The sequence below is a fragment of the Coregonus lavaretus genome (assembly GCF_964263955.1).
Source record: "Coregonus lavaretus genome assembly, contig: HAP1_SCAFFOLD_276, whole genome shotgun sequence".
NCBI lineage: Eukaryota > Metazoa > Chordata > Actinopteri > Salmoniformes > Salmonidae > Coregonus > Coregonus lavaretus.
The window spans coordinates 533,165-605,253 of record NW_028157844.1 but is presented as its reverse complement, the minus strand read 5'-3'; the positions used below and the strand labels follow the sequence as shown (position 1 = coordinate 605,253).

Below are 72,089 nucleotides of genomic sequence, written 5' to 3'. Positions count from 1 at the left end.
TTCATCTCTCACCTCTATCTAAATGACAAAAATGTAATCTCTCTTCCCTCCAGCCACATGCTTGACCGCATTAAATGAAGTTAGGGCTTTTCATCTTCCCATCTTTCTTTCTTTCTTTCTTTCTTTCTTTCTTTCTTTCTTTCTTTCTTTCTTTCTTTCTTTCTTTCTTTCTTTCTTTCTTTCTTTCTTTCTTTCTTTCTTTCTTTCTTTCTTTCTTTCTTTCTTTCTGTCTGTCTGTCTGTCTGTCTGTCTGTCTGTCTGTCTGTCTGTCTGTCTGTCTGTCTGTCTGTCTGTCTGTCTGTCTGTCTGTCTGTCTTCTCTCTCTCTCTCTCTCTCTCTCTCTCTCTCTCTCTCTCTCTCTCTCTCTGTATTTCTCCTTCTCTCTCTCCCTCTTCCCACTCTCTCTGTCTTTCTCTCTCTCTCTCTATCTATCTGTCTGTGTGTTGTTATAGATCCCCAGCCCCCCAGAGGGTTAGTCAAGGAGTTCACTCAACATATACACTGCTGCCTCAGTCGGCCTGTCTATCGATCACACAGGAAGCTGCAAACCAACACTCACATTACACATCAACTGAGACTATCTTACGTAGAAATACTGGAAAACACTAGTCTATACAGTAGACATGAACCATAATGGTTGTATGAATGGTATGGGATACATATTATATCACAACTACTATTTACCATGACATTACAGTGTAGAGACTAATTAACATTCAGCCTATTTTTCTCTTCTTCAATTGCCTCAGTTAATGTTGTATGCATAAAATATATTATACGGTTGGACATACCCATTTCAGATCCAGTAAATGAATTACACACTCTATTTTCTTTCTCTCCTTCCCCCCTCCCTCCCTTCCTCCATCCCTCTCTCAGATCGGCACAGAGTGGGATGCCAAAGAGCGCATGTTCCGTAACTTCGGTGGTCTGATGGGTCCCATGGACGAGACGGTCGGGATGCAGCGGTGGTCCAAGGGCCCCAACGTGACGGTCACCGTGGTGTGGATCGACCCCACCAACGTCATCGCTGCCACCTACGATATCCTGATCGACGCCAGCGCAGAGTACACCCACTACAGACCCCCACTGAACCAGCCTCTCAGGCCCGGGGTGTGGACCATACGGGTGTTGCATCACTGGAGCCCCGTGGCAGAGACAAGGTTTCTGATTAGTCCGCTGGCTTATATGAAGCATCAGCCTATAAGACAAGGTAAGAGACAGCCACAGACACACACACACACCCATGGCTTATAACAAGCACTAGTCTATACGATAAGGTAAGAGATATCTTGGCCTATATGTAGTACATGTTTACAAGTCACATGAGTGACAGTCTGTGATATATGTGATGTAATTGATACAGTATGTCTTGTCATGTTATAGGCATATCATAGATACACACAACAAAACACAAAAGCACATATCCCATGAGGCCCTGCTGTGTTTGCGATCTTTCTAATCAACCCTCTGAGCCGTTGGAAGCACCAGTTGTTTGTCACCAAGTCAACCGTAATCATCCTCAGTGTTTCTCATACATATTAAACAGTATGTTAAACACCTCCATATAACGCCTAGGAACACAATTACACAATTAAATAAATCTGGCTGTGTTAACTATAAGGGACCAGGACCCTTATTGTTTTAGCTAGAGTAATCAGTTGCAGTGAAAGTCACCCGAGAGTTGAGACGCTAACCTCAGTGTGATGGCATATTCACAGCCTGACCTGTTTTATAATTGCACTGAGGCCATTTTTAATTATGAAAAGAGTCAACAAATAAAAGTTAGCAGGCTTTGCCCTGATGCACTGTAGTGTTTGGGCCCATGTGTGAGAGTGAGGAGAGAGGAAGCTAAAATATTCATAAATAGTTTGTGAGTGTTTTTGTTTGTTTGATAGTTCGCTTGTTTGCTTTTCTCTCAGTTGTAAATCCGTGTTGATGTGAACAGAAAGTTTCTCAGCGAATTATTAACTCCACTTCCCCCCCAAACTCCAAACTCTGTACTAGGGCATAGTCAGAATGCTAAATTCATTCCCAAAGACTTTAGCATTAGAGGTGGGGGTAAACCGACTGCCTTTCTCCACTATTTATGATGAAGTTAATCATGAAACGTACTGCTATGCTCTCTGAGGTTATACTGTTGCTGAAATGTTTTATTACCCAAGTGAGGTGACACTGAGCTCTACTTTAGATTGTTTTACACTAAACTTTTTGGGTCAGCTTGAGTGGTTAAATTAGCCCAGTTGGCCCATAGTGCAAACAGTAGGCCTAAACTAGATCCACTGCAGCATAGAAACTATGGAGACCTGTGAGAGCTTCAGTATCAAAGAGCCTTATATGGACTACAGGACAGTAGTTATCCATTGAGACAGTACTTGGGACAAAGGCTAGTTTCCCGGACACAGATTAAGCCTGGTCTTGGACAAAGAAGCACTTTTAACTGAGAATCCTTTTTAGTCTCTGGGAAACCAGCCTTACATCTCCTGCTCCTGTAGGATGGGGTTAGATGCCCTTAGATCCCATAGTCCTGAAGGTCATGGTGGTACAGTAATCCTGCAGCCTTGGCCTCCTCTTCAGCCTCCTCACCACCTGCTCTACCAGCCTCTAGCCTTGCCATACATGATTTACAACCCTGAGTAGCTCCAGGTCTTCCTACTACACGTAGCCCTAGTAAAAGTTTATAGTGTGGGTTTTTCGCCCTGGCTTAGCGCTGGCACCATGGGCACACACACACACACTGGCACCACACACACACCGCTGCCACAGCAGATTCGGTAGTTGGCACCGGGCAGTGGCAAGCTTGGCAGAACAACCGGGTGTCTGACTGCATCTCTCTCGTCGCTAGCCTGTGAAAATGCTAGCGGCTAACGGCAGGGTGCGAAGCAGCACTGGCAGAGAGTAGAGGAGCGCTGGGCTAGCGTACAATAGCCAGGCTGAGGAGGGACGGCAAGCGCCCCAGTGTTAGGAGCACTGAGGAATGTACAGCTTTACCTTCAGGATAGAGGGATGGCACGGTTTTAGGGATGAGGTAATGGTCTCGTCTCGTCTCTGCCCCATAGCTTCCAATGACTTTATAAAGAGACACGAGGAACAGTCATTGAGTTGTTTTCCCAATTTGTGGCTTAGGCAATTATTTTATGGTTGGAGTGTATGAAGGGGCTTCTAAATGTATGGTGTATGAGAAGATGCTGCTATCTGCCACCTAGCTTCCAATGGCTTTATAAAGAGACACTAAGTGCAGTCATTGAGACACTTGGTGCAGTCTCCCACTTTGTGGCTTAGGCTTACCCTAGAGAAATCAATAACATGTAATTAACCAGTAACACAAAGTTTGTTCTCATCAAATTATTTCACAGTTCCATTCCACCCTTTAGGGCAATACAATCAAGTCAAAGTGGTTCCACTGATTTCCCTACTTAGATTCCCCATTGATGACCCTGTCTGTTTACCTGCTCATTTATGAAGACTATCTACAGGACAGTCTCACCATAAAACATTAACAATCAATTTATGAACACTATCTACAGGACAGTCTCTCCATAAAACATTAACAATCCATTTTTGTCCCCCTCTTTCTCTCTCTTCATCTCTCTCTCTCTCGCTCTCCCGCTCACTCTCCCTCCCTCCCCCCAGAGGACACGCTGAAGCTCCACAACGGACCAGCCAAGAACAGTTATATGGAGCAGAGCTTCCACGGCCTAAACCCCGTGCTCAACATCCCTGTACACCTGGGCCAGGTGGAGCAGGCTAAGCGCAACGCCGTCCTGACTGGCCCCGCCCTGGAACACTGGGTAGACGGCCTGGTGGGTGCGATGTGGGAGGCTGGGGACGTGTGTTCCACCTCCATGACAGGGGGACCCGGAACATCCTGCCCCGTCATGCAGGCCTGCGCCAAGACCCCATGGAGCTCGCTCAGCCCCGACCCCAAGTCCCAGCTGGTCCCGCCGCACGCCGATGGGCACATCAGGTAGCAGCGGCGCCTCCGGCTGGACAGGAGGCCACACTGCAGGTCTTAAGTTGAAATAATTTATTTTTTGTATCTCTTTTTATTTTATTTTTATTTTTCTGTCGACGTAATGGATCAGATAAGAAGAGAAAAGACAGAAGTTGTGTTTTTTTAAGGCTGGTTGGAGGTTGAAGGAACGTTGAAGAGGAAGAGAAGGTCTGGGGAAGGTTTTGTGGTGTCATGCAAGTTTCAGACTCCTGAAGTGTTCCTCTTTGGGGTTTTTGCCGGCTTTGCCGTTTTCTGTTTCCCAATGTATTTATTTTCATCTCATTGCTGAGTTTACTGTGATTGATGCTGTGTCCGATGTAGAGACAAATGTTGCTTTGCCAAGCACCTAGTAAGGCCGCCTAGTCTGCTGCTGAATGAAAGGGCGATTGTGAAGTCAGTCAGAAGTCAGAGTGTTCGGGTGGAACAGGATAGTCGACACTGGTAGTGGACCAAGTTCTGGGCCGTATTCACAAAGCGTTTCAGAGTAGGAGTGCTGATTTAGAATCAGTTTTCTCTTTTAAATCATAATGAATATGATTATATAGCCAGGGGGGACCTGATCCTAGATCAGCACTTCTACTCTGAGATGCTTTGGGAATACGGGCCCTGCTTCTCAAGGTCGGTTTGGCCTACATGTAGGGAGACAGACTGAACCGCAACCTCGGATGGTGTCGCGAAGATCTTTTAAAAAAAGCGTAATTCCTTGCCTCAATCTTTGCGTATGACCGACAAAGTTACTATGGCACAGCAGTACTTATTGACTTTCAGTGCCTGAACAGGAGAAAGATGTGTGGGTGTGACTGGACTATGGAGTGACATTAGTGCCAGTAGAAGTTGAATTGAATTCATGAATGATTTAATCTAGATTCAGTTTTGATTGGCACTAATATCACTCTATACTGGACTGCCTGAAACTTGAAATGAAAGTATATCAGCTGTGCTTTCGCAAGAAAACAGAAATTCTCAAGCGTAACTTTTTATTTCCTTTTTTAAGAATTTCTGAATATTTGGTTTTAATAACAGTTTATGTTGCAAGTATGAAAAATAATATGTCTCAAAGTTATTGTCGTGTGAATGGAGTGAGTTGTCCACAAGTTGCTATTTATTTAAAAGTTTATATAAATACAGAATATTTTTAGTCAATGACTAAATGACTACAACGCTGCTTTGGCAGCTCGATAAATATTTTTTTGTAAAGAGAAACTGCCTTTATTTACAAAGGCCAACGCCCCAACGAACCTGTATACCTATTTTGGGCGAACAAACCTAATGCCCACCTGTGTGTCCGTGTTGTCCGGTCTGAATAGCTTTTCCTGTCTTGGTTCCTTCATTGGCTGTTTGCCAAGTCTTCGTCACACGAGGAAGCACCCAGGACTGAAAGGTCACAGAAAGGTCAGCTTTCAGTCAACAAAAAAGTCAACAAAAAAGACAGAAACACTCCAAAAACTCTCCAAAATGTGTGTTGGAGTCATTTCGTGGTGATGTTACATTTCCTATTTGGTTCCGTGTCAGTACCAGGATGTTAGTGATTGATGATGCTGTTCATGCTGTGGCAAAAATGTAAACAAATATTTGTATCTTGATCAAGGAACTGTTGGATTGGGCCCAGGCAACTTTGGTTTTCACTGGATCTTCTACTACATACTAAGTACTTTTGCTGCCATCAAGACTATCTCTCAGTTTACCACAGTTCAAACTTAGCCTATAGAACATAACATGCCCCCAGTTCAAGCATAATAGCACAGGCCCCCCGTGCCCCCTTCTCCAACCACAATGAAGGGTAACTACGATCAGCCATTTTGTTTGTTTGGCTTCAACTCAATTCTTCTCACAACCTAATTTGGTCCCAATTTAGAATCCAATCTGTGATTGTCAACATGATTTGGCAGTCAAACGTGCTAAATGAATGTTTTCACCAGGGCTCATCAACGATCATTAGTGAGTTAATCTATGGCCCAAGTTCATCTTGAACCTTGTAGGATGTATCAATCCTAATAAGTGTCAGTCCTGTCACTCAAACCTGAACTGTTGTGTGTTGTTGCCAGTTTTACAAAGAAGGGCAATTTGGCCTATATAGGGCTCGCCAGCTTGTAGTCCTAAAACCCAGAAGTGAGTTACCTCTGGTTTGTTCAGTCATCCCTATGGGGAAATGAGTGGGGAAAGAATAGGGTTTTGGGATAAACACAGAAAATAAGGACTGAGGTTAACACAGGCTTAGGAGATCTTATACGTTTTGTTCTATGAGATAATATCAGTCCGTTATTATGTCCTTTATGAATTATGAAGACTTTATGGGCTTTATGTCCGTTTTTATTATTACATAAATGCTTCAAAATTAACAAAAAGTGACGTTAGCTGATGAAGATTATCTCATAGAACAAAACGTATAAGATCTTCTAAGCCTGTGTTTACCACAGACCTTATTTTCGGCAATTATCCAAAAACCCTACAAAAATGCCATTCATTTCCCCATATGCGTTGTCCAACAAACCATGGCGGAGTTAGTGCCTACAAAAAGACGCCATTGCTATTTCTCTGTATTAGCTAGCTAGCTAACAACATATTAGCTGGCTAGATATAGATATGACCCTGACTTTCTTTTACTGGCAGTGCCATTGTCACATTGAAACTAATACTTAATTGACGAATAGTTTGCCCATTGTTCAAATGTACAATTATCATTCTCGAGATGTGAATTGAAATATGTTACTCAATGTAAAAGTCCTATTTTGTTACAAAAATGAAGAAAATGTACATAAATATTTTGTATTGAATTATGTTTAAAACGTATTCTATGTAAATACTGATGTGGTGTGGAAAGATTATGAAGTGGAATTACAGTAGAAGAAGAACAGATAGCTAGTGTTGCTTGTTGCTAGTTGGGCACAGAGTGATTTTAGGTACGTAACCTGTTTCAATGTTTTGGACAGATCTAAGGAATAAGGAATGACTCAGAATTGGGTAAAGCTTTTAATATTATTCTTCGCCTTTCAGAGAATATCATGACAGATTGTTGTTCTCTCTGCTGGAATGTATTGTTGAGCAACTGTTGCACAAACTTCTCTGAACTCAACATTTCCCGAAGTTTCTGGGGGAAACTTAAAAGTTTCCTAAAGTTTCTGGGAAAACTTTAATGTTTCTCGAAGTTTCAGGACAAACTTTGTTTCCTAAAGTTTCAGGGGGAAACTCTGTGCCTTAGCTATCTATCTATACTCCTGCCTAGGGGACTCTTAAAACTTTCTGTCCATCTATGAACATAAAATTGTTATGGTCGTTTTTACTTTTCACAAAAAGTGAAAGAAGAGCATCAAGAGTTAGTCGATGTGATTTGATGAATCTGTAACACCAAAAAAGATGTCTGCTGTTGTAAATACCATGCCTTCTTGTCTTTTGCTTTTACATTTTTGTGGATTTTTTTTTTGTTGGTACATTTTTCTCTGACTGCTTTTTGAAATTAAAGAGCTCTCTCTAAATCTTGTCTCATTTTTGTGTGGATTTTAATGCTTAGACACTTCAAGTTTATGACATGACAGTTGTCCCGAAAGCCTTATCTAAGCCTTGTAACACATATCCTTCTTATTTATGTATGTTTAAGTAGCCATAATTGCATTTTACTATGGAAACAAAGCATGGATTACACCATAATTAAAGTGATAGCACCGTCAAACAGTTAAGTCATTCCCACTGTTGTTTAATGATCACCCTAGCTTCACCCTCATACTGACCCCGTGTAGCTCAGTTGGTAGAGCATGGCGTTTGCAAGGCCAGGGTTGTGGGTTCGATTCCCACGGGGGGCCAGTATGAAAATGTATGCACTCACTAACTGTAAGTCGCTCTGGATAAGAGCGTCTGCTAAAATGTAAATGTAAGTATTTGTTTAACTACTTGACGTTGCTTCCATGTTTTCCATGACTTAACTGAAGAATCAACCTGCCATCATCAGCTGTTGAGCACCAGATAAATGTACACTATGCACATGGCTATTCTCCTGTTTTCAGCCTATTGACAGAGAGCTGAGAGAGTTGAGGACTTAAAAAATACTGTACCGTATGTCTCAGAGGCAGACTACTGTGTGTAGACATAAAACAAACCACCTCAAACACAACATGCAGTAGCCAGAGATTTGGCTTCCCCTTCCAGAGATAATACATCTAGAAAACAGGGGACCTCACCAATAGTCAAACTATCCTCTTTGAATGTGCTGTGTTGAGCGATGAATGATGCCACCATCGTTTGTGGAGGTCTGACCAGAGAGAACCACTTGGGGATTCTGTGATCGTCTTCCCATCCTTCGTCTTCAGAACAGAATAGGGGTTCTGTGTGATCCTCCCGGGGCTCCATCATCACACACACAATCATCCCACACATCCTCCCGGGCCTCTATCATCACACACACACACACACTACACACACACACACACACAACACACACATACACACAAGATCACAGGGTGTACTGAGCCTCTGACAGGCCCAGATCAAAAGGACACTATAGACCATCAGATCTCACGACGATCCCACAAGGCTCCGAACACGCCAGCTAATTAGTCCAGGGTGACTGGAAGGAGAGAGTGTGTGTGTGTGTCTGTGTGTCCTTGGTGAGCGTGATATCACATCTGTGTGCATGCATGTGTGTATACGTGCGTCCACCCGCGTGTGTGCTTGCACATGTACGTGTCACATCTGTGAGGAGTGTGTGTTTTAGGGGGGTCCCATCTGTGTGAAGAGTTTCTAACAATGTAAATGAGCCACATCTTGCAGATGAGTTTTATTCACTATCTCTGACATAAAACAAACCCTTAGGTCTCATCCAACACATGCAAAACGTGACAGTGAGACAACAACATTGCTATTACTGTCACGACTTCCGCCGAGGCTGCCCCCCCTCCTGGTTCGGGCAGGCTTCGGCGTTCGTCGTCACCGGAGTACTAGCTACTGCCGATCCTATTCTCATCACTCCACTTGTCATGTCTTGTCAATCACACACACCTGGTGCTCATTCCCCTAATTAGTATGTGTATAAGTGTTCCCTCTGTTCCCCTTGTCTTTGTGAGTGATTGTTTGTTGTGAGAGCGTGTAGCTCGGTTGAGCTACTATTCTTAGTGTTTATGCCAAGGTGGACGCTTTCCCTTGTTAGTTTCGTTTTGACGCTTGGAGCGTTTGATTTATGTAAACGGAATAAACTCTGGACTTCGGTATTTTACCTCCTGCGCCTGACTCCTTCCTTCACACCTCATCACAGAATCACTCACCCGCTGAATGGAGTCAGCAGGAGAAGACCGCATGCCTGGAGTTGTGGCAAGGGTCCAGGAGCACTCCTCGATGCTGGCCAGCTTGGGGGAAGCGATGGATCGGGTTCTTCAGGTAATAGAACGCCTGGAGAGGAGAGGACCCGATCTATCGAGACCAGCTGGTCAGCCGGATCCAGCCACCTACACCCCAGCCCATGAGGGATCCAGATATCCCGGCCACCGGCGTTCGATGGAACTGCAGCACGATGTAAGGGATTTATGCTCCAACTCGAGCTGTATTTCTCCAGCATCAGGCCGGCGCCCCGGGAGCGGGAGAAGGTATCCGTCCTCGTTTAATGCCTTTGTGGGAGAGCCCTGGAGTGGGCCAACGCGGTGTGGAACAAGGGTGGTACCGCGTTGGAGGACTACGGGGAGTTTGCTCACCTCTTTCGGGCAGTTTTTGATCAGGCGGGTGAAAGACTGGTTCATCTGAGGCAGGGGACGAGGACCGCTCAGGACTACGCGCTGGAGTTCCGGACGCTGGCAGCGGGGTCCGGGTGGAACAAGCGGGCCCTGATCGACCATTTCCGGTGCCACCTAAGGGAGGATGTCCGACGGTAGCTAGCCTGCCGGGATACCATGCTATCGTTCTCCCAACTCCAACTGGTGGACATGGCCATCCGGCTGGACAATCTGCTAGCAGCCAGAGGATGTCCTGGTAGGGGTCTGCCCGTTCCCACTCCGGACGACTCTGACCCCGAGCAGATGGAGCTGGGGGGAGCCGCCGGTCGAGAGAGCGCAGGAGGACAGCGACAGTGACACACTAATGGCACGAAGGGACAATCCACCTCACGTCGCAGTAAACGTTATTTTGGGTCTGGAGGTGGTAGGCAGGGTACTCACGCATCACCCCAGGTACGAACACCCAAACGTGTTCAGAGCCCTTTGCGGCGCACTGTACTTTATCTATCTCCTTTCCAGATCACTTGGTAGGTTCCCAGTGTAAGGGGCTAGTCGATTCAGGTGCAGCTGGCAATTTTATGGACAGGGCATTTGCACACCGTCAAGGCATTTCATTGGTTCCCTTAACCATTCCACTCCCCATCAGAGCACTAGATAGTCGACCATTAGGGTTCGGGTTGGTGAAGGAAGTTACTGTACCAGTCACCCTGATTACGCAGGAGACACATGTTGAGCAGATCACCTTTAGGATTACTGAGTCTCCTGCTTACCCTGTAGTCTTGGGTATCCTGTGGTTAGCCCTTCACAACCCCAATTTCTCATGGCCGCAGAGGGTTCTTACGGGGTGGTCGCGTGAGTGTCCGGGTAGGTGTCTAGGTGTTTCCGTTGGTGCGACCACGGTGGAAAGTCCAGACGGTACCCCCACCGTCCAGACGGTACCCCCCCCCCGAATACCATGATCTGGCGCTCACGTTTTCCAAGATGCAAGCGACTAAATTACCACCTCATCGGGAGGGGGATTGCGCGATAAACCTTTGGGTAGACGCTGTACCTCCCAGGAGTCATGTGTATCCCCGGTCGTAGGCTGAAACAGAGGCTATGGAAATATACGTCACCGTGTCCCTGCGCCAGGGGTATATACATCCCTCCACTTCACCTGCCTCCTCGAGTTTCTTCTTTGTGAAGAAGAAAGATGGCGGTTTACGCCCGTGCATTGATTATCGACCACTGAATAATGTGACGGTACGATTTAGTTATCCTCTTCCCCTCATTCCTTCAGTGATTGAGTCAATGCATGGGGCCTGTTTTTTCACCAAATTAGACCTCAGGAGTGCCTACAACCTGGTGCATATTCGGGAAGGGGATGAGTGGAAAACAGCATTCAGCACAACCTCGGGGCATTATGAATACCTGGTGATGCCCTATGGTTTGATGAATGCTCCATCCGTTTTCCAGTCCTTTGTGAATTAGGTGTTTCGGGACATGCTTGGTCGTGGTGTGGTGGTCTACATCGATGACATCCTGGTGTATTCCGCTACGCGCGCCGAGCATGTGTCCCTGGTTCGCAAAGTACTGGTCCGACTGCTGGAAAACGATCTTTATGCCAAGGCAGAGAAGTGTGAGTCTTTCCAGCAGTCAATCTCCTTCCTCGGATATCGCATTACCACCACAGGTGTGGAGATGGAGGGAGACCGCATTGCAGCCGTGCGTAATTGGCCAACTCCAACCATGGTAAAGGAGGTGCAGCGATTCCTTGGCTTTGCCAACTACTATCGAAGGTTTATTCTGGGTTTTGGCAAGGTCGCAGCTCCCATTACCTCCTTGTTGAAGGGTGGGCCGTCCCGGCTCCGCTGGTCTGCTGAGGCTGATTTGGCATTCAATAGATTGCGTGGTCTGTTCACCTCAGCCCCGGTACTGGCTCACCCCGATCCATCACTACCGTTCGTAGTGGAGGTGGATGCGTCCGAGGTAGGGATAGGAGCTGTCTTATCCCAACGCTCGGGCATGCCACCCAAGCTCCACCCCTGTGCCTTCTTTTCTAAGAAGCTCAGCTTGGCAGAGCAGAACTACGGCGTTGGTGATCGGGAGCTGTTGGCTGTTGTCCGAGCTTTGACGGTGTGGAGACATTGGCTTGAAGGGGCGAAACACCCTTTCCTCGTCTGGACAGACCACTGTAACCTGGAGTACATTCGGGCAGCGAGGATGCTGAATCCTCGCCAGGCCAGGTGGGCCCTCTTCTTCACCCGGTTTGATTTCACACTCTCATACATTCCGGGTACGAAGAACGTGAAGGCAGACGCATTGTCTCGGCTGTATGACACAGAGGAGAGGCCCAGAGACAACACCCCCATACTCCCGGCCTCATGCATTGTGGCGCCGGTAGTATGGGCGATGGACGCAGATATAGCGCAGGCATTAAGCACAGATCCATCTCCACAGGCAGTTTCCAGCTGGGCTGCAGTACGTGCCTGCGCTTATCCGTGATCGTCTAATCTACTGGGCACACACGTCACCCTCCTCTGGTCATCCAGGTATCGGTCGTACAATGCGCTGACTGACTGGTGGCCTACCTTGGCTAAGGACGTGAGGATGTATGTTTCCTCCTGCTCAGTGTGCGCCCAGAGTAAGGCACCTAGGCACCTCCCAGCGGGTAAGCTACAACCTTCATCAGTTCCACAACGACCATGGTCTCACCTGAGTATAGATTTTCTCACTGATCTTCCCCCCTCCCAAGGTAACACCTGGTCATTGTGGACCGCTTTTCAAAGGTCCTGCCACCTCCTTCCTCTGCCCGGTCTCCCCACGGCCCTACAAACTGCGGAGGCTCTGTTTACTCACGTCTTCCGGCACTACGGGGTACCAGAGGATATAGTGTCCGACCGAGGTCCCCAGTTCACGTCTAGAGTCTGGAAGGCGTTCATGGAACTTCTGGGGGTCTCGGTCAGCCTGACCTCTGGATTCCACCCCGAGAGTAATGGGCAGGTGGAGAGGGTGAATCAAGATGTGGGTAGGTTCCTGCGGACCTACTGTCAGGACCGGCCGGGGGAGTGGTCGGTGTTGCTGCCACGGGCAGAATATGCTCAGAACTCTCTCCGCCACTCCTCCACTAACCTAACACCCTTCCAATGTGTTTTAGGTTACCAACCAGTCCTGGCACCGTGGCACCAGAGCCAGACCGAGGCGGTGGATGACACGGTGCCTCCAGCGCACTGTGCGTCGTCAGAAGGCCAACGCTGACCGCCACCGCAGGGAGGCCCTGGTGTTTGTACCGGGGGATCGGATCTGGCTCTCGACCCGGAATCTGCCCCTCCGCCTGCCCTGCCGGAAGCTGAGCCCGCGGTTTGTGGGGCCGTTTAAAGTCCTGAGGAGAATAAACGAAGTGACATACAGGTTGTTACTCCCCACTGATTTCCGTATGAACCCCTCGTTTCATGTGTCTCTCCTCAGGCCGGTAGTAGCTGGTCCGCTCCAGGAGTCTGAGGTGCGGGAGGTTCCTCCACCTCCTATGGACATTGAGGGGGCCCCGGCGTACTCGGTCCGTTCCATCCTGGATTCGAGGCGTCGGGTGGGGGGCCTTCAGTATCTCGTGGAGTGGGAGGGGTACGGTCCGGAGGAACGGTGCTGGGTCCCAAGGCGGGACATCCTTGATCCCTCCCTGTTGAGGGATTTCCACCGTCGCCATCCGACTCGACCTGCTCCGCGTCCTCCTGGCCGTCCCCGAGGCCGGGGCTGGCGCACTGCTGGAGCCGCACGTCGGGGGGGGGGGGGGCTTCGGCGTTCATCGTCACTGGAGTACTAGCTACTGCCGATCCCATTCTCATCACTCCCCTTGTCATGTCTTGTCAATCACACACACCTGGTGCTCATTCCCCTAATTAGTATGTGTAAGTGTTCCCTCTGTTCCCCTTGTCTTTTGTGAGTGATTGTTTGTTGTGAGAGTGTGTAGCTCGGTTGAGCTACTATTCTTAGTGTTTATGCCAAGGTGGATGTTTTCCTTTGTTAGTTTCGTTTTGACGCTTGGAGCGTTTGATTTATGTAAACAGAATAAACTCTGGACTTCGGTATTTTACCTCCTGCGCCTGACTCCTTCCTTCACACCTCGTCACAATTACTGTCTCTCCTGAGGCACATCACATTGTGACATCAAACGTTTTAAAGGTGTTCTAATAAAGTTCAGAGATCCAAACAGAATGTTAACCGTATCACACATGAAACAACTGAGGAGCTAATGACACAAGCAGCGTATCCCTCCAGGTATTGGGCCTAGCACATAAACATGCAATTTGTCCCGCTTTTGTGCTTAATGTTATTTTTTTCTGATTTTTACTGTTATTGTGGGTAAAAATCTAATATGTTTGAAGATGTTTTCATCTTTAACATGGCATTTGGCATAGGAGCAGGGGTGAAAGTAAGGCGGTATGGTCCGGTATGGCTGGGGGTACGCCGTAGGGGAGACCGGGGATGGTTGTAAAAATCTTGAATTTTTTGTCAATTTCTCAGATATTGTTTGAGCTACTACATTCAAAATGTGATAGGAACAACTTCCATCTGTCTGCTACAAATTGGTATAGGTATTATCTCTCTAAATCAAACAGACAAGGTGTGACTTTGTCTCAAATACAAGGAGTGAAATGTTAGAATTTACCCCACCTCCCGGGTCAGTTAGAAAAAATGCTTAAATCATGACATGCAGCTAGACATTGAAAACCTTTATTGAGAACATGAGAACAACATTGCCATGTTTACCATTTTGTGTTGCAGAAATAATAAAGTGGTAGTACAAATCATAAAATGTTTATTATTATTACCCTCTATTAACTGGCCCTTCTCAACTAACAACAACATCTGAACTAAACAACTGAGTGTGTGTGTGTGTGTGTGTGTGTGTGTGTGTGTGTGTGTGTGTGTGTGTGTGTGTGTGTGTGTGTGTGTGTGTGTGTGTGTGTGTGTGTGTGTGTGTGTGAATTTGAGAGAGATAGAGCGGTGGTGTGTGTGTGTGAATGTTGGACATGTTCACTCAATCAAAGTCACAGTTGTGACAGTGGTATGGTAGTCCTGGGGTACAGACTTGGTGGGCCCCTAATTTGCATTCCCAGCATTGCACCCAGATCTCATTCGGCTTGTTACAACTAACCCTGACACTTGCAGCCATTAGCTTGCTTCAATTTTAGCTACATGTTTACATTTTAGAATTGCTAACTTACATCAAATATGTCTACACAAACTGGTTATAAACCTGAAATAAGTTTGGTGAATCTAACTACAAAGCAGGTGATGCCATCACAAAAACACATTTTGCCCCCAAAAAATACTTTATTTCCTCGAAATCTGTTTTTTATCAATAAAATCTGCAGAGTTTATCACAGGGTCTTGCTTCTTCACATGATAATTGAGGACTAAACTGAGCAGGTGCGCAGGGAGTCACATGATTTTAGCTTGTTCCTGATTGGAGATATTGAGTGTTACAACTATCCGTGTTACAACCATCCCCAGTCTCCCCTACCTGTAAAACGTCAGCCTATCACAATTAATACAACATGACCAAAACACTATAGTCTATTATACCATTTTTTAACATTACTGCATGTCAGCCGCATGAAAAATGAGCGAATTGACTGGAAACCGGGTGGAATACGCTCCAAATTGCGTTGTGATTTGAGGAGAACACTTACACTTTGTCAAAGCGGAGTTGAGTGGCCGAGACGCTCGAAGACAAGCGAGAGACGAGTGGCCGAGGCCGAGGCGCTTGTGGACAATAGTGGATGCATCAATTCAGTGTAGGCCTAATGACAATCGCAGAATGTCATTACAATACATGCAGGTGTTTTGTAACAGATGTCTCTTTCCATTCATCAAATTGCGGGTGCACAGTGCACAGTTGGGGTTTAGATGCTGAAATTATTTTGTGAGAGGACGAATGTGCGCGGGTAGCCTACAGGAGCGCTTGTTGTTGATTGTTTGACAGTCAGATGAAAACATAATGACTGGTTATGTTTATGCCACATTAAAAGGCATAAGCGGCTTGTCCATAAGGATAGGGGAAGCTAAGCTTTCCCTAAAGTAAATGGAATTAAATTGCTAAAATTATATAGCCTAATTAGCTTGCGCCTGTATATACACCAGAAAGCATGATTTGGCTCATCTCATTGATCAACAAGAGAAAAACATAGTTGAGGGTGCATTCAAAATAACACCCTATTCCCTATATAGTGCACTACTTTTGTTCCCTATAACCTGATGCCGTTGCTATGACCTGCTATGACAGATCATCTCATTGATCAAGCAGACAAAAATAAATGTGTACTTGTGTCTGAAATTGCACCCTATTCCCTACATAGTGCACTACTTTTGACCAGAGCCATAATATGGGTTCTGGTCAAAAGTAGTGCACTACATAGGGAACAGGGCGGCATTTTTGGATGAAGTCGGCTCATCTCAGAGAAAAATATATTTGATAGGCTAACATCTTGTTCTCTTCTGCCTGGTATAGCTATGGGACTGAGGCGCTAAGCTAGCTAGCTTCTAGCTGTTAGCCTTGTGGGAATTAACGAAGGATGGTGAGGTGGTGTTACATTAAGAGGTGTCGGAAGAAGTCGCTGATGAACAGAACAGGACGCCATCTCAATAACAACGCAACACCATTAGGGATAGGGAGGTGGAAGGCCATTGGTGGGATTGATCTGCGAGCGTGAGGAGATGGGAGCGCACCAGTGCATCAGTCTCGTTACACCTGCTGGAACAAGGTGTGTGAGTGGTAGCTGGGAGCCAGAGGCAGAAAAGCCTTTTTACTTTCACAAAGCACATGTACATGAGACAGCTGGGGATGTAAGCTGTCAAGGTTGGGAGAATTCACAAGAATAAAAATATGTCCCTTAGATTTCTGCTATAAAGGGTTCTCACATTCATAAAGTATACATTAAAAGAAAATATATAGGCCTACAGAATGTACAGAAACGTAAACATTAAATGGGGGCTGCAAAAATCTCTTCTATCCACTCCCTAATTCATATTGTTTGTATATCATTGTTTCAATAAGCTTGACTGAAGGTATATCATGCAATAAGCTTGACTGAAAGCTACACTGTAAGCATCAACTTCTGAACTGTTCAGCTTTAGTTGTAAGAAATGTGTGTTTCCTGGCTTGACATCTAGTTAGGTCAGAAAACTTCCCCCAACCTGTCCTGCCCTACAGTAGGGAAAGTAAATACATGCTTCCCCTTCGACACTAAATACATGCTTCCCCTTCTAAACTTCAGTTATATGAAAGTTTGAGGCGTGACCCTCCAGTTGGTTCAGCAAAAGCAACCAGCCCATATCAGGCCTTTCCTGTAGGAGAAACTGAATGCTGTAACTAAGCCAGCAAGGCCAGCCAGGTCAGTTAAGCCCTGTTCACACTGCAGGTCTTAATGCTAAAATCTGTTTTGTTTTTCAAATCCGTTTTGGACTACTGACTGTCCAAACAGCAAGTTACAAGTGACCAAATCGGATTTGTGTGTGTTCAGACAGCAGACATTTGCTGACATGGCTACGCTAGTTGTCATAGTAACAACGGGTGTGTGTGCAGTGGTGTAAGGCTGATTGTTGGTGGTGGTGCTTGTGCTTCCTATCACTCAGAAGTTATGTAGCAAGCTAAGGTGACAACAATGCCTGCCATGGACGTTTCCCAGTTGCTTCGAATGTTCAAAATCATTGTGTAAGAACACTTCTAAAGCCTCAAAGGATAATATGATCCAACTTTCAAAATGAGTCCTAGCTAGGTAGCTGTTTAGCTTTCTAGCACATTCACTAATTTGTTTGTAAACAATTAACAAGCTAGTTAGCTACCACATGTTCTTGTCAAACTGTCAAGAGAGTAGCTAGCAAGCAATAAGATATGCCAAATAACAGTCTAAAAACTACTTGAGGCCAAATAAATCAGATTAGACCATTCAGACACAAGTCACATGGCCAGGAATCTGATGTATATCTGACTTCAAACCACCTACGAAGGTGGTTTGAAATGTGGCTTGAAATATCCGATTCCATGTGCTTTTTGGCTGTTCAGACTGCAGGAAAAAGAACAGATTCAAATCATATATGCAAATAAATAGGATTTGAGTCACTTCAAACTGCCAATGTGAACACAGCTCTAGTGTATTCAACACAAGTCAAAGCTCTCTGTGATGGACACTGATTCACACACACGCATGCCTGCATCATCACAACGGAACGGCGGCTTGAAGAGAGAGAGGGCAGCCGATGCTATCCAACACTTCGATATCAATACCCTCAGAAATGTCACAGTCCGTATACATTTTCTGTCGCAGGGTGCAGTCGAACCAGAGAGAGAGAGCGAGAGAGAGCTAGAGAGAGAGCAAGAGAGAGAGAGAGAGAGAGAGAGAGAGAGAGAGAGAGAGAGAGAGACTTACTGTATATCTCTCCCCAGTCCCAGGATCATTAACTGGGTTAAAAGCAGGAGGTGTGTACAGTGCAGTAACAGTAGCTGCTATTGGCTTACGTTAGCACGCACACACACACACACACACACACACATACACACACACGCACACCTGCAGGCACCAACATATTTATCATTCTGACTGAACAGATTATATTCCATAAAATGGAGTCAAGCGCTATCTCCGCTCTGGTCCGAGCACGGAGGGTTTTACTTGGACGGAATATAAATGTTTATACAAATGGCACCCTATTCCCTATGTAGTGCATTACCTTTGACCAGGACACAAGGCTGTGGTCAAAAGTAGTGCACTATGTAGGGAATAAGGACATATGTGGGGCAGGACATTCCTGTTTTAGATTATGCTGTAGTCCTGTGATCTATATATAATGTAAGCTCTTAAATAGTGATGGTAAAGGTAGATAGGGTATAGTGTGTGAGCAATGGGAGGCCAGGTGAAAACAAGAGATATTAGTATAGGCCTATTCAAAGACAGTACAGTATGAAGCTAAAACTGCTTCTCCAAAAGAAATCCCTGATCACACTTGTAGTTGACGTAATGGCGGCGTTAGCTAGCTAAGCTCATGCGTAGAAACACGTCATCGGTTCTAACAGTCGTCTCGCGCCGAACTGTGCATGTGCAGGCCGTCAAATCAAAGGCACTCCTTCGATATAAAGTTATTTGTTATGAATATTAAAACATCAGTTTATCACTTTCACGAGGTTGGAGTAATAACATGTTAAACTACTTAAGACATTGGCTCCAATCTAGATTGTGCATTTAGATTTCGAGAAAATGAACAACTAAGGAAGAATTGTTCACTTACATTTTACATTTTAGTCATTTTAGTTAGTGAGTGCATACATTTTCATACTGGCCCTCCGTGGGAAACGAACCCACAATCCTGGCGTTGCAAGAGCCATGCTCTACCAACTGACTTCTCAAACCTCAAACCCCGGCCTGGTCTGCTTTGATGCTTGCAATGACTACTCTCTGTCTAAGCAAAGTTAAGGCTAGGTAAGGTTGATTTTAGACATTTGCATTGTGTAGCCTTGGCCAACTGATTTAGTAGGAGGAACAGGAAGGATGCCCAGAGCAGATTTAAACATTCCTATCAGCTATGTACTCAAGCAACGTTGTACAGCAGAGACAAGAGAGAGGAGGGAGGAGAGAGATGGAGAGATGTTTTCAGAGAGAGGAAAGAGAGAGGGGGAGTGAGTGAGATGGAGCGATGGAGAGAGAGAGACATTTTGGAGAGGAGAGAGAGAGGAAGAGAATGGAGAGAAAGAGAGGAGAGAGAGAGAGAGAGAGAGAGAGAGAGAGAGAGAGAGAGAGAGAGAGAGAGAGAGAGAGCACATAAGGGTCTACTGCTTAGTGATTTTGGAAAGCAAGGGAAGATAGAGATAAAGAGAGATAGAGGAAGGAGAAAAGAGTGAGAGAGAGTCGGAGACAAGGAGACAGCTCCCACCAGAACTCTAAAACAACAGCATGTCTTCCTGATGGATGGTATGGCCAGTCTGGCCAGCCATGCGAGCAGCCCATTCCCCCTGAACAACCCTTCACAGCATACAGGCAGAGAGGATGGAGGGAGAAGAGAGAGAGAACAATCCTTCCCAGCTCTGTAGGATCCATATCAGCACACAGAGAGACAGAGATGAGAGGGGGATGGAGAGAGAGGAGAGGATGTGATGAGAGAAGGGGGGGGGGTTGGGGAGGCAGTGAAGGATGGGATGGAGATGAGGAGCGGGATGAGGGGATGATATGGAGGAGGGGATGAGAGAGAGAGAGAGAGCGAGAGAGAGAGAGATGAGAATTTAAAAGGGCAGTTAGCAGACTTTCTCAATTATTTATTAGGGAATCAATAGAACAACATCATGGCAGCGACAGGAGAAAAGAAAGAGAGAGGATACAGGGCGTATGTCCTGGGAGGTGAAGTTTCCTGCTACTACATGTTATGCTGCATTTTGACTTTGATGACAAGGACTGCACTATCCATCCACATGCCCTTGCATGGATTTTAGTGCCCGTTCCAGCTATGCAATATTAGTTTAAGAATCTTTGATTAAAGAGTAAAACTGTACTAAATCATCCCATCAATAATATATAATTGCTGAGGCATTTCAATTTTCATCAGCTTCTTCATTGCAACAATGAAAGGGGAGAGTGACGTAAGGAAATCTTTCAATCTTACCTTACAGTACCTTGAGGTAAAATAAGGTAATGCACCCACCACACTTTCACACAACTCATCCTCTAGATATAAGCTTCAAAACATCCCAAAACCTCATTGTTTTATGTCAGATAGAACCTCATTGTCTTACGTCATATAGAACCTCATTGTCTTACGTCAGTAAGAACCTCATTGTCTTACGTCATATAGAACCTCATTGTCTTACGTCAGTAAGAACCTCATTGTCTTACGTCAGTAAGAACCTCATTGTCTTATGTCAGATAGAACCTAATTGTCTTACGTCAGATATAAGCATAGCATTACTCTGGGCTCTAATCAATCCGTATCGCGGAAATTCAGCGTTACAGTGTGATTTAAATTTTAATTCAACATTCCCGCGTTAGTAGAGACTGCACTCATGTCAGCTCAATCGGAAATTACCTTTACATTTCTTCAGTGATACAGATTGAACATAGCCCTCTGTCTGCACTGGTCGGTCAAGGGAATAGCGTCATGCAGGAGTGACGCCACTAGTCTGAAGACAAAACTCCAGATTTATCAAATACTTTCATTTCATTTTTCAGCGCCCACTTCCCCAACTTTTCCTCAAATTCTGTTAAAGAGTGTTATGTCCTAAACCTAAACACCTGAGTCACCAACTATATAAGCGAGCTATGGTTTTGTATGTATTCTCCTGTCCCAGTCTCTGTCCCCCTGTCCTTTCTGGACTGTAAGTCCTAGTCAGTGTGATAGCGGTGGCTGGCTGGTAGACAGTGGCTGGATGGTGGAACTCTTAAATGTCATGAAGATTGATGGCGTTGGAGTACAAAGTGTGGTGACATTACTGCCTTTGCTGTGCTTGTTCTTAATTCAGCCCTGTCGGCTTAGCGCTGACATTTCAGTGAGAGGAGTGTGTTTATGTGGCACCCTATTCCCTATGTAGTGCACTATTTTGGACCAAGGTCCCCACAGGGCTCTAGTCAAAAGTAGTCCACTTTATAGGGACTAGGGTGCCATTTGGGACTGTGCCATTTGGGACGCAGCCTGTGGCTGAAATGTCACTGAAGGATTTATTACATTGGAACTAGTGGTGCTTGGAGTGGAGGGAGTAATGGGGGAGAAGAGGTGATGTGAGCAACCAGGTAGAGAGAGAGAAGGCTTAAAGGCTTTCATCATCAGTCGTCCGTTCTCTGAAATAATTTATTTCTTTTCTTTTATGTTCCTTTCTTTTTCTTCACTTCATTGGGTTTTGCTGTCATCACTTCTTATCTGTTCTGTTTGGGGAAATTCTACTGTCTGTTCCCTTTCCTTTTCACTTGTCTTGTTTTCTGTTCTCTCCTCTTCTAGTATTCTATTCATGTCTTTCCTCCTCTGCTTTCTTTCTGTGGCACATCATCTCTAATCTCTCCAATTGTGTGCTTTATCGGCAGCATTTCAGCTGGCCCCAACACATTGATGTTATCAGTGGAATATACCATGATCCCATCTTAAATACATCTCTCGCTCCCACAAACCTGTGAATTACCAACAGACAAATCCAAAACTCACATTTACCCAATTTTCCCCTCTTATTAAATCATGCTTATAACATTCTGGGGAGCAAATAATATGATTCAAAATATAATTGTCTGAGAATGAGGGAAAATGTGACAACACGAGGTCTGGTGTGACACTCTGGCTCTGGGACTTTTGTATTTGAGCCAGGGTGTATTTTGTTTTGTTGGGTTTTGGTTTTGTTTCTAGGTTTGCCTTTCTGTTGGCTGCATTTCTAGGTTTGGTCGATGACTCCCAATCGGAGGTAACGAGTGTCAGCTGTTCGGCTCGTTATCTCTGATTGGGAGCCATATTTATTCTGATTGTTTTCCTGTGGGAATTGTGGGTTTTTGTTCTAAGTTCAGTCGGTGTACTGAGGACGTTACGGTTCTTGTTTTGTTTTGTCGTTTATTCTACAATAAAGTCATGTTTCTTGGACACGCTGCGCCTTGGTCATACTTGGACGACATAGACCCCCGTGACATCTGGGGCAGCCAACAGTGCGGGAGAGTTAGGGGTGTGTGTGAGTGAGTGAGTGAGTGAGTGAGTTTGTGTGTGTGTGTGTGTGTGTGTGCAATGTTTTTTTTCATACACCACTCCAGCTCCAATGTCATGACATAAAGTGTACCCCATAACTCTATGTAGGGACTTCCTACTCCCTCCTTGACAGGAAGTGACATCTCAAGGGCTTTGTATTTGTTTTTTAAAACTCATGAAAAATGTCCTCTGATTCCGGAACATACATTATGTGGCCCGTATACAGGAGACAACAGGAAAAAACAACCTCCTCCCTGTCCTTACTGTGTATACACATCATATGTCACTTGAGGCTGCGTGTCATCTGGGCCCATCTAGTACATCAACAATCATCCAGGGAGTGACTGTGTTCTAGAATGTACCGGTTGTATATCATTCCACATACCCTGAGTCGCTATTCACGTCATAAACAAGTAGTCCCCTGATCAACGGCCACCTTGGGGGGGAAAAAACTGCCGTTAGCCATCTGCGCCTATTTCTTCTAAACAAAAACACTTTTGGGAGTTATCATACCCTTACAATGTTGTTTTTATTATTGCTTGAACAGTCGCTAAGATTATATTTGATTGTGATCTTCGCAAAATACCTATTTTGGATGCAATAGTTCTTAGCTAGAATGCTAACGCTCATTGACATAGGCTGTAGCAAAGTTAGCCAAAGGGCATTTTACTGATGAAGTTGAAGTGTTTTTTAAGTATAATGCAATTGATTGGTGATGATGACACAAACATTATATTAAGCAGGACATTCATACACGCTTTACAATCCAATCCAATCATAATCCAAAATGAGTGTGAAATGCATGTAATTGGGGGCTATTTCTGCTGGTGGTGTATGAGAACTCCCTCATGTTTTCAGCCTTTCAAGTGAAAGAGAATAGAGGGAAAGTGAGAAAAATAATTCAGTCAAACATTGTAACACATGACATTGTCATGAAGTTGTTCTTACACCACAGAAAAATGAGTTATAGAGCTAGACCATAGACTGCCTAAAACAACACAAAACACATTTCAATGTGTTTAAATGAATGACTCCCACCACACTGACTCCTAGTGTGACCCTCCCTCCCAATAATATCTACTTATGACGTTTACACTCCTTCACTGATTCCCACAAATCATAAAGCATTGGATTAGTGGTCTTTTCTAGGGACTTTTCTTTTACCAGTCATTTCCTTTCAAATCGGTGAAGGGAAGTGAACAAGTGCACACTTTAGGAGGAAGGAGAGATAATGGGGAGATAGCCCAGCCCAGGAGAGGAGAGGAGAGAGAGGGGCGACAGGACAGGGCTTAACCTGACATTGAGATGGGGACATTCAGCGGACCCTAATGATGGACTGATAAGTCTCTATTCCCAGGGCCACCATATTCTCTCAGTAGCCCTACCTGTCTCTCTGGCAGGTTCTCCTCCACAGTCCTCACCCTACACACTGACTGTGATGCCCAGCCCAGACAGGCCTGTAGACAGGGCTGAGGTGGGTGACAGAGAGGGATGGGGACATTCAGTGGGGCCCACTTAGTGAATACTGGCATATTCTCTCCTCCACACCCTCTGAGCCCCACAATCCTAGCCCAGACAGCCTCGTAGACAGGAGATAGGTGGGTGACAGAGAGGGGTGGGGACATTCAGCGGGGCCTGCTAGGTAATGAAGGACTGATAAGTCTCTATTCCCAGGGCCAGGGTTAATTGCTCCACAGTAGATAAAGGTAATAAATTATCAGGGGGGTAATGGCAGGAGGCTCTGCTGTGTCCTGTTCCACATTCATCATGGCTTAACAGTTAACACACACAGGAACAGGACAGACCTGACTGGGCCACACAGAGACAGGAACAGACCTGGCTGGGCCACATAGAGACAGGAACAGACCTGGCTGGGCCACACAGAGACAGGAACAGACCTGGCTGGGCCACACAGAGACAGACGCTGGCAGGTGCTTCATTCCGGTAGGGTTGGTAAAGAGGTGGGATGGGGCTAGATCCCTTACACTCGGGGTAGTATTCTTGAATGTAGGATTTACGCATGTTTTAACATGACAAAGCTCTTTTCAGTCACTTCATGTTAACAATACAATACAATTTGAGTACACAGAACATTCAATCTCAAAGAGCATTTCTCTCTCTGTCCCTCCATAGAGACAAAGAGACAAATGCCTGCCTAGTCTCAATACTGAAGGGAACCAGGGTTGCCATTCACACTGTTGGATCGATGCAGTCCGGGTCTAATCACTACCAGCCAAATGAGTGATGCCATTGGCAACAACATCTGGCAACCCTGGCTGGGGGACTCTGTATGGCGTTCCATTGCAGAATGGAGGATTCTTATAAAAGCCCACGATCAATCGGGCATATGGCTGGCCAGCTCGCCCAACTCTCCTGCAGACAGGACCCAAGCCAGACTTCTTCTTTCCCAGCCCATGGCACACCAACACACTCACACATATACAAACGCACACACATATACAAACACACACACTCATGCACGCACAAACACACACAAACAAACACACACACACACAGACACACACAAATTGACATATCTGCAGCATGGCAGCTAGTCGTGTAATAAACTGTTCCTTGTAAATATTATTTAAGAGTATGAAATAGGCAAATGAATGTAGCCCTCTGTCTCTGTCCGATCAGCCAAGATTCAGTTGGATGTTGACAGCATGGCTGAACAGAGTGGACATTTAGGAGGCAGGTTTTATATATGTATCCATAGAGGTCAGAGAGGGGATCCTTGCATTTGGACGTAAGCTTTATTTATTGGGAGTCGGTGAGCAAGACGTGTGAATAAGAGGGTTACACGGGAGGGTGAATGACAACAACCCTTGGCCGTTGCCAACTCTATGTGAAACAGTACACAGTTCTATCTTCCCAAGCTTAAAGGGGAAAACCAAAAACGTTTTAGCCTCATAGCACCATACTGCTATGTTACTGGAGGTATGGTGCTGGGGACAATGAATATGAGGTTGAAAAGTGGTGGATTTCCCCTTTAAGATGAAGTGACTGCAAATAGGAGAGACATGGAATAGACTTATCTTCCAAGCAGTATGGGGACTTTCCTGTTGACTGTTCTTCATTTGAAGTAACAGTGCTGTTGTAACTATCCATCGTCTTACAGTAAGCTTGGACGATAAAGCTGTATGCTGTTTCACATAGAGTGAAAGAGTGAAGTCAGAGTTGAATCATAGCATGCTCATGTATATGCAAGAGCTCTGTTTATCTTTCTTCTACTCCCTCCCTCTCTTTCTCTTTCTCCCTTGACATCCCCCCAAGCTGCTGTGTACAGCTGTGTGAGTCCTATAGAGGACACCACCCAAGGGAGTGTGTGCTTGTGTGTTTGTGTGTGTGTGTGTGTGTGCTTGCGTGCGTGTGTGTGTGTGTGCTTGTGTGCATGCGTGTGTGTGTGTGTGTGTGTGTGTGTGTGTGTGTGTGTGTGTGTGCGTGCGTGCGTGCGTGCGTGCGTGCGTGTGTGTCGGATTGCGTGTCTTCCTCTGAGTGTTATCCTATGTGTGTGGGTATCCATCCACAACAGCACTATGTAAGCCACCTATCTAAATCCACTGTCACCAAGATAAACTTCCCTGTTAGCGCTGATGCTAACACCTCCACGCAGCACCTGCAAAATAAAATGTAATATCTGTAATATCCCGGACCAGGTGGGAAGTGCCTAAAAATACATGGTGTGCGTCCCAAATGGCACCCTATTCCCTATGTAGTGTAATACCTTTGACCAGGGCCCATATAATGATAAGGCCGTGGTGCACTACATAGGGAATAGGGTGCCATTTGGGATAAAGTCATGGAGAAGTCAGGGGCTACAGGGATCAGGAAGAGACAGACTCCTGCTGCTATACTGATAACAAAATAAACAAATAGTTCTAGTCAAATATCCTGCCTCGGCACTCGTATCCCTCCACCTTCTGCGCTCATGTCCCTCCTCCCCAAAATGCAGCTTCACTCCATGTGGGCGACGAATGGGAATCATTTTTAGACACGCAGCTCCACCAACTGAAATGCTAATATTGACTTATGCATGTATACACTGAGTGTACAAAACATTAGGAACACCTGCTCTTTCCATGACATAGACTGACCAGGTGAATCCAGGTGAAAGCTATGATCCCTTATTGATGTAACTTGTTAAATCCACTTCAATCAGTGTAGATGAAGGGGAGGAGACAGGTTAAAGAAGGTTTTTTAAGCCTTGAGACAATTGAAACATGGATTGTGTATGTGTGCCATTCAGAGGGTGAATGGGCAAGACAAAATATTTAAGTGCCTTTGAACGGGGTATGCTAGTAGGTGCCAGGTGTACCAGTTTGTGTCAAAAACTGTTTTGCATGTATCAAGAATGGTCCACCACCCAAAGGACATCCAGCCAACTTGACACAACTGTGGGAAGCATTGGAGTCAACATGTGCCAGCATCCCTGTGGAACGCTTTTGTCACCTTGTAGAGTCCATGCCCGAAGAATTGAGGCTGTTCTGAGGGCAAAAGGGGATGCAACTCAATGTTAGGAAGGTGTTCCTAATGTTTTGTACACTCAGTGTATATGTACAGTGCCTTCAGAAAGTATTCCCACCCTTTGCCTTTTCCTACATACAGTGGGGGAAAAAAGTATTTAGTCAGCAACCAATTGTGCAAGTTCTCCCACTTAAAAAGATGAGAGAGGCCTGTAATTTTCATCATACGTACACGTCAACTATGACAGACAAATTGAGGAAAAAAAAATCCAGAAAATCACATTGTAGGATTTTTTATGAATTTATTTGCAAATTATGGTGGAAAATAAGTATTTGGTCACCTACAAACAAGCAAGATTTCTGGCTCTCACAGACCTGTAACTTCTTCTTTAAGAGGCTCCTCTGTCCTCCACTCGTTACCTGTATTAATGGCACCTGTTTGAACTTGTTATCAGTATAAAAGACACCTGTCCACAACCTCAAACAGTCACACTCCAAACTCCACTATGGCCAAGACCAAAGAGCTGTCAAAGGACACCAGAAACAAAATTGTAGACCTGCACCAGGCTGGGAAGATTGAATCTGCAATAGGTAAGCAGCTTGGTTTGAAGAAATCAACTGTGGGAGCAATTATTAGGAAATGGAAGACATACAAGACCACTGATAATCTCCCTCGATCTGGGGCTCCACGCAAGATCTCACCCCGTGGGGTCAAAATGATCACAAGAACGGTGAGCAAAAATCCCAGAACCACACGGGGGGACCTAGTGAATGACCTGCAGAGAGCTGGGACCAAAGTAACAAAGCCTACCATCAGTAACACACTACGCCGCCAGGGACTCAAATCCTGCAGTGCCAGACGTGTCCCCCTGCTTAAGCCAGTACATGTCCAGGCCCGTCTGAAGTTTGCTAGAGTGCATTTGGATGATCCAGAAGAGGATTGGGAGAATGTCATATGGTCAGATGAAACCAAAATAGAACTTTTGGGTTAAACTCAACTCGTCGTGTTTGGAGGACAAAGAATGCTGAGTTGCATCCAAAGAACACCATACCTACTGTGAAGCATGGGGGTGGAAACATCATGCTTTGGGGCTGTTTTTTTGCAAAGGGACCAGGACGACTGATCCGTGTAAAGGAAAGAATGAATGGGGCCATGTATCGTGAGATTTTGAGTGAAAACCTCCTTCCATCAGCAAGGGCATTGAAGATGAAATGTGGCTGGGTCTTTCAGCATGACAATGATCCCAAACACACCGCCCGGGCAACGAAGGAGTGGCTTCGTAAGAAGCATTTGAAGGTCCTGGAGTGGCCTAGCTAGTGTTTAACGTGATTTTTGAATGACTACTTCATCTCTGTACCCCACACATACAATTATCTGTAAGGTCCCTCAGTCAAGCAGTGAATTTCAAACACAGATTCAACCACAAAGACCAGGGAGGTTTTCCCAATGCCTCGCAAAGATTGGTATATGGGTAAAAAAAAGAAAAAAAGCAGACATTGAATATCCTTTTCAGCATGGTCAAGTTATTAATTACACTTTGCACGGTGTATCAATACATACAGTCACTACAAAGATACAGGCATCCTTCCTAACTCAGTTGCCGTAGAGAAAGGAAACCGCTCAGGGATTTCACCATGAGGCCAATGGTGACTTTAAAACAGTTAATGGCTGTGAAAGGAGAAAATTGAAGATGGACCAACAACATTGTAGTTACTCCACAATACTAACCTAATTGACAGAGTGAAAAGAACGAAGCCTCTACAGAATAAAAATATTCCAAAACATGCATCCTGTTTGCAACAAGGCACTAAAGCAATACTGCAAAAAATGTGGCAAAGCAATTAACTTTTTGTCCTGAATACCAAGTGTTATGTTTGGGGAAAATCCAAAACAACACATTACTGAGTACCACTCTCCATATTTTCAAGCATAGTGGTGGCTGCATCATGTTATGGGTATGCTTGTAATCGTTAAGGACAAGGGAGTTTTTCAGGATAAAAAAGAAACGGAATGGAGCTAAGCACAGGCAAAATCCTAGAGGAAAACCTGGTTCAGTCAGCTTTCCACCAGACACTGGGAGATTAATTCACCCTTCAACAGGACAATAACTTAAAACACAAGGCCAAATCTACACTGGAGTTGCTTGCCAAGAAGACATGAATGTTCCTGAGTGGCTGAGTTACAGTTTTGACTTAAATTTACTTGGAAATGTATGTCAAGACCTGAAAATGGTTGTCTAGCAATGATCAACAACAAAATTGACAGAGCTTGAAGAAGTTAGAAAATAATAATGGGCAAATGCTGCACAGTCCATGTGTGGAAAGCTCTTAGAGACTAACCCAGAAAGATTTTCAATACATTTGCAAACATGTTTTCATCTTTGTCTATTTAATCCATTTTGAATTCAGGCTGTAACACAACAACATGTGGAATAAGTCAAGGGGTATGAATACTTTCTGAAGGCACTGTATATGCATGTATACATAGGCTATATACACAAGAGGACACCCATGGATATATATTTACATTATGCATCTAGACATGCGTGCATATGAATACAAACACATTCAAACATACATAAACATCCCCCCCCCCCCCCCCCCAACACACACGCATGCACTGTTGATACAGTCCCAAAATGTTTTGCATGTCAGCAGTCAAGTTTTCAAGATATTGGACTTTCAAGAAGCAGTGTCACCGGCCACATCATCGTCGTTTTTGAGTGGAGTTTCCCTTTAAAATTGACTTCCTTGTCCGAAAACACTACAATGGGAATCAGGTTACGGACGCTCCATCTCTCTCCTCCTGTCATTGCCTCCCTCAGGGCACCTGGCAGACAGACAGACAGACAGACAGACAGACAGACAGACAGACAGACAGACAGACAGACAGACAGACAGACAGACAGACAGACAGACAGACAGACAGACAGACAGACAGACAGACAGACAGACAGACAGAGACAGACAGACAGACAGACAGACAGACAGACAGACAGACAGACAGACAGACAGACAGACAGACAGACAGACAGACAGACAGACAGACAGACAGACAGACAGACAGACAGATAGACCGACAGACAGACAGAGTCAACAGCAACAGCTAGCTAACAAACAGAGAGGACGGTGGTTGTTTGCTTAAGCAAAGATTAGCTCAGGGATCATTGTCTGTTACAGACATGGAATGCTTTAGCCTCCTTGAGGAGCACCACATCCACCTTCCTGGGGCTTCTCTCTCTCCTCATTAGAGAGAAAGAAACGGGGGATGATGTGCGATAGAGCAGGATGAGAGGCGGAATTAGATTCTCTGACATCTTCCTTAATTGAGCCGTCTCCTTTGAGGCCGGCCCTGGCCTGCCAAGTTTTAATTTGCCACTAATCAAATCAATATGATGCCTTTCTGCCTGATGGTCTGCCCTACGACCAACCAGAGGAGAGGAGAAAGGGCATGGATTGTGGGGGTTCTATCTGAATCATAGCAGCCAATGACCTATGACCTCCAAATGGTGCCTTTCTGCCAGACAACCAACTGCAAAAGAGGAGAGGGGGCATCTCGATTGGATCCTGGGGTTCTGTATAAATCATACCAGCCTACGACCTTTCAACTATATTGGGGCCGTATTGCATAAGATGAAGGAAGACAAAAGTCTGACAACCAACCGGAGAGAGGAAAGGTGCATCTTGATTGGATCGCATGCGTCTGTATGAATCACAGCAGCCTGTAACCTCTGACCTATGAACCCTGGAGCGACTCGTAAGGGAAAGGACGCTAAAGGGGCCCACTGTATGTAATGGAGGTGAGTGTAATGCAGTGAGAGCTATAGACGGTGGCAGGCAGACAGAATCCCTCCGGATGACAGTTGAATGTCAGTTTCAGAGTTACAGTCTCGTAACGTGAGGAAAGAGGAAATGGGTCAGGTGGATGCAATTACGCCAAGTGTTTTTGGGCTAAATATATCTTATCGCACACAAGTTTCCATTTGCTTATCGAAAAAAATAAATGATGAGAGCTGAGTACTTTGGATATGACTGAATTTTGGACAGTATCTACACACACACTTGCATACAGATGCACACACCTCCATCCTCTCTTGTACATCAGGCCCACAGACAGATGAACTGAGCAATATTTGTTCGCTACATGACCTAGCTAGGTTAAGTGTCTGCCTGGCAAGGAGACAGGACATTGAGACATCCATGGGAGGGAGGAGGGGAGGGAGAGAGGCTGGAGGAGAGGAGGGAGGCTGTCAACAACACTGACCCCCACGAGGTGGTGCAGCTGGGGTTATCTACATGACGTCTCTCATGACGCCTGAGGCCCCCCTCTCCTCTCCTCTCCTCTCCTGCAGCTGCTGCCCTCTCCTCTCCTCTCTTCTCCTCTCCTGTCCTGTCCTGTCCTGTCCTGTCCTCTCCTGCAGCTGCTGCCCTCTCCTCTCCTCCAGCTGCTCGCACCACATTGGCCTCCAGTCCAGAGCACACTGATTCTCTCCTCTCTTCATCACTCTCCTCATCATCAACACACTCCCAGTTCCATACTAACAACTCACTCACTCCATCAATAACTTCCCTTTCCTTCCAGTTCTGCACGCAAACAGCAGACTAGAGAGTGATGTGAATGTTTAAAGATACTGTAGATCTGTATTGAAAGTTTCAATATTATAATCTAACTCCTTGCGATTCACCTTGGAGAGTTAGGCATCATCAATGTTTTATATTTTCCTCATCAACTGTGAAAATAAGCCCAGGGCTGAATCTCTTCTCAAACAGAAAGCCTAAGGCGAGAGAGGCCCTGACAATGGGTTGTTATGATGAGCCTTCTCTTGATGGACACCCCGCCACAGCGTCACTGTTGAGCAGCATGTAACAGTTAATCAGATTTAAGTAATTTAATCAAGTGGCAATGGAGTGATTTTAACACATTTTAAAATATGTGAATCGTGTGAATTGGTTTGTTTATGAGTTTCTTAATGTTTTAACACTGTATTAATTAACGAGTTTACTGCAGCACAGTACAGTACCTCTCATCTCAAGTAGGTAGCATTATAAACAGCTACTCTAATGCAAGGTGGTATATTATGTAGTGACACAGGACTTAATTTATGAACGGAATCGTTTCCCTCCACCTCTTGGCCTCCCCATTAATACATGGGCATTAACAGACTTTATAAATACCCTGTTAATTAATTGTTGTTTAACATGCTGCAGGGTGGCCATGGTAGCTTTTTACTGGGCCGAGACCCTGTATGTGTCCCAAATGGTACACTATTTCCTATAGGTCTCTGGTCAAAGGTAGTGCACTATATAGGGAATAGCGTGACATTTGGGATGTAGACACTGGATGTTCACTGGTGGCAGCGGTGGGATCCGATTCCCAAAATGTCACGATCGTTTAAAGATTGGTCGAACCAAGGCGCAGCGTGATAAGCGTACATGTTTATTACAACTAATAAACACACGACAAAACAACAAACAAACGATACGTGAAGTCTTAAGGTACACACAACAAACCTATACGGAACAAGATCCCACAACTAACAGGTGCCAAAAGGCTGCCTAAGTATGGTCCCCAATCAGAGACAACGAGCGACAGCTGCCTCTGATTGGGAACCACCCCGGCCAACATAGAAATAGACATACCAGATACTACACCATAGAAACAACACAACACGGAATATACACACCCTGACTCAACAAATAAACGTCCCCTGAGTCAGGGCGTGACAGTATCCCCACCAAAGGTGCGGACTCCGACCGCGCCACATAAACATAACAGGGTAGGGGCCAGGAGGGCGTGACCACCACTTTCTCTCCACCTCCCTGTTGCACCCCTGGTCTGGTCTGGACCTCGGCGCGCTGCTTCCCCTCTCCTTCCTCCCACGAAGTACCAAGCCCTGTCTGGACCCTGGTGTGGGAGACCCCGAACCTGGAGAGGGGCTGACGTCTGGGTCTGGACTGGAACCGCTGACTGGAGCTGGACCCGACGACGGTGGATCGAACTGCACAGGCTCCGGACTGGAACCGCTGACCGGAGCTGGACTGGGCACCGGTGGAGCGGATTGCTCTGGCTCCGGAGTGGAGCAGCTAACCGGAGCTGGATCAGGCAATTGGTGGAGCAGACTGCTCTGGCTCCGGAGTGGAGCAGCTGATGGGACAGGCACGGGCCGTGCCGGACTGGACACACGCACCAATGGCTTGGTGCGAGGAGCAGGAACAGGCCGGACCGGGCTGGCGACGCGCACCACTGTCTTGGTGCGAGGGACAGGAACAGGCCAGACCGGGCTGGCGACGCGCACCACTGACTTGGTGCGAGTGACAGGAACAGGCCGGACCGGGCTGGAGACGTGCACCACTGGCTTGGTGCGAGGGACAGGAACAGGCCGGGCCGGACTGGGAACACGCACCACTGGCTTGGTGCGGGGAGCAGGAACGGGCCGGGCCGGACTGGGAACACGCACCACTGGCTTAGTGCGGGGAGCAGGAACGGGCCGGGCCAGACTGGGAACACGCACCACTGGCTTGGTGCGGGGAGCAGGAACGGGCCGTACCGGACTGTGGAGGCGGACTGGAGGTCTGGAGCGGAGAGTTGACACAACCCGTCCTGGCTGGATGCCTACTTCCACACAATATGTGTGAGGCATTAGCACAGGACGTACGGGGCTGTGCACGCGTACTGGCGATACAGTACGTAGCACCGGCGCAGGATATACGGGACCGAGGAGGCGTACTGGAGACCACGAGCGTTGAGCCGGCACACCCCGTCCTGGCTGAATGTCCATCTTCGCACGACATGTGCGTCGTGCTAGCACAGGACGTACAGGACTGTGCCGGAACACTCGCTGCACAGTACGTAGCTCCGCATAACACGGAGCCTGCCCAGTCACACGCTTCCTTGTATGAGTACGGGGAGTTGGCTCTGCTCTAACACTAGGCTCCGCCAACCACCCTTTTAGCCCCCCCCAAAAAAAATATTGGGGCTGTCTCTCGGGCTTCCTCCTCGGCCGGCACCTTCTGCGTTGCCGCTGCTCCTCTCTATAGCGCGCCTCCACTGTCTCCTCCCAAGGACGGCGATCCATTCCGGCCTGAATCTCCTCCCAAGTCCAGGATCCCTTCCCGTCCAGGATCTCCTCCCAGGTCCAGGCTGTCTGCTCCTGGACACGCTGCTTGGTCCTCATTTGGTGGGATCTTCTGTCAAAATCGTTTAAAGACACGACACACGACAAAACAACAAACAAACGATACGTGAAGTCTTAAGGTACACACAACAAACCTATACGGAACAAGATCCCACAACTAACAGGTGCCAAAAGGCTGCCTAAGTATGGTCCCCAATCAGAGACAACGAGCGACAGCTGCCTCTGATTGGGAACCACCCCGGCCAATATAGAAATAGACATACCAGATACTACACCATAGAACAACACAACACGGAATATACACACCCTGACTCAACAAATAAACGTCCCCTGAGTCAGGGCGTGACACAAAAGCCCCCTTCCAGATCATCAAGCCCTGGAAAGATAATGCCCTTGAGGACAGGACAGAACAGTTGGCCTGCATTCACATCCATAAATTCACACCTTTTCTAACTATCTCATTCATCATACACCACACACTCTCTCTCGGCAGCGTCCCAAACCCCACATCTCTCTCCCACCTTCCCCACCGCAAATGCAGCAGACAGAGAGAGAGAGAGTTATTGGGGAAAGTGTACAAACAGTGGAATGACCGTATGATGACGCGAGACCTCCATTTCACCTTGGAATGTATGAATCGCTTGGCTGAGGGAACAATATTGTATGTACAATAGATAGATACATTTTATGTCTGCATCCCAAATGGCAGCCTATTCCCCATGGGCTCTGGTCAAAAGAAGTGTGTTATATAGAGAATAGTGTGCCATTTGGCAAACAGCCTATATCTCCACACTTCTCCTAACGGGTTCTCTGGTCACCATATGCTTGAATTTATTCAGGTCTTCAGAGAGATAGCCTAGAGAAGCAGACGGTGCCATATTGGGTGGTCAAATAATTCACTTTCTGTGTGTCTGAGGATTACGGGGGAGTCCAAAGGCAATGCATAATACATTATGTTATGTACCAAATGGCACCGTATTTACTACATAGTGCACTACTTTTGACCAGAGCCCTATAGGGCCTGGTTAAAAGAAGTGCACTATATAGGGGATAGGGTGCCATTTGGGATTAAATTTAAAGCAACACCTGGAGAGGGAATGTAAGACACAAACAGGACAAGGTACAAAACACAGGTTTGGCTTCAAGGTGCAGTTTGAGATACATATGATGATTTCATTGCATAAATTAAATGTCTCTTTTTTCTCCCTGATCTCTTGTTCCTTCCTCTCCCTCTCTCTCTCTCTGACTGCAAATTGATTTATCGACAAAAGACAATAGCAGACGGTCTGAATAAAGTAAAATGTATTTCATTTAAACCGAATTTCAAGTCATTTCAACCTATTCCACCATTTCAATATTCATTATGTTATCTCTGAAATCCATCTTAATTAGTCTTTGCAATACGTCTGGCAGCTGGCTCATAGAATATACTGAAAGAAAGGTCCATCCTAGCGTTTAGCGAAAACAAGACAAGAAAGGATAATCGGCGATGTCTCACCACTGCCCTCAAGTGGCCACTATGTGTATTGCAGCATAGGGAAACTGACAAGGACAAGGAGTGGTGGAAGAAGAGCGTCACTAGAATAGACTGATTCACTACCCATTTATCATATGATAAGACCGCTCTCTACTTTCCATAGTCATGAGATAGAGAGTTGGACTGGAGACAACATGAATCCCAATTTCATACCCTCTGAATGCAACAACAAACTAGATATTGTATATGAATATATTACCATGAATTTGCATATGTAGAATATTTGAATACATTGAATATGTGAATGACCTTCATAACTCTTCCTCAACCTGTACACAAACTCGACTGACTTTGCCCCTGTTTAACGTTGCCACGGTAATACAAGATGACAGACATCTGTATGTGTTAAAGTGAATGTTTTTCTCTCTAATGCCTCCAGGTTAAAATAAATCTGCAGGATTTAATACCACCTGCTATAGTGTGCCATTCCCACCATTGTATTACAATGCACAAGCAGGTGTTAGTCCCCCCTGCGATGATGACATCTACAGGTACTTTGGTATATTGTCAGAGGAATAAGAATTAAGGCGTGGTTTAGAATATTTTTTTTTCTATTGCTGTGAATTTGTGAATTTTTATTAGGATCGCAATTAGCTAACGCCGTAACGTTAGCTAATCTTCCTGGGGTCCAACACCAATTAATAAGACATTACAAACAATTACAAATTAAGACTTTACAAACATTTAACAAGTAGACAATACAGACAATTGAAAATACCTGACAGGTAACACATTTAACAATCAGTTGATGCTTTCTATTTCCTGTCCAGTCATATGATCTATCGCATTAGATGTTCTTTTAGTTTTTTCTTGAAGGTGGATTTACTTTTTGCCTGAGAAATATGGATTGGTAAAGAGTTCTATTCAGCTATGGCTCTATATAAAACTGTAGATTTAAGGCGATTTGTCCTTGTCTTGGGTTGTCTTAGTTGCACTGAATTTACCTGTCTGGTGGTGCAGTAGACCATTTTTCATAGATGATAATGCTTTGAGACTACTATGAACTGTTTTATGATAACCATGTTTGTTGAGAATGTGGAAGTATCTTACTGTTATTTCTGGTTAACTTACTTTAATAAATAATACCATATAGAATACCATAGAGAACTCCCAAAATACTTTTTAGAACTCTCAAACTTTCATATCCATATTCATATCCATACAGAACAGATATCACAAACCCAGGCACGGAAACATCTCAGTGCTGAGTCTCTTTTATACATAGATAAAGAAGGCCAAGATAGCAGACTTTTTGTTTCAGTATTAATGTATTCCATTTGTTGCTAGTATGAGTGCAAATCCCTCTAGAAGCATTCTTATGGGTTCTGCGAAAACCACTCCCAGTGACATATGGTGCTGTGTGTGTCTGCCGTCAGGGGTTGCCAACCCCTGGCACCCAAACCCAGCATGTGGTTGCAGGGGCGTCATGCACCCCAAAAATCTGAAGGGTCACAAAGTGCATGAGGATGGCTGGGGGGTGGTCCGGAGGGGGTTTGTGGCCTCGTCCATAAGTTTGAGAATGTTGCATTTTTCAAACACCTGAAACAGCTTTTTGCTGCAATCTAGAGCCATAATCATTATGCTTAATTCTATGTAAAAACATGTATATTTTTCTGCATATATAAGCATACCTCTTGAGCTGTCTGTATCCTCCTGACTAGTGGTTATTTGTCAAATAAACTAAATATGCATATCTGCTCAAATCTGGGTAAAAGATTGAAAGGAATTTGAGTCATACAGTGCATTCCAAAAGTATTCAGACCCCTTGACTTTTTCCACATTTTGTTATGTTACAGCCTTATTTGAAAAATGATTACATCATTTTTCCCCCCTCATCAATCTACACACAATACTCCATAATGACTAAGAAAAAACTGCTTTTTAGAAATGTTCTAAAAAAAAGAATAAAAAAAAAAAAAAAAAAGGAAATATCACATTTACATAGGTATTCAGACCCTTCTCATTACTTTGTTGAAGCACCTTTGGCAGAGATTACAGCCTCGAGTCTTCTTGGGTATGACGCTACAAGCTTGGAACACCTGTATTTGGGGAGTTTCTCCTATTCTTCTCTGCAGATCCTCTCCAGATCTGTCAGATTGGATGGGGAGCATTGCTGTACAGCTATCTTCAGGTCTATCCAGAGATATTAGATCGGGTTGAAGTCCGGGCTCTGGATATTCAGAGACTTGTCCCAAAGCCACTCCTGCGTTGTCTTGGCTGTGTTCTTATGGTCGTTGTCCTGTTGGAAGTCTGAGGTCCTGAGCGCTCTGGAGCAGGTTTTTCATCAAGGATCTCTCTGTACTTTGCTCCATTAATCTTTCCCTTGATCCTGACTAGTCTCCCAGTCACTGCCGCTGAAAAACATCCCCACAGCATGATGCTGCCACCACCATGCTTCACCGTAGGGATGGTATTGGCCAGGTGATGAGCGGTGCCTGGTATCCTCCAGACGTGACGCTTGGCATTCAGGCCAAAGAGTTCAATGTTGGTTTCATCAGACCAAATAATCTTGTTTCTCATGGTCTGAGAGTGCTTTAGGTGCTTTTTGACAAACTCCCCCGATTGCTCAATTTGGCTGGGCGGCCAGCTCTAGGAAGTGTCTTGGTGGTTCCAAACTTCTTCCATTTAAGAATGATGGAGGCCACTGTGTTCTTGGGGACCTTCAATGCTGCAGAAATGTTTTGGTACCCGTCCCCAGATTGTAATACTTTGCTTAGTGAAACTCACAGTCATCCAATCCACGCGTAGTGTGGTCAACTAGATGATAATATCAGCACCGTTTTGATTGGGACAGCGCCATTGCGCTGCTTTTAGACAAGCTTGGGGACTCCTCTTGATAAATCAAGAGATTTTTGTTTTCACTGAATCTCCGTTTGGATATTGGTTAGGCTACAATTAGGCTGGGGAAATGTTAGCTAAGTTAAGGTGAGCTGCTCATAATCATATTGTATTTGGCACATTTATTAGAACATTTAGTCATGTTATGTATTTTAACAAGTGGATTATTTTGCTCTTTACTCGCAGTCGCTTAGTAGCCTAGGCATACTCCCGACCAAAAGCCTGTGACTTCACTGACTAGTCTGATAATCAATCAATGTCATTTTGTTTCACAGAATCTCCATCTGTATAGGCTATTTGGTTAACTGGTTTCTGGCTGGGTAAATAAGTGGAGGTGGTATAGAGCTCATCTATTTGTTTGCTCATCTATCACTGATCAGAAACATTTAGCATGTTACATACATACATTAGCAATAATTAGCAATAAGGGAGCCTAAATAATGGCCCTCTGTAGCTCAGTTGGTAGAGCATGGCGTTTATAACGCCAGGGTTGTGGGTTCGATTCCCACAGGCGGCCAGTATGAAAATGTATGCATTCATTAACTGTAAGTCGCTCTGGATAAGAGCGTCTGCTAAATGACAAAAATGTAAACTAATGTAAATCAAGAGTAGGCCTATTATTTTGCTCGATAGGCAACTCCAAAAGCCTGCAGAGGTTGGGAAATATGAACACGAGACTCACATGCTCTTGAAAATAGGATTGCTATTATTTTCTATTGGTATCATGACAAATATATGACCATACGCAGAGGGACTAAACACCTCCCTCTGCAACTGGATCCTGGACTTCCTGACAGGCCGCCCCCAGGTGGTAATGGTAGGCAACAACACATCTGCCACGCTGGTCCTCAACACGGGGGCCCCTCAGGGGTGTGTGCTTAGTCCCCTCCTGTACTCCCTGTTCACCCACGACTGCGTGGCCAAGCATGACTCCAACACCATCATTAAGTTTGCTGACGACACAACGGTGGTAGGCCTGATTACCGACAACGATGAGACAGCCTATAGGGAGGAGGTCAGAGACCTGGAAGTGTGGTGCAAGGACAACAACCTCTCCCTCAACGTGAACAAGACAAAGGAGATTATCGTGGACGACAGGAAAAGGAGGGCCGAACACGCTCCCATTCACATCGACGGGGCTGTAGTGGAGCGGGTTGAGAGTTTAGTTCCTTGGTGTCCACATCACCAACACACTATCATGGTCCAAACACACCAAGACAGTCGTGAAGAGGGCACGACAACACCTTTTCCCCCTCAGGAGACTGAAAAGATTTGGCATGGGTCCCCAGATCCTCATAAGGTTATACAGCTGCACCATCGAGAGCATCCTGACCGGTTGCATCACCGCCTGGTATGGCAACTGCTCGGCATCCGACTGAAAGGCGCTACAGAGGGTAGTGCGTACGGCCCAGTACATCACTGGGGCCAAGCTTCCTGTCATCCAGGACCTATATACTAGGCGGTGTCAGAGGAAGGCCCAAAAAATTGTAAAAGACTCCGGTCACCCAAGTCATAGACTGCATTGTTGGTTAAGGGCTTGTAAGTAAGCAATTCATGGTAATGTCTACAACTGTTGTATTCGGCGCATGTGAAAAATAAAATGTGATTTCATCCCTAACAAAGTGGAGTGAAGGGAGAAAATAGATAAAATGTGGATCAAAAAAGCTTGGGCTCTGTTTCAAAAGATAATTTATATGACAGCGGTTCCACATCATCCCGTCACACAAGTCGTGTGGGAAAAATATGTGTATTTTATTCTGTTATATTCCATGATATTCTTAATACACTCGATACTTTGATAAAGCCAGTAAGATAATGACTGTCTTTAGTTGGTTGATATTTAGTGTGAGCAATAGGAGAATGGAACCTGCATTCCTCCTCCAGGAGGACCCTGAACTTCTCATTGTGGCCTTATCATGAACATGCACCCTGCTAAGTGGTGTAAAATACCCCATCTCTTCTCTCTTTTTATCTCTCACTCTGAGCTTGGACACCCATGTCCCAGTCCTCCCTGGGCTTCAAAGCAAAACAGCAACAAAGACTTTGGTTGTCCTCTTTACACGGCCAGCACATAGTGCTGTGAACCCATGAGGGAGCAAGACGGTCTCCGTGCACTTAGTCCATATAACATTGTCATAGCATAGTGCACTGTGTGCTGCTACCTAGCACTGGGGCGCAGATGCATTAGCTGTACCTTTCTACACCAAGTCTGGTGTAGGCTGCTAGGTTCACAACAAGCAGGCTCTGGGGTAGGAGAGGATGGGATGTCTGTGTCCCATCGGTGAGGTGCAGTGGACAGCGACAGATATCCCACATCATGTAGTGGGAAAGTGCTGCTTTTAGTTGTAAAAATAGCCACCTAGGACCAAGCCACCAGATGATGCAGACAAATACGTTGTCAAAGATTTGTCCGTTAAGCAAATAAAGAACTCATTTTATGGGTGCCTTTGCAGGAGACTGGATCTAGGACTTTTTGTTGAGTTCCACTTTCAATGAATCCAACATAAGTTACAGCAACCTGATTACAGTACAGCAACATCATCAATTCCCACTGGGGAACAGCCTACCAAACCATCCATGAATAGGATCACTCAATATTTCATGTAATGGCAGCATCATGGGGCAACACACCATCTGCAGAGGGCATGAGGGACTTCCATTGTCTAGGACTTTTTGTTGAGTTCCACTTTCAATGAATCCAACATAAGTTACAGCAACCTGATTACAGTACAGCAACATCATCCATTCCCACTGGGGAACAGCCTACCAAACCATCCATGAATAGGATCACTCAATATTTCATGGAATGGCAGCATCATGGGGCAACACACCATCTGCAGAGGACATGAGGGACTTCCGTTGGAGCTGACTGTAAATATGAGCAGGCCCACGAAGAAATCTCAATTTTATTTCCTTGACTCTTTGTCATGCCATGAATTCTTCCTGATATGACCAGACCAGGAAATCCTCAGCTGAGTTACAGCATATATAACCAAGGCCCCATATACAAGTGATTCAGCCTTACTTGATGCTAGTGGATAAATGCTGGACCGAAAGTCTACTTTGTATTACAAAATAAGCCTGTTTCTTGAAACTGTAGCTTAAAATGCTCTAGAAGATGTAGAAAGCTGCTAACTGCCTGCTCACACTAAGTAATTACTACAGTGCCCGAGGGCAAGAGAGAGGGAAGGTTTTAGACTTCATTGAGTGTGAATCCAGTAATTCATTACCCACATCTGGGGCAGCTAATGGGGAGGTCAACCCTCCAGACGCATTTTCATAATTCATCCAAATAATTGTGGAGACCATAACTGAATCCTAGGAACACTGGCTCAAATTGCATCTACACAGCCTAACTGCAAGATTGATAACAGACATCTGAATACTGTTCTCTGAATACTACACTGAACAAAAATATAAACGCAACATGTAAAGTGTTGGTCCCATGTTTCATGAGGTGAAATAAAAGATTCCAGAAATGTTCCATATGCACAAAAAGCTTATTTATCTCAGAAGTTGTTCACAAATTTGTTTACATCCCTGTTAGTGAGCATTTCTCCTTCGCCAAGATAATCCATCCACCTGACAGGTGTGGCATATCAAGAAGCTGATTAAACAGCATGATCATTACACAGGTGCATCTTGTGCTGGGGACAATAAAAGGCCACTATAATATGTGCAGTTTTGTCACACAACACAATGCCACAGATGTATCAAGTTGAGGGAGCTTGCAATTGGCACAATGACTGCAGGAATGTCCACCAGGGCAGTTGCCAGAGAATGTAATGTTCATTTCTCTACCATAAGCTGCCTCCATTTTAGAAGTACATCCAACTGGCCTCACAACCACAGACATAAGTGTTGTATGAGCGAATGGCTCGCTGATGTCAATGTTGTGAACAGTGCCCCATGGTGGCAGTGGGGTTATGGTATGGGCAGGCATAAACTCCGGACAACGAACACAATTGCATTTTATATCGATGGCAAGTTGAATGCAGATACCGTGATGAGATCCTGAGGCCCATTGTTGTGCCATTCATCCGCCGCCATCACCTCATGTTTCAGAAATAATGCACAGCCCCATGTCGCAAGGATTTGACCAAGAGATGGATCTGTATTCCCAGTCATGTGAAATCTATAGATTAGGGCATTTATTTCAATTGACTGATTTCCTTATATGAACTATAACTCAGTAAAACCTTTCAAATATTCACATTTATATTTTTGTTCAGTAAAAATGTGACTCGTCATTCTCATTGTACCAATACAAAAAAAGCTTTTGACTGTAGCAATCAAATAAGACAATACAAAGTCCAGTCCACTGGATTTGGTGTTTTATTTTGCAGTTCTTTACATTTTAGAAAAAGAATCCAAGAATTTTCCCTCCTGTGTGTTTTCGTCTGGCTTCTTCGTGGTCCATGATGCCAGCTGAGGTGGTCAGCACAATGTATCTGAGGAGACAGACACAAGGTGTGTAAGACATGAGTTTATAAACATTCACAACAGGCAGAATGAAATCAATTCATGACAGGCAGTCGGGAAATTCTGAAAAACTAAAGTACATTAACATTTATAGACTAAGACCATGAAATGCCAGGAAAACAGTTAAGACAAAACCAGTTGTGCCCCTTCTAAAGCAACAACCGTCGGCTCAATTGATGCCATCCAACACTTAGGCAGGCATTTCCTAACCTCATCCTTCAAACACCTGCTCTAAGCTAATTGCAGCCCATCATTACCTTATCAAGACAACTGAAAACTAAGGGAACAGAGTTTAAGGTACTGTATTGCTCTCCACTCCTGAACCAGGACTACTTTCACACAATAATTATGTAACCTCCATTTATATTGTATGAAGGCCATTATGATCCTAAACATCCACCAATGCGTTTCCACTCAAGCAATGTTAGCAATGCATGTGGATGAAGCCTATCATAACACAAGAAATGCATCATGGCGGTAAAACTATTCCTGATCGTGACAATCCGAATCACATTCAATCTTTACTTTTAGAGGCATTCTCTTAGTAAAGCTAGATGCAACAGACGTTATGAAGTCATACAGGGTTCACATATATTGACAGATGGAATTTTACGACTTTCCACCAAATTTCCATGACCAACAATTGGCGGCATCTACGTACGTATAAAAGCGAGCGTAATGTGGTATCGACACCATGGAAGGCTGCTTTCTGATCACATGTACCATTTCCAGTTGTTGAGCAAGGCATTTAACCCCCCCCCAAAGTAGAATATATGTTAGGCAACTGTATAAAACATGTGGTCAACCGTCAGTCTGGAGAGCCACTGGGTGTGCAGGCTTTTGATCTAGCCCTGCAAAAACACAGAGCCAGTTTATCAAGGTTCGGTTGAGCAGCTCATTACTAAAATAGGGTTTGTTAAGAGGGGGACTGGAATAAAAGCCTGCACATCCATTAGCTCTCCTGGAGGATGGTTGACCACCCTTTATGGAAAACACTGCAACAACCACCAAATAAGTTTTATACTTTTTAGAAAATATTTGCTCATTCAATATATCAAATGGCTATGTAGGCTACAAATCTATTTATTCAGCCGTATCAAGCCCACTAATTTTCTTCAGGAAATGTAGCTTTTTGAGTTCAGCCATGTATCTTAGCTACCTTAGAAGTGTTTACTTTGCAGGCTGTCTAGCATCTATTGAGTTTCAATGTCCCATTCATTGGATGCCCAAATCAACTGGCAGTATATACAAAACATGTTTTGAAGCCATGTAATCCAAGAGGTCACATTCGTTTCTTCCTAAAATTAATGTTAACGATTCACAAATAATTTTGATTCACATGATTTGATTCAACACAACTGAATCGAATCCCATCTAATACAATGGCAAAGTGAATAATTTGTTTCATCAAAAATAAATAATTTAAATTAATCATATGAATTGTTAAAGTTATTCAACTTTGTATGGCCTTATTAGCAAGTGTGGAAAGTTTTTGGGACATGACAAAAACATTAATACTTGCTATCATTTGCTAAACCGTTAGAGGGTACAAGATATGTTTGGAATTGGCTACCTAGTTGCTACCTGTTCTCTATCATATTTTATAGACTAGGCCTACCTGCTGCTACAATGTCCAACGGTCTCTCTCCTTGAGCAATGGCCCACACTTCTCACATGCAGGTGACGCTCGCAAACACGTTTTTTTTTTTTTTACACAGACACGCTTAATTAAGTGTAATTCCGATCCTGTCTGATATGTTGATTTTTAAAATATTCACACTGTTCCTAAACAAAATACATTAACAGAAATAAAATTCAAACTTTTCCGAAACTTTTTGGATTTAATCATTTCCCAGAACTTTTCCAGGCCTGGAAAACACAATTTTAAAATTCCATGACCTTTCCAGGATTTTCATGACCGTACGAACTCTGATCATTTTGCCAAAATTCAGTCCATCTTCAGTAGCGCAAACCATATAAGTGTACTAAGTCACACCAACCAGGGTCCAACAACTCCCCCCCCTCCCCCGACCAGCTGGCCAAAATCTACTGGCCCAAACAGATTTTCTACTAGCCCGGATATGGGGTAGTTTATAAATGCATTAGGCTCACGCAGGACCTAGGCTGACATGCTTTCACTCTATTCAGCTAGTAATAAGCTACATTTGGTTATGATGGTAGATATTAAAAGATGTGTAATATAATGTAGCAATGCAAGACATTAGATTCTTTAAAATTGCATTGTATTATAATAAATTTAGTTTCTAAAGAATATAAATTGAAGATTATTATTTCCTCAAAATAGGACGTTGGCCATTAAGACGAGGGCTTTTCAAAAGAGACATCTGGCTACAGTAGGCTATCCAAGACGAAGGGCGGCAGGTAGCTTAAGTGGTTAAGAGCGTTGTGCCAGTAACCGAAAGGTCGCTGGTTCTAATCCCCGAGCCGACTAGGTGAAAAATCTGTCGATGTAACCCTAATTGCTCCTGTAAGTCGCTCTGGATAAGAGTGTCTGCTAAATGACTAAAATGTAAAAATAAATGCTAGGTGTCTTTTTGTAGCTTTCTTTTCGCAGACTAACAGTAGCCACTAGCCAGCCTATTGCAATTTTGTCAGTATTGAAGGTTTACTTCTGTAAATCACTTTCCCTAAAAAGAAATAAGCGCAGCGAGTAGATTGATGAACGCTCACTTTTTACTCTGGACAGCTCGCGTGTGCCATGTGAACGCATCAACTCATATACGGCTGAGTTCGAGAAGTTGCGAGTTGAATGAACCGCCAATTATATTTATTCCGCTTGTAGCCTTCAAAGGTTTTCTATGGCAGACTATGACACAGGTAAATGTCAAACATGGAATGCCAAAATGGGTCGACTATAGATGGGTTAGCTGACAACGTCAAGAAAACGATGCACATGTTTCAATGGGGCAGAAGTCCAGGTGTTGTTATGGATGGCCAGATAGCTAGCAACAATGGCAAGAAAATACCATGTGGGGAATCGTAAGTGACTCGTTTCAGCTAGTTTCATCTCGTTCTTGATATCATGTCTTGTTTTGAAGTGTTTTGACTGATTTCATGTCATTGCTAATGGCTCAAATTTGCTAGCTAGCCAACCACTGTAACAATGTATTTGAGACACAACAAGTGCTTATTGTTTCGAATTTATGTTTTCAATAAACATTTGAGACAAAATACAGTACAGTTGGGGACGAGTCATTGTGACACACCCCTTGGATTCATCAGTCCACACATCCCATAGATCAATAAATCTGCGACCGTGCCCTCACCACATCCACCATTGGACTTCAAGTAAAACCGAGGGCGATTTCTTGTCCATATTGTCAGAGCAGACTCAAGCATTCAACCATATTCACCCCCTTTCCCACATGCAGGTCAAATTGTGTTCAAGAGACTGCAGCAATCATATTTCCATGGTTACATTCAGTAGAAAGTGGGAGCAGACAGAGGACACTCAGTCCCAGGGATCAGTTGCCCATCCCGGACTTAAGTTTTGATAAGGGTTTTAGTCCCCGTCGCCCAGGCTGCCCTCATCTTTTCAAAGAAAGTGCACTTCAATGACTGTTCCAATCTCCAACCCAGCGAGCTCCCAGTGTCTTTAAATACTAGACTAGTGCTGCATTTGCTTGCTCTCGATATTAATCGGAAGCTGAACATTCCGGCATGGAAATAAAGGGCGATTAGTTTATTTGCTGTGAATCCCAAATAAATGTTCAGAGCTTTCAAGTCAGTGAAACCCGGGGCACAATTTTATACACCCCAACGGAGCACATTAACACGACATCAGGGATGCATTCATAAGTGAAACACCGTAGCAAAACGTTTTGCAACGTGCCACTAATGAATACATGCCAGTTCACAACGTTCCACTGCACAATCAGTGATAGGGCCACTACAACACTCATACCACCATTAGGGTGCTGCTGGTTCATTCTCACCCGAACTGTCTTGAGGGCAGGAGGTTGTTCTGCCACTTCTCCAGATCCTTCAACTGGAGGTCAAAACGAGGGCTGATCACACCACACTGATATGAGCAAACAAAAGAAAGGTTAGCAGTGCCAGATTCAAATCTACAATTATGCGTGGTCCTCTGTAGCTCAATTGGTAGAGCATGGCGCTTGTAACGCCAAGATAGTGGGTTCGATCCCTGGGACCACCCATACGTAAAAATGTATGCACACATGACTAAGTCGCTTTGGATAAAAGCGTCTGCTAAATGGCATATTATTATTATGCAGTTAGGTTGATCATGCCACAATGCAGAATATGAGCAGGGGGAAAAAAACATGTCAAATAAGATGAGAAAAACAGAACGGTCAGATAGTCTACTATCAATCTACCACAATACAAAAGATGAGTAAAATGAAGCAGAATGGCACTCAAATTGTCTGATTGTAGCCCTTGTGATGCAGTATATTGAACATTTACCTTGTTCAGCCTGCCAGTGAGATTGACGACAATTTTCCCAGCTCTGTGGTCGTCGATGATCTCAAACTCACCAATGTAACCTGGGGAAACAAGGGAGGCAGGGAATCAAGACCAAGCAGACACACAGCATTGTCAACAAGATGTTACAGGGCTCGAACTCAGATCCCTCAACCAGGGGTAAGCAATTCCCCTCCTGGAGGGAAGCGGGTTATGCAGATGTCTGCACATTATTTTGCCCTCCCACTTGACTGGTCCTATACCACTTACAAAACAGAAGATACATTTCCGCAACTCACCGTGCTTCATCATGACGGTCAGGAAACGTACAATGACCTTAGAACACGGCCGGATCAGAACCTGGCGTTTCCCACGTTTCTCAGCATTGTTGATGCTTTTGAGCGCATCCGCAAGAACGTTCATGCGCACCATGATGCCTGTCGATCAGAAATTGAAAAAATAAAAGTGAAGGAGTAGTAAGGCAGCCAACTAATGCACAGCTTGCTAGTTACTAGTAAACATTCAGTCTGATAGTGGTTTGTTCTCCTAATAACATGCTGTGAAACTGGCAAGATAACGTTAGTAAAATATCTAGCTAGAATAGGCAGCTAACAGTAAGTTACAACTGACTGACTTAACAAATAAGTCAGCCAACAGATTGATTGTAAGCTAGCTCAAATGTAGGTAGATGGACATCATTGAGTATGCGATGACTATTTGATTATCGACTTACCTATGACATTGCCTAGCAAATTATTGCCCAACTAGCTAGCTAGCTAACGTTACGTGGTTACTTTGCTGAAGAAAATAGAAGGCTACCTACTAAGGTAGCAACCTCTAGACACATTATGCTATGCTAGCTATCCAAATTACCTGGTTAAAGCTAACCGCCTACATTTCACTGGACAAGACATAACACTTGAATGGCTAACGCTAGCGCCAACAATTTCAAAACTGGGACAAACGTTGGGTTCTTTGATAACAAATTAGAAGAGGTTTGCACGGCCATGCAGATACATTTAAGCACCACCATCGTGACTGTCTACCACGCATGGAAGTCTTCATGTACGGGCCAAGCTGGCTAGCAGAGTTGGTTAGTTAGCCAACCAAACTGTACTATTCAAAATTTCTTCAACATTTACTATTCCACATCTTGACAACAAAGCAAATTTGTCGACTAATTAAGAACACACCGAAAGGAGCCTAGTAGTATTAATTGTCGGGTTTTATTAATATGCTCGAACTCTAGCTACCGATACAACACACCAGTAAACCGGACAGTGATGGAGACTTTACAAATCACAAGGCAAAACACCAACATCTCACACCATATCGACACAATAACCGTTTCATGACATTAGTACATTATTAAACGTTTATATAATTTCATAAATTGTGTTTTAGACGCCTGGATGGGTTAGATTTGGGAAAGATTGACAATGAGATTTTAGAGGGGGCCCTTACCGGTTCTGCAATATGGCGGAAAGAGGAAGTAGCAAGAACTAGCGATGCATTATGGGCACAAATCTAAGATTTCTTACGACTAGCTCACGCGATCACCAGCCGAAAAACACTGGGTTGATGAAAACTTGATAGAAAATAAGTTTGATAATTAAAAATATATATATTATATTTATTCAGACAGTGATTTCGATGCAAATGCATCCTTATTTTATATATTATATTTATTCAAACAGTGATTCTGATGCAAATGCATCCTTATTTTACAGCCTCGTGATTTTATTTACCCTTTAGTCTAATGCAAACACACTTCCAAGTTGATAAAACAGAAGCATTCGATATATATTGCTGATTCAAAAGCATTCAATTCATATTGCTGATTATATTTGTGCAAGAAACAGAGATGTCTAAATTACAGACAAATCTACCAAGATCTTTCAATTGTGTCGGTAAGAAAATGTAAATGTCCAAAACATATTACAACCTTTCTAAAACATCTCTGATGTCTCTCTTTTCATATTTACAGTGGTAGTTGGGAATCTGTAATACTTTTCAAACTATAGTGTCTTTGTGGGGCTTTGGTTTACATCTAAAAGATCGCCAACTGGTGGTTGGAGTGTGGGAAATAAATACAGCATGATGTTTTACCAGTAGGCCTACCGAGTAGACTACGCTTTACTGAAACCTGCTGGTGGAGATTCTTCTTTTAATCTCAGAGCTTCTGAATTTGAGGTCGAATTTAAAATAATAATGATTTATTAACAGGGGGTTAAATCAAAGAGAAAGTAACAAATCTCACTCTGAATAGGTTTTCAAGGATAATCCAAACTTGTATTTATTGTTCTGTATTCAATTCAACATACATCCAATATATAATGCATGTTAAGTTATAGTTCTGTTTACATGGTAAATAATTTCATTATTTTCTCTACTATTCAATACTTAATTACTTACAATTTAAAACAACAGCAAATCAAACAATTCTGTTTTAATTACCATACAATAGATATAATCACATTAAATGAATCTTTAATGTTGTAAATGATGTAGATATTACAGTACATGACACAGTAGCTGAGTAGTATCAACTACAGCATTTTTGAAGAGGAAACATCACTTAAAAGGGTCCATGGGAAGATACATTAGGTTCAAACACACTTCACGGTAAACTCAAAGAAAGAAGAGATGGTCACGACCTTCTCTTGATTATATACAATATTATAAAGTATGACGATTACTCTCCATTTGGGCCACTTTTGCAAGATCAAACATCCCTTACTTCACATGCATATCAAATATATATCTAAAAAGTCAACGTTGTTATAGCAGCAGCAGTAGAAATGTGGGCAATATAAACCATAGGCTGTGTGTGTGTGTGTGTGTGTGTGTGTGTGTGTGTGTGTGTAGAACACATACAATAAAAGTTAGAGAATGGTCTTGGCAATGCAAGTGTCCTTGCAAGACAGTCCTTGATTCTTTGACCGTGTTTGAGCTTGGACATGGATCTAATATCTCTTTCCAGTCAACCATCTACAGTAAAATGTACATTTCCTCTGAATACTGTACCAGTCCTATGTTGGCAAGATGATAAAATGTGCCAATCGCTTATTCAAAAATCCTCAAAAGCAGTACGTTTCACTTCACAAAATGTTGTTGAAGTTTTGTATAGTACATGTAGTTGGGTGAAAGTGTGTTGCAGGTTTGGTGTCTGACTGGTTAGCTACAGGTACCCGGCACTCCTCGTTCTCCTTGAATGTGAATGTGAGACACAACCCAGGGAATCACTACCCTCCCCTCTTTAACTGTCCAGGAGAGGGACCCTGGAGGCAAACTGTAACGTTACAGACAGACATACTGTAAGCCCAGTGACATACCCACCGTTCAAGACGGCATGGTAACAGTGGAGCACAATGGAATGGCTGAGCGGCACAAGAGAAGTAACCAGATTCTGTACCTTTTATGGTTACGTCATAACTCATAATAAATTCCCCTTTACTAAGCCAGAGAATGGGCTTCTATACATCTTATCTTAGCCACCGCTACTGATCATGCTAGTTATAGAGCTACTGTCCCTCCTGAGGTCCAGGCCTAGTTTCTGGAGGTCCAGGCCCATGCCCACTAACATCTGGAGCAGCGTGAGCTCCTGCTGGGTGGCCTGGTCCACCAGGGCTGGGCAGGTGGGGTTGCACTGGGGCCAGTGGCAGGTGTCGATCAGGTGGAAGGGACAGCCCTTCAGGGGGGTCTTGCTGTTACGGTTGGCCTCTTGGAAACTCTTATCCCAGCACTGCAGAGCCCGGGGCAGGGAGGTGCCTTTGACTTGAAACGTCATCCAGTTACTAATATAAAGAATGAGGGAGAGAAGGAGAGAGGGGGAGGGAGAGAGAGAGAGAGAAAGAGGAGGAGGGAGATAGCAAGAGGGCAGGAGAGAGCGAACGAGCGAGAGAGAGAGGGGGAGGGAGATAGCAAGAGGGCAGGAGAGCGAGAGAGAGAGAGAAAGAGGGGGGAGATAGAGAGAGAAAGAGGGGGAGGGAGATAGCAAGAGGGCAGGAGAGAGAGAGAGAGAGGGGGGGGAGGGAGGGAATGGGGAGATGATAGAAGTAGGTAAATGTGAGAGAGTGTTGTGCCACTTGAGCCCTATATCTTCTCACAAGCTTAGCAGTTTGCCTTGGCAGGCTGTGTCTCAATTGGTTCCCCAGCTGTGCCCTCCATGTGTCCAGCCTCCAACACCACCACCATAACCACCATAATCATAGCCCTGCATTAGATTACAAAACTGTGAAAATATGATCCACCTACCTCACACTAGTATGATTAGGCAACCAGCTCCTCCCCAACAACCCTGAGCTAATCACTCCTCCCACCTCTAACCCTGCCCTTTACCAGAGCATAGGCTCCACCTTCTGCCCTGTCAATGACCCTATGTCCAGCTGGAGAGGTGTGTGTGTTAAGTGTGTGTGATTTTATGAGTGTGTGTGTTCCCTTTTAAGTATGTATGTGTTTGCTTGCTTACAGGGGTGCGTTTGTTTGTGCACGTTTGTGGGTGGGTGCGTGGGTGGGTGCGTGTGTGTGTGTGTAAGGGGTGCTGGGGGGTTAGTGAAAGTGTGAAATGGCATTCAGTGACACGCAGAATGCGGCTTGATGAACGAGCTACACAAAAAGAGTAGCATGAGCTCACTGGGTAGAGAGGGGTCAAGGTAGGGGTGAGGGGTAGAGGGGATATATGATGTGCTTTTCAGGGCCCCCAGGGAGTCAGATGTCCTTACCTTTTAGTGATCAATGTGTGGGACAGGCAGGAGGGTGCGAACACAGCCCTGCAACACACACCACAGTATAACGTCAGCACTGAGCAGAGTGATATCTTTGATAGTGTTGGGAACATGTGGAGAATATTGCTGTTGTTTCATTGTTGCAAATCTTCCATTTCAGCTGATCAATTGTATACACTGACTGTACAAAACATTAAGGACACCTGCTCTTTCCGTGACATAGACTGACCAGGTGAATCCAGGTGAAAGCTATGATCCCTTATTGATGTCACTTGTTAAATCCACTTCAATCAGTGTAGATGAAGGGGAGGAGACAGGTTAAATAATGATTTTTTAAGCCTTGAGACAATTGAAACATGGATTGTGTATGTGTGCCATTCAGAGGGTGAATGGGTAACAGTTTCGTGTGTATCAAGAATGGTCCACCATCCAACTTGACACAACTTTGGGAAGCACTGGAGTCAACATGGGCCAGCATCCCTGTGGAACGCTGTCGACACCTTGTAGAGTTCATGCCCTGACGAATTGAGGCTGTTCTGAGGGCAAGAGGGGGGGTGTTCTTAATGTTTTCATCCTGAAATTTAGGTTTTGTGAATTCTTGGCCTATATGTCAATCTCTACCACATCCACAGTCACTACCGTCGCTTCAGGTGGACACTTACGTGACATCTTTGAGTGAGTTCTTGATATCCTTTCCCAGGTTCTGCATGTAGGTCCACTGCTGTTCTGACAGGGTCTGACCCCCCAGGTAGATATTCTCCACTCTCAGCTGCTCCTCATCAAACAGCCACTGCACCACAAACAGAGGGGCTATGACACACACACACACACACACACACACACACACACACACACACACACACACACACACACAGGAGGGAAAGTCACAGTATGAGATCAGAGTTAGGGTGTTGCTTGTACCTATAAATGTTTTATTGAGTAACATGAGGGACGTAACATTTATTGGGATCTTGATGGGTAACATGATGGACATAAAGTTTACTAACATTCTGATTCATGACCCTTCAGCTGGATAGATAAAAGAAAGATTCTTCCAAGATGATGGTAGGTAGTAAAGACACTCACAGGTCAGGGAGGAGTAGAGTTTGTGGCCGAAGAAGCACTGCCACTCCTCTCCTCTCTTGCACTGCTGCCGACACTTGTCTGGGACCAGCCCGTTCCACAGCCTAAGAAAACAGCGATTGGAGAAAAATGGCTTCCAGTGTGCATTGAACATAGACAGGGCAACTGTTATATGCTAAAATTATTGGTGAACTTCAAGCCAATGGAAATAAAGCGTGATGAGTGTGATGAGACGCAATGCTTTGTTCAGGGCATCTGTCATTATAAGGTCATAGAGACATGAATGTCCAATTGAATAAGCTGAAGGTAGAGAGACAGATGTGCTTTACTTGAGTCCTCTCTTGATGGCGTCTACAGGTGAGCAGGAGACACTGTCTGGGCAGTCAGGAACCCTCTGCTGTTTACTCTCCAGAAACCAGCCTGAATCCACCAGGCCTCGAACCTGGGCCTCTGCCCCCAGTTGCTCTAGCTGACTGGACACCCTCTCAATGTTCAGTAGCACTCCCGTCCCTCCAGCACTGCAGGGGAGCAAAGAAACTGGGTAAAAAGCCTGTGTCTGTGACCGTTTCCCCGCATTGGCACACTGCCTATTGGAGCCAAAATGGCCGACATGTCAGCTAACCACAATAATGAATTAGCTATGCTGTCACAATCAGACTTAACTGTGTGTTCTTGTTTTAGCCCTCAGGGTGTCCCACCAACCATGTAGCTAACCTGGGAAGAATCCCCAGAACTGTGTCCTCCTTTATGGGAGAGGCCCCTAATAGACATTATGTCATTGTCCCACACTCTACGGCCAATACAGGACAGCAGGGCTCGTAAACATCTTTATGGTAGACAACAGTTACAGGATGTCCTAAAATAGACTCACTCCGTCAATGTGTGTGTGTATGTGTGTATGTGTGTGTGTGTGGAGGTGGGTAGTGGAGACAGATAAGGGGGCTGGATTGGGAGCAGACCCAAAGCAGGGGAAATGGGACTCACCTCGTGCCAGCCAGCATGACAACCTTGGCCTGTTTGATGCCTTTAGGGACTAGGTCTTTGACGACCTCACGGATGATCAGTGAACCCATGAAGGTATACTCAACTGGAGGGAAACATAGATATACAATCAATAGAACAAAGCACCGTATTGAAATTGCTTTGGTGTTGAGGAAAATAATGAGGATTTGCTGGTGGTGAGAGGACCTACTGGCATCTTTCTCCTTCTCTTTTCCCTGGCCTTTCTTCTCCTTGGTGGCTGTGGGCCCTGTGCCACTCCACACGTCGCTGGAGCAGTACGGGATGAATCTGCAGAAGAGGAGATACACAGCTGGGTCAGAGCCAGACACACACACACACACACACACACACACACACACACACACACACACACACACACACACACACACACACACACACACACACACACACACACACACACACACACACACACACACACACACACACACACACACACGTATTCATGTACATATGTAATAGGATTCATGGGATCTACAAGAGAGGTTCATCCCTCATCGTGAAGCATGTCATGTTTGATATTCATCAACTCAGCCTGCAGTTGGCTTCTTCAATCACACAGATCCTGGGAACTTTAGTTCTGGCCCTTACCAACTTTGGCTAATATTCTAACTTGCAGATATAGCAGTACAGTATGTAGGACAACATGTACCGGTAACATACAACAACCAGCGTGTAAACAAGCATACTTACACAATATTAGTGTTATACCAATGAGGGTTTTCTTCCGCCTGGGCTGACAATATCCCACTTCCTGTAAAGCAACCAATGGAAAGTCAAGCAGAGACAGTGGTGTCCTCTCAATGGACATACGGTAGGACACAACACTGATGTCACATGACAATCAACAACCCATGACACAATGTATATTGGGAATGAGACCAAACATGCACGCCCATGTAAAACATGTATGATGAATGATGAGGATGCATTCTAAAACAGGAGGACCCCTACCTACCTTTGCGTGTTTGGGGCCAGTCGGATGAGGTCATGAGTCGTGGGATATTTTTATACCTGGTATCGCAGGAGTCTTTGTTGTAGCAGCACCAACCGCCTAAAAATAAGACACTAATATTAGCTTCTCACATCCGGTCTCAGAAGCTCAGAAAGGGAGACCCCCTTGTTAGCCCATTTCGGAGGCCTGAGAGGAATGGGGGGTGGGAGGAATGGGAGAGGGAGGGTAACTGAGGCATCCACCTGCAGCTCCATCTGCTAGCCTCTGGCCAGGCTCCCTAACTGAGGGAGTGTCTGTGGGGTCTGATGCACATGTATGGCAATGGACTGTTGAATAGAAACGGCAGGGAAATAACTTGGTAACTATTATGTAACTGCTTACTAAAATCCCACCTGGGGTCCATTAATGGTTGAGTTATAATCTTAACCATAGCTATGCTTATATGCAAATCTAAAATGTAAATAAAATGTAAGTCAAGTATTTTGGAGCAATACCACCTGCTGAGAAAATAAAAGAATTAACAAACCTGTGGCATTTGTGACCTAATCAGATACTTGCCATATAAAAAAGTGGACATATTGGTACTTGTTGACCTGTATCCAACAGAAAAGTACCTATGATGTAGGACATGTATGTTGTGACATTTCAACCTGCTGAATTCAACCTGCTGAAATGTTTGTTCTTAGAGGATGTGACACATCCGGTTCTAGGTCTCAGAATACACGTGATGTCACAACGCAATCCTCATAAATATCCCATAGTGACGGAGGGGCGAATGCCGGAGGAGGCGTCCAATCAGAGTGACAGGGAAAAGGGAAAGGAGATGACCACTGGTCCAGATGCCGATGAGGGCGTCACGCAAACATGCCATGCGCTGACCTCTCAAGATCAAATTAACCAGTTGAGTTTAAAATACACACCTTCCAGAAATATCAGCCATCGCTTACTCCCTTTGAACTCCTTTAGGTAAAACCTGTGGACCACAAATAAACATGGTTGAAGGGCTGTGAATGTGTGAAACCTAGAGAACACTGCTATATAGGGTCATGTGTTGGCCGATCCTCCAACCATAATCACTCATCATTGTAACTCCTTATCAAAAAAGTATGCTAAGTACCATAACGTATGTGACAATTCATGAATTATTGTATTTCTTCAAAGTCCAACCCCAAACTCTAATTCAAAGTCCTCTGATAGTATTAAAAGCCATTTACCACTTGCTGTCACCAACTTATATAGCTGATAGCTGTGGATTATATTACTACTGTATCTAATATCAAAACACATTAGTGTAATAACAGCTGTAATAGCACTGATGATTTCAAAAACATGAACTGAATCGTTTTTAGTGCCAGCAGTTATTTCAGTATTTTCATAGCACTATATGATTCGTTATCACATCCATTTTCGCTGAAATTGATAGATTGTATTCAGGACATAAGACAATTTCTAGAGCTTTTTTCTTATCTAAACAGCCATCATTTCCTCCATAACAAGTGTTCCAGAACATCTTACCCTGCCACTGTTCCATCGTTGCACGTGACCTGAGTGTTCTTGAGGACATGCAGCTTCATATCATCTGAAGCCTTGTTGTTCTGTGAAGCTGATTGCTGGGCTGCCGCCCGACCTCCAGAGTTACCCTCCCTGCCCGACTCCACTGGCCCAGGATGGGGCTCATCTTCTGGGGCCGACTGGGCTGCCTCGGCCCCCTGGTTCTGGTTCTTCTTAGATGACTTGCCACTAGGTTTGGCATTGCGGTTGTTCTGGCAACAAATCCCTCCTATCAGCAGCAGGAAAACCACATGGCCCAGGATCTTCATAGTCAGCCTATGAGGAGAGCACAAAGCATGCTACATGAAACACTCAATTTATAGACACTGAAACACACCATCCTTACTCAATGGTATAGGCGAGAGATGCAATTTAGTTTCGAGTAATTGGGCACCAGCATTGCAAAATGAATGAAGGTTAATGATATGTTAGACAAATTGACTTCAAATACCAAACATCCTTTCCAAAAATTAAAAGAGATGTCCAATCATTAAAGCAATGATCAATAACAATCAGAATCCATTAAATTCCACAAAAAATCAACATACCCCTTTCAGTATCCAGTCCTGAAAAAGGTAACGTGTGATGAAGGATCCTTGGGTAAAACGGAGCAGCAGTACTACTGAGGAGACAGGAGAGGAGAGACGAGAGGCTGTAGGTGAACGGATGCCGGTGTTGAGGACGGCTTGGCCAGTTTTTGGTGAAGGCTCTGGGTTGGAGGTGCACTTTATAGTACCACCATATGGATCCTATTTCCCAGCATTCCCTTTGAGCTGCCGCCAGGTTCTATGTGACGACACGCTGGGGGTGTTGGATGGTTAGTGGCGAGGAGAAAAGATAACACACGCTCTCCGGAACATATTTCAAGCACCCCCACCCACTACCGACTCACACCCACACAACCACCCACACATCCACCCACCTGACCAAGTCCCACAACAAGAAAAAACTCTACCTCCCCCAAACCCTCCTCTCCTCCTCTCCTCTCCCCTCTCCCCTCTGTTCGCCTGTGCTTTGATTTAAACACCTAGATGGCTGGCATATCTGCAGCATAATCCTTTTGTGTGCTATGTACCCCGCAGGTCAGTAGAGCACAAACCTTAAACACACTCCGACAAGACGGCATAACCCCTGTATGTTGACCTCATGTTGAAAAATCCAGAGGACACACACACAAAGGTATAGAGTGGTTGATACTTTGGGTGGCAAAAGCACGTGGTGGCTGTCTTGTTGAGCGAAGGGTTTCCAGCTTAATGATATAAATTAGATAGAAGCTCTAAATGAATATTTATCAAGCTGCACTTTACCCTTTGTCATTTTCAATTTGGCCAACTGAAAGAAGATGTGTTGGTAAACAAATGACAGCAATAGCAGTTATGCGAAGTGGACTGTAGCTAAGTATATGTATTTTACTTTGCTTTCATAAAACTGCTGAATCAATACACTTCATTAAACATTTAGACTTTATAAGAACAAGACAATAACGTGTTAAATGAAGGCTATTAATGTTAATAATATATACACATTTGATAAATATATTGATCAAAAGTTTACACTGTGCAATAGAATTTGCTATGTATATATTTTACTTTTAGTCAAATTCATCATTTTATGACAGAGAATTAAAATGCAAAGCCTCTAGCTAAAGCCATCCAAAAAGCATTGCGTGCATAACACTGCCATCAAAACCTTTTTCAAATCGTGAAGGGTTATTCATCTCAAAACATTGTCTGGCTTGAAAGACTCTAAATGCTTGAAATATAACTGTCTAGAGTATAAATCATTGTTGATGTTATTACTGCACCTGCTGGGGTAGCCTATATTGTGTGTGACTTGAATAGGACAAGTGACAGTTAGAAAATGACTCATATGAATGATAAAGACCCCCAAATAACCTCTATTACAACAAATATAAGGATGACCGTCACGAAATTGAGAGAGAAAACAATTGAGGGTTGGGGATTATTTTACAGTCCATATTTTATCTGGCTCTGTATTTACATATAGATAACATATGGGAAAGTTATAGCATTATTGTTAACTAATAATAATAACAATTTCTTTCTTTGGGATTCTTTAAAGCAATAAACATTATGTATAATTTGGTAGTTACCTAATCTGTTTACAGAAGCACCACTGTGACTGCAATATCTCCCTATATAGTTTCCAGGCAAATAATTGTTGAAAAGATAAAGCATTACCAATAAAATCCCGAACTCCCCTTTACATCCTATGCAATATATTCTCAAGTCATATATTACAAATCACAGCATATGCACAGTACAGAAGTAAGTCCAAGTTGTACACAATGTGGCGGTAGTTGACCGGCTGCGAGCTGCTTTACCTTTCGCTGTGCTCCCATGGGGGCCAGGTTGGGCTGGGGGCTCCTGGACAGGACAGAAGGTTTGCCTCTGAGGGAAGAGGCAGGGTATTTGAAACCGATCTCACGTCCCCCTGGGATAGCTGCGGGGTGACGTACTGATCAGTACAGAAGGAGATCACGAGCCCGGCCTCTAAAATTCTCATCAATGAAATGCACACCATCCTGACGTGTCAATCAAGTCCCTTAATGAGGCCCTGGGACTGGGAGAGACAGCAGAGAGGCTGGGGTTAAGGGATTGGGATAGGGGCTGGGGATTTTGGGACTGGTGCTGGGGACTTGGAGAGAGGCATTGGATAGTTACATAGGATACTTGATACAAAAGCACTGTTCGCAGCACTAGGCAGCCTAGACCACTAGCGTTTCGACTACCTACAAAACACTCACTATCCCTTTAACTGAGCGCCGGGTACCTTCATCTAAACGGCTAAGGGTTGTGCTGTGTTTGCACATTATACACCCAACAGTTACAGCAGTCAGTAATCCAGGTGTATCTACAACACAGAAATTATATCCAGAAATGTTGGTGTGTCTCGTAAACAATGTTATGTATTAAATCAGACATTTATAGTTAGTCTTATTGCTTTGGCATGTTCTATTAAAGGTATTTTTTATCTCATTCTTTGATTCACATTCTCACTTCTCAATAGAAAGCTTCTTCTAAAGCAACTTTTTTTACTTTCAAGTTCTGCCAGAGGGAACATACGTGAAAATATGTCTGCGAGAACGTATGTGTCGAAACACAATAAAATGAAATCTAATGACACTGCTATTCTGAATTTGATCTACCGAGCTGAACAATTTCTTCATTCCTTCGGTCGTCTTGAAAGCATGCACACAACCATCTGTCTTCCCAGAAATCAATGCAACAATCTGTTTAACAGATACCTCAAATAGCTGAGAAACTAAAGACAAAACGTGCTGTAAATCTCTCACCTTTTCGCCAGAACGTCTCGAGCAGAGCGCTTGAGATGGCATTGCTGCTATTTTGTTTTCTTTGATATGGGATTCGACGGATTATCATTTTTTACGGACGTACGGGCTTCAGATCAATAGCGAAAGCACATTCAATGTTCTCGGCTCCCCAGGTTGGTTTCAACTCTCTGAACCAGCTAGAGGTCAGGGGCCAAGCCTCTCCAAACCACAGTGAGAACATGACACACACACACTCATCTCCGAGGTCCATTACCTACTCCATTACCTACTGCACTTTACTTGTAAAGAAAAACATTTAGCATAACCTCACACAGAATGTGCCGAGGCCGTAAAGACCTGCTGAACTGAACACTAGCAGGGTTAGAAGCTTGACCCCTGAGCACATAAGATGCATACTTTCTCCCTGTGTTGTTTTTTTCTCACGTAGCCTATGCATCTTCAAGGTCAGGCTATAGACAGCTAAAGCTCGGGTGGTCCAGGACACTTTGTCTGCCTGTGTGTCATCACCTGTATCAGTGAGCTGATGGCGAGCTAGAATATCTGTCGGCAGAGAGCATCAAAGAAATGACATACACCACAACACAGAAAAGGTTATGACCCACTGGTAACAATTTCAAAATCAAGCACACGGGCAGTAAATGCCCACCATATGCTGGCCACGTGGGTGTCCACCGGTCAACGAATACCATGTGTGAACAGTATTCAAAGCAGCTTGAAGTCAACTTGTAAGAGGACAGAATACAGAAGCTCTGTGGGTGTGGATCCTGGCCGCAGTGACATACAAACCACACAGGAGCTTAAGTTGGCAATCTGCTACCACATCACCCTGATATCAGGGTTGTCACCAGCGTTGTAGGGCATCGGTGAGGGGAGAGGGCCCGTGACTGATGAGCCAGGAGAGTGGCATGTTTACGAGCTGCGTGAAAGCCGGGCTCAGCGGAGAGCAATGAGAAACAGCATTGGCAGGACTCACCCTTCAACCAGCCCAGTCGACAGAAAGGACTTTACTGGTATTGGTGCAAAGTGTGAAACGGCCACTAAAGACAACTAGCAGGTGGAGTGGGCAACGCTCTCGGCTAGAGCCAGGTGTTTAGAGGCCTTGCGTTGCAACCTTCTGCAAACTGTCAACCAGTCAGCGTGATGGATGGAGGGGACCGATAGCAGTGAGAACGGGGTCGGCTTCAGGAGCAGATGATGTAACGGCCGTAGACACGGTGGCATGACATCGGCCCGTAGGTATGGTGTGTCCGCGAGAGGCTATGGAGGGGTGCATCTGATGTTCCCTCCTCTCAGCCCCTCGTTAATTGGGTCAAGAACCGAGCCCTGTGGCACGCCTAATACCAAAAAACACCACATTAACCAACTAAATCGTACTTGCAAACTTACTAGCTGAGTATTGCTAAGTCCATGAACAGCCTCCCATTGCCCATGTCATTGCCGTCTTGCCAGGGGGGCCTGGGGACATGTTTCGGTGAATAGCTTGAAGAGTCGTTGGGGCTTATGACACAGAGGAGCAGCAACGTGGCCTTGGAGTCATGCTTGAGCGGCCGAGCACCCAGCCTGTCACTGTGCTGATGTATGTGCCCGCAGGGTCACGCTACGCTCAAAGGCAGGCAGGCAGCAGGGCCCTGGCCCTCACATAAGCCTCTCCAGCTGATCCACAACACAGTGTGCCAACTGCCAACACAGCTGCACAGCCCTGGCTGATGAGGACAAGCACACATTATGATTACTACCACCAATGAATAAGAGCTCTATCGGAGTCTTGGGAGTTAATGTTAATGTCCTGAATCTATAGAAGTAGATTCATGTTAATGGTAAACCTTCTGGTTTCAACCATATTCTCAACTATTGTTTGATGATGATTGATAATAATAGTTCAAAGTCTATGTTCACCACTAATAATCCTCACAGTGAAAGGTAAGCCCACTAGTAACTGATCTTAGAAAATATATATTGACAAATATACAATGATGTCACACTATAAAAGGAACCCTAAGCCAGGGTTGGGGTCAAAATAGATTTGACCCTAGTACTGATCCCAGCATCCATCCACTATGACTATGTGACCCTGCTAAATACTTCATATGCAACTTTTAACCCATATACAGAACATGACCTTGGCTGGATTTCTCTGGAGCTGGTGGGTGGCGGTCTTGCTCATGTTGGGGCGGCCGTAAATCAGGGATTCATGCTGAGGTGATGTCAGTCCTTTGCATCATGGGTTGTGGCTTCCCACTGTGTGGACACGTGGACACAGCTTTTCTAGAGCCACGCTTTCACAGGGGGAGGGAGGGGACCCACCAGCCTGACGATTAACTGGAAACAGAAGTCAGTGTATGTATCTTTCAAAAAACATCTTATCCCCGCTCATCTACTTTCACTCCCACGTCCAGCTAAAATAGGTAGTATAGATACACTGGCCAGCACCATTGTGTTGAGCCCTGCACTGGGTTAGTTCAAGCTAATGGCCACTCACTTCTCAGAAGCTCTCATAAAGGTTGCCGGCATGGATGCTGTGACAAACAAGAACAGAATTCTAACATACAAACACAGCGTAGGAATTCTGCTTGAATTTATGGTAACGTGACAGCTAGCATCTGCGCTAGTGGGCTCTGATAATAAAGGAGGGACTCTCCCACTAGGCTGACTGATGTTGTGATACAAACCAAAACAAAATATGATTGGCTAGTTGCACTTGCTTTAATCTATCAATGCAACTGTTACAAGTTCTGTTAAATATGTTTTATTTTAAAGGTCAATCAGTCTTTTGAAAATAATCGTGAATTATTTTTTTAGGCCAGTAAAACCCCCGTTACAGTACCAAGCACTTGCACCTGGTTTTGCAATGTTTAAAACAGATCAAACCCAATGACTTTCCACAGAATACGGTCTGAGTCACAATTAACCAGAAAAAAGTACACAAAGAAGACAGATAGGAAGTGCTACCTTTTAGTTAACATCAGAAGGATAGGTTTGTTCAGCATAAAAGTAAAAGGCCAAAAAGTATCAACATACAGCATTATGGGAGAGTTAGAGATGTTATTTTGTTTCAAAGAATCTCAAAGAAACAAAATGTTTACTTATTAGTAAGGTAAATAGCAGGCTGGAAAATGCCATTCACCTCACAACTTCCTCTATACATTAGGAGCGTAAGACAGTCCATGGGGAAGCCTCTTGAATCCACAAATAAATGAACGGTGTCTTAACCTAACGAGTGGCTTCTTCATATCAACAGACTCCGATTATGTTCCAATATCCATTCTTAGTAGTATGATAGTGTGGATTTCAGAACTGAGCTCTATTGTGATCCTGCTGAGAGAATGGCACCGTATGATCAATGTCAGTCAGATTCTATCCCAAGGCAGGTGATGGACAACCCTGTAGATCTAGGCCAAGAAACAATATGCTCTGCATCCGAAAGCTTTTATGACTTATATGGATTTATATTGTCCACGTGCTCAAAATTTACGGCCTTGATTATTCACGGTCTCATTCGGGAGTTTTATTGCTATTTTCAAATTCTTGTTGCTGATTTCTCGGTCGATATATCAGCAGATTCCTTCTGAGGTGAATCTAGGTGAAGAAGCCGAACAATTCAACCACAGGTCTCCTGATTGCCATGTTTGGATCCTAAAAATAGCTTCATAACATTATGTAAAATGTCAATCAAGCATATTACTCAGCATAATAAAAAAAGATACATTTCTGCTCGAGCCGTAGACTCGTAACGAAATCCTACTGCTTATCGAGGATCGAATATCGTTGCTAATTTAGAAAACGGGTGCTAATTTAGACGTTGGGTTTTATAGTTAACTGTTATTAACACCTGCATCATGACCGAGTCATCACTCATGTTTTTATTTAACAGCAAGTTTGTCACCCAATGTTGTGCCAAAAATGCAGTTGTGCACTTGTTGCTATTTTTAAAGACTTGCATCTTGGCTATAAAGCTGTCAACACTATTAATCTGCAACAGAAATAATCGGTGACGATCAAACTTTAGTCGCAAAGAGTCCCCCCCTCCCAAATGGGTCATGTATCTTATTGATAGACCCCACTGTCTCATGCAGCTTATCTATAGGTGGTAACATCCTGTTTCAATAAATAGTATGCACCATACTGTGACAAAGTGGTGAAAATGTCATGTCATAATAACCTAAATATCTTCTTTAATTTTGAAACTAGTAGCCTGGCATGAATGTACAGTATGTAGACATGGGAAGAGTTAGGGACCATAATAGCAGGACATGCATTCTCTATAGGACTCAGTCACATTGTCGCTTATTGGAACGATTTCATTCCACAACATCATGTAGCCTAGGCCTGCTAAATATACTATTATCACTATTCCAATGATATTCAACTCCTAATTGTTGCACAAAAACATGAAGCCATGTGCGAAGCTGCAAAGTCATAAACACACACACTGAACAAAAATATAAAACGCAACATGCAACAATTTCTAAGATTTTACTGAGTTACAGTTCAGATAAGGAAATCAGTCAATTGAAATAAATTCATTAGGCCTTAATCTATGGATTTCACATGACTGGGAATAAAGATATGCATCTGTTGGTCATACTTTCAAAAAAAAAGTAGGGGCGTGGATCAGAAAACCAGTCAGTATCTGGTGTGACCACCATTTGCCTCATGCAGTGCCACACATCTCCTTCGCATAGAGTCGATCAGGCTGTTGATTGTGGCCTGTGGAATGTTGTCCCACTCCTCTTCAATGGTTGTGCGAAGTTGCTGGATATTGGTGGGAACTGGAACACGCTGTCGTACACATCGATCCAGAGCATCCCAAACATGCTCAATGGGTGACATGTCTGGTGAGTATGCAGGCCACGGAAGAACTGCGACATTTTCAGCTTCCAGGAATTGTGTACAGATCCTTGCAACATGGGGCCGTGCATTATCATGCTGAAACATGAGGTGATGGCGGCGGATGAATGGCACGACAATGGGCCTCAGGATCTCTGTGCATTCAAATTGCCATTGATAAAATGCATTTGTGTTCTTTGTCCGTAGCTTATGCCTGTCCATACCATAACCCCACCGCCACCATGGGGCGCTCTGTTCACAACGTTGACATCAGCAAACTGCTCAACCACACGACGCCATACACACTGTCCACCATCTGCCCGGTACAGTTGAAATCAGGATTCATCCATGAAGAGCACACTTCTCCAGTGTGCCAGTGACCATCGAAGGTGAGCATTTGCCCACTGTCGGTTACGACGCCGAACTGCAGTCAGGTCAAGACCCTGGTGAGAACGATGAGCATGCAGATGAGCTTCCCTGAGACGGTTTCTGACAGCTTGGGCAGAAATTATTTGGTTGTGCAAACCCAGTTTCATCAGCTGTCCGGATGGCTGGTCTCAGACGATCCCGCAGGTGAAGAAGTTGTGTTTATAGTGTATTTTAGTTCAGTGTATATTAGTAGCTAATTAGCAATTTGCTTGCCAGATATCCAACAATAGAATATAAGCCTATTAGCAGCGATTGCCAAATGCACGGCTTGCAGAGATGCTTTGTTTGTGCATCCCTCAGATTCAAATTTATAGACGGTTTTGCAACAAGAGCTAAAGCGGGAACTTTATGATTGATGATGGGTAGCCTATACACTACCAGTCAAACGTTTTAGAACACCTACTCATTCAAGGGTTTGTCTTTATTTGTACTATTTTCTACATTGTAGAATAATAGTGAAGACATCAAAACTATGAAATAACACATATGGAATCATGTAGTAACCAAAACAGTGTTAAACAAATCAAAATATATTTTATATTTGAGATTCTTCAAATAGCCACCCTTTGCCTTGATGAAAACTTTGCACACTCTTGGAATTCTCTCAACCAGCTTCATGAGGTAGTCACCTGGAATGCATTTCAATTAACAGGTGTGCCTTCTTAAAAGTTAATTTGTGGAATTTCTTTCCTTCTTAATACATTTGAGCCAATCAGTCATGTTGTTACAAGGTAGGGGGGTATACAGAAGATAGCCCTATTTGGTAAAAAAACTAGTCCATATTATGGCAAGAACAGCTCAAATAAGCAAAGACAAATGACAGTCCATCATTACTTTAAGACATGAAGGTCAGTCAATACGGAAAATTTCAAGAACTTTGAACGTTTCTTAAAGTGCAGTCGCAAAAACCATCAAGCGCTATGATGAAACTGGCTCTCATGAGGACCGCCACAGGAAAGGAAGACCCAGAGTTACCTCTGCTGCAGAGGATAAGTTCATTAGAGTTACCAGCCTCAGAAATTGCAGCCCAAATAAATGCAGACACATCTCAACATCAACTGTTCAGAGGAGACTGTAGGCCTTCATGGTCGAATTGCTGCAAAGAAACCACTACTAAAGGACATCAATAAGAAGAAGAGACTTGCTTGGGCCAAGAAACGAGCAATGGACATTAGACCGGTGGAAATGTGTCCTTTGGTCTGGAGTCCAAATTTGAGATTTTTGGTTCCAACCGCCGTGTCTTTGTGAGACACGGTGTGGTTGAACGGAAGATCTCTGCATGTGTATTTCTCAGGGGAAAAGCATGGAGGAGGAGGTGTTATGGTGTGGGGGTGCTTTGCTGGTGACACTGTCCGTGATTTATTTAGAATTCAAGGCACACTTAACCAGCATGGCTACCACAGCATTCTGCAGCGATACGCCATCCCATCTGGTTTGCGCTTAGTGGGACTATCATTTGTTTTTCAACAGGACAATGACCCAACACACCTCCAGGCTGTGTAAGGGCTATTTTACCAAGAAGGAGAGTGATGGAGTGCTACATCAGATGACCTGGCCTCCACAATCTCCCGACCTCAACCAAATTGAGATGGTTTGGGATGAATCGGACCGCAGAGTGAAGGAAAAGCAGCCAAAAAGTGCTCAGCATATGTGGGAACTCCTTCAAGACTGTTAGAAAAGCATTCCAGGTGAAGCTGGTTTAGAGAATGCCAAGAGTGTGCGAAGCAGTCATCAAGGCAAAGGGTAGCTATTTGAATAACACTTTTTTGGTTACTAAATGATTCCATATGTGTTATTTCATAGTTTTGATGTCTTCACTATTATTCTACAATGTAGAAAACAGTAAAAATAAAGAAAAACCCTTGAATGAGTAGGTGTTCTAAAACTTTTGACCGGTAGTGTAAGTCAGCGTTTATTAATAATGAAAGAGACTCACTGGCGGTTCAGATAGATACACTTGTATCTTTATGCTGTGATATCAGAAGGTATTAAAACGTACATGAGAACATAGTACCAAGGAAGAGGGGAGGGGATATGGGACTAGGTCACAGAGCAAACCAATCCATGTCAGTCTGTGTATCCCATCATCCCCCCAAAAAGACTTCACCTACATACATGCGCCTCTCGGTTTGTGTCGTCATGTCATCATAAGTCATCGCGGACTGCTAATAGTACGCTGGGTGGATGGGTAAAGTTTAAACGAAGTGTTTCCCGGTATAGGACTCGTAATACGTTTGGGTAGTTTTGTCCATCTTGGGGTGTGTGCCAGCCGGCCTGCTCGGTGCATTACATGAGGGGGGCCTATTTTTAAGGCAGAGGGCACACAACGAGCAGAGTTACAGCACGTTAACCTTTAGGGTCAGGTCTGATATGTAAACCCACCCCATCTAAAAAAAACTCCTCTGAACTCATGCTGGGGGAAATAACTCCCTGTCTGAGAACCTGCGGCCTGGCCCCTGTGAGAAATGACTCCTCAGTGGGGCATTCCTGGGCCGTGGCTGGGCCGGCAGGGGCAGAAAACAGCTGGGGTACAGGTGACGACACACACACTGACACACACACATACAAACAATACCTTGTGAAGTTTAAAGGGAGATTACACTTCCAAATTAAAGTTTGTCGGATGTTTTCAGATATCTAAAGTAGTCTCATGTCAAGATGAAAACACGTCCCTCGACATTGGGGCAGAAGACACTTCAGCAGGCCATTCATGGACTGTGGCTGGGCCGGCAGGGGCAGAAAACAGTTCAGTGGGCTGTTCATGGGCCATTCATGGGTCATCGCTGGGCCGGCAGGGGCAGAAAACAGTTCAGTGGGCCATTCATGGGCCATGGCTGGCCCGGCAGGGACAGAAAACAGTTCAAAACAGTTCAAAACACATATGTGGGCTGTAGCTCGGCTTCCAGAGGCACCCTCGTACAAAAGGCACAGAGCCAGTGTGGGATCAGTGCTGTCGAATAATAATATACGTCAGAATGATATCACACTGTTCCTTTTGACCTTCTTTGTTGCACAAACAACAACAATGCAGCTACTTTGTATTCTCTCTTAGCAACTTTGCATTCTATCGCACACATTGCACGTGAAATGGAGGTCGATATGTCTCTCTGTGCCAACTGATGTGTACTATACACTGCATCTGAAGTGGCTAGGGCAGATCTCAGGCACTAGGTCAGTACAGAACATCCTATAAGGACACTTCAATCCCTATAGTCAATACAGGGGTCTCTAGGGAGTAAACTGAACAATCTGAACACTTCTCTGCAGCGCTGAACGGCATAGATTAGCTAGACCCCCCTGCCAGCACCCATCAGTTGTCAATCCTTCTTTCACTGTGATGACATGTACTGGAACAGCTGTGTAAGAGGCTTAACCATTCATCTGGACTGACAAGCTATTGTTCATCTTGATTGATGAACCATAATGTGTGAAAGAGGATAGTTTGTTGAAGGGTATGGTGATGGCGTGAGAATGCCTATATCGATATGACCTCGTTAGAACTATGTTGGATATTTAACTTTCGGAGAATAACAAAGGGGGGGGGGGGGGGGGGGGTTGCAGTGGAAAGGTGATTAATCATTCAAACAATTAAACCTAACAGATAGGTAATTACAGTATGTAGTACATTACTTAGTATCAATGATGTTACAAAACTACTAGATAAGGACAGTAGGTTCCAGCTCTGTCAGTGATGACCACAATACCTTACTATAGCAGGATAACACACTATCCCCATCACTTAGACCAGAGCAGAGGGTAGAATTACACCAACTTTCCCACCAATATCACTTTGACAACTTGCTCTAGGATGTCAACTCAGACAGGTTTCAACTGTCAAGCAGCATTGAGCTGCTAGCTATATGGTTTTGCTGCTAGTGATAGCATTGAAGTAAATTACAACAACTGGGTTACAATTGGACAAAAACCACATCTTTTTTATGGGAGTCCTTTTTTGGAAAAACGCACCGACTACTATATTGTACAAAGTAGCCAGGTTCACTTTACTAATACAATGTACATATCAATTTACATCACTTAAATCATTCTATTTTTTAGATAACCATCTTTGAGAAACTGAATTCATTATTACTTTAGACGCGCTGAGATACGTATATTGCGGCTGTGCAGCCAAGTTGTATTGCACTCTTCAAAAGCTTGTATCCGGGTAGCTAAAACAAAAGAAAAAAAAAACACAAGAAAACCTATATCAGAATAGTTCAAAGTATATGACGTTTGACAGTAAACAGTGAAGGAATGTATACCACAGTGTTCCCAAGCCGCATGCAATCTTTCCCACCATGACCCAGAGTGGGAGGTAATGAGATGGAATCAATTCCTTGTTTTTATGGAACAAATTTAAAGGAAAACCCATAATGATCTAGAGACAATAAACCACAACATAAAAAGACCGAGAAACACTGAGACATTATTATGCAACAACATCAACATAACAACACAATAACAGCATCATTGACCTGTAATGATATAATGCTTGTTTGATTTTTGCTCTTGAAGCGCTTTGAGAAAAGCTATGAAAAGCGCTAAGAAATGTAATAAATTATCATAACAACAGAAGCTTAACCAAATGATTAAATAGAGTACAACCTAAAGATCAAAGTGGGAAAGAGGGCTTACAGATTCAGCATCGTGCTCCAGTCCTGTATCATGATGCTCCATCTCATCATCTCGGAATTCCTTTATTAACTGTATGGAAAATAAATGGCCACATTCACTTCTCAGAAACAAAGACAACAAACACTCAAGACAATGTACAGTATGCATTAGTAAAATATAGGAGTAGGGTTTTTCCTGACCAGGAAAGTAAGAGGGTCGTCTTTAGCTACTATAGCCACAGAGTCATAAACCCCGCCCATTTCTACAATATATCTTCTTAAAATCTGATTTTAAACCTTACCCTAACCTTAACCACACTGCTAACCTTATGCCTAACCCTAACCTTAAATAAAAAAGCCTCAATTGTAACTTTGTGGCTGCGGAACCTGACTTTGTGGCTGTGGAATTTGACTTTGTGGCTATAGAAGCTAGTGTAAACCAAATAAGAGCCCTAGGTGGGGCCCAGAGTTTTTCTTGATAGAGCCCAGAGTTGTTCCTGGTCAGGAAAAACACCAGGGCCTACGGTATGAGGGATGGTTCATTATCTTACTTTTAACAGCTCTACATATCTGTCTGGGTCCTCCTCCATGAGGGCTCTGATCTGGCTGTTGTAGTGCTCTGAGATGCTCTCCTCCACGGCCACAGTACAGGCCATGGCGCCTTCTTTACCCAGCAGAGCGGTGCCCGCCCCTGGGGGGACACACAGAACAGAATATTGTCTGTCCCCCGAGAGCCATATGTATCATACTGCTGTAGGGGATTATTGTCTCATTGCAACAGAAGTCACAGACAGAGTATACATTACAATGGCACTTTTAAAGTACTTACCTACAGATCTGTTTTAATTCATTACATCTTAGCTATTTATTTTAGAATCTAATATATTTATCCCTTCCCTTTGTTTATATGGCAGGCATATGAGACAACTGTTGACTGTATGGGGTGAAGCCTTGTTCCTTACCTAGTAAAAAGCCTGCAACGTTCCAGAGGGGTAACAGTAATGTTGGGCGAACTCTGTTTTCTGCAAGGATCTCATTGAATTTGGCAAGATGCTTCTTCTCTTGATCCCACATTTCCTTGAAACAGGGTGAAAATGAATATAATTGAGGATGATGGAATGTCAACATATTGTTTTTGAGGGTCACCAAGCACTGACAACATGATTACATCCATTTTCTTTAATTATTGTCAAAAAGTTAACTTAGGGGAAACTGGAATTGTAGCCTATAGTGACTCATCAAAAAAAAAAAAAAAGTAGTTTGGCTATTGTCAACTGCAAGAATTAAAGAAAAGTAACTACATCTGTGCATGTGTCATGCAGACTACCAATACCTGAATAAGCGGTCCTGTCTGCGACCTTCCCAACACTGCCATCTGGCCGGCGTAGATGCGGTTGGCACCGTATTCTCCTGCGTGGTCCACCCGCAACATACTGTCCAGCATAGACTTCTCTGCTTCGTCGCGCGGGGGCGGGATCACACTGTATGCCCGAGAACTGAGCTGTACTGGTAGTGCTTTAAACAGGACGAAAAAACTTATCAAAATATGTAGCTAGCTTACTTTGCAGTCGAACATGTCACCTGCCATACCGTAATTTTTTTGTTGTAGAACAACATAGCTAGCTATAACGACTGAAGTGTCCCACCCCTTACAAAAGCACCATGTCAACAAAAGGTAAAATTTCCAGCTAGTTAGCTAGCTAGCTAATAACCAGCTCTAGCTACAAAACTCACTTGAGCTGCTAGGAGGATGCAAACAAGACAGAAACTGACCCCTGACAAATTATATATGACTAGCTAAGACATTCGTAGGTCAGCATTCATGTATGAACACTTGAGCAGACTTGTTTTTAGCATTGTAGCTAGCTAAACAGCATTGAGTGCCTACCTCTGTGCTGCAAACAACATTGCCGTATCCTCAAAGGACTGAAAACATGCGTCCAGTCATGCAATGCAATATGTGCAAAAACGGCTCGTTGCATTGTTAAATGAATAGTTATTTGGCTCTATTATTCTGTAACTAACATGTGTTACATATGCAGGTTGTCATTGAAATTTGCTTGCCAGTGGAGATGGCGCTGTCAAATGACGTCTACTACTTCTTCGTCTATGGTCTAATGGCGGTCCACAAACAAACGTTTAAGGTGCATGCCGCCACCTACTGTGCTGGAGTTTGTGGTCAATCACGATTTGCATTAGCTCTACATTGTTAGATACACTGAGTATACCAAACATTAAGAACACCTGCTGTTTCCATGACATAGACTGACCAGGTGAAAGCTATGATCCCTTATTCATGTCACG

General features: G+C 44.3%; 3 protein-coding genes across 6 annotated transcripts; all 3 read right to left on the bottom strand.

Moving 5' to 3' along the window:
* Positions 1-42,656: 42,656 nt before the first annotated feature.
* Positions 42,657-48,753, bottom strand: LOC311124821 (small ribosomal subunit protein uS8). The gene is made up of 4 exons (XM_084198918.1): positions 47,564-48,753; positions 47,268-47,347; positions 46,778-46,863; positions 42,657-42,790 (listed from the first exon to the last, which is right to left on the bottom strand). Exons 1-4 carry the CDS (start codon positions 47,694-47,696, stop codon positions 42,697-42,699), a joined length of 393 nt encoding a protein of 130 aa, XP_084055044.1. The 5' UTR covers positions 47,697-48,753; the 3' UTR covers positions 42,657-42,696.
* Positions 48,754-49,711: 958 nt separating this feature from the next.
* Positions 49,712-61,529, bottom strand: LOC311124815 (carboxylesterase notum2-like). Of its 3 annotated transcripts, XM_084198911.1 has the most exons (14): positions 61,303-61,529; positions 58,945-59,063; positions 57,149-57,222; positions 56,565-56,876; positions 55,970-56,022; positions 55,053-55,148; positions 54,788-54,848; positions 54,267-54,364; positions 54,059-54,161; positions 53,404-53,592; positions 53,078-53,178; positions 52,654-52,801; positions 51,989-52,036; positions 49,712-51,061 (listed from the first exon to the last, which is right to left on the bottom strand). In XM_084198911.1, exons 4-14 carry the CDS (start codon positions 56,867-56,869, stop codon positions 50,755-50,757), a joined length of 1,509 nt encoding a protein of 502 aa, XP_084055037.1. In that variant the 5' UTR covers positions 56,870-56,876; positions 57,149-57,222; positions 58,945-59,063; positions 61,303-61,529; the 3' UTR covers positions 49,712-50,754. The 3 variants fall into 3 exon arrangements, with proteins under 3 accessions (XP_084055037.1, XP_084055036.1, XP_084055038.1); XM_084198910.1 differs by lacking the exon at positions 61,303-61,529 and having other exon boundaries at positions 58,945-61,293; XM_084198912.1 differs by lacking the exon at positions 61,303-61,529 and having other exon boundaries at positions 57,149-57,219; positions 58,945-61,293.
* A 616-nt stretch (positions 61,530-62,145) lies between these two features.
* Positions 62,146-71,855, bottom strand: LOC311124817 (5-demethoxyubiquinone hydroxylase, mitochondrial-like). Of its 2 annotated transcripts, none has more exons than XM_084198913.1 (7): positions 71,674-71,855; positions 71,119-71,300; positions 70,748-70,862; positions 70,337-70,476; positions 69,808-69,876; positions 69,263-69,341; positions 62,146-62,235 (listed from the first exon to the last, which is right to left on the bottom strand). In XM_084198913.1, exons 1-6 carry the CDS (start codon positions 71,765-71,767, stop codon positions 69,264-69,266), a joined length of 678 nt encoding a protein of 225 aa, XP_084055039.1. In that variant the 5' UTR covers positions 71,768-71,855; the 3' UTR covers positions 62,146-62,235; position 69,263. The 2 variants fall into 2 exon arrangements, with proteins under 2 accessions (XP_084055039.1, XP_084055040.1); XM_084198914.1 differs by lacking the exon at positions 62,146-62,235 and adding an exon at positions 67,119-68,122.
* Positions 71,856-72,089: the final 234 nt, after the last annotated feature.

What these genes read in the sequence shown, in the direction of transcription:
- LOC311124821 (XM_084198918.1), bottom strand. Translation starts at nt 47,696, where the DNA reads ATGGTGCGCATGAACGTTCTTGCGGATGCGCTCAAAAGCATCAACAAT. An exon ending in GACCGTCATGATGAAGCACG is followed by an intron (nt 47,348 to 47,563) that starts GTGAGTTGCGGA and finishes TTGTTTCCCCAG; the next exon opens with GTTACATTGGTGAGTTTGAG. An exon ending in CTGCCCTCAAGACAGTTCGG is followed by an intron (nt 42,791 to 46,777) that starts GTGAGAATGAAC and finishes CTGTCTCCTCAG; the next exon opens with ATACATTGTGCTGACCACCT.
- LOC311124815 (XM_084198911.1), bottom strand. Translation starts at nt 56,869, where the DNA reads ATGAAGATCCTGGGCCATGTGGTTTTCCTGCTGCTGATAGGAGGGATT. An exon ending in TGGTATAACACTAATATTGT is followed by an intron (nt 54,365 to 54,787) that starts GTAAGTATGCTT and finishes CCTCTTCTGCAG; the next exon opens with ATTCATCCCGTACTGCTCCA. An exon ending in ACTCTACTCCTCCCTGACCT is followed by an intron (nt 52,802 to 53,077) that starts GTGAGTGTCTTT and finishes TGTGTGTCATAG; the next exon opens with CCCCTCTGTTTGTGGTGCAG.
- LOC311124817 (XM_084198913.1), bottom strand. Translation starts at nt 71,767, where the DNA reads ATGCAACGAGCCGTTTTTGCACATATTGCATTGCATGACTGGACGCAT. An exon ending in ATGTTGTTTGCAGCACAGAG is followed by an intron (nt 71,301 to 71,673) that starts GTAGGCACTCAA and finishes TCCTGTTTAAAG; the next exon opens with CACTACCAGTACAGCTCAGT. An exon ending in TGGAGCACGATGCTGAATCT is followed by an intron (nt 69,342 to 69,807) that starts GTAAGCCCTCTT and finishes CTTTTGTTTTAG; the next exon opens with CTACCCGGATACAAGCTTTT.